Source organism: Castor canadensis, chromosome X, assembly GCF_047511655.1.
Source record: "Castor canadensis chromosome X, mCasCan1.hap1v2, whole genome shotgun sequence".
Classification (NCBI taxonomy): Eukaryota; Metazoa; Chordata; class Mammalia; order Rodentia; family Castoridae; genus Castor; species Castor canadensis.
The window spans coordinates 146,195,223-146,260,694 of record NC_133405.1 but is presented as its reverse complement, the minus strand read 5'-3'; the positions used below and the strand labels follow the sequence as shown (position 1 = coordinate 146,260,694).

Genomic DNA, 65,472 nt, shown 5'->3' with positions numbered 1-65,472 from the left:
CTAACCCTAACCCTAACCCTAACCCTAACCCTAACCCTAACCCTAACCCTAACCCTAACCTAACCCTAACCCTAACCCTAACCCTAACCCTAACCCTAACCCTAACCCTAACCCTAACCCTAACCCTACACCCTAACCCTAACCCTAACCCTAACCCTAACCCTAACCCTACCCTAACCCTAACCCTAACCCTAACCCTAACCCTAACCCTAACCCTAACCCTAACCCTAACCCCTAACCCTAACCCTAACCCTAACCCTAACCCTAACCCTAACCCTAACCCTAACCCCTAACCCTAACCCTAACCCTAACCCTAACCCTAACCCTAACCCTAACCCTAACCCTAACCCTAACCCTAACCCTAACCCTAACCCTAACCCTAACCCTAACCCTAACCCTAACCCTAACCCTAACCCTAACCCTAACCCTAACCCTAACCCTAACCCTAACCCTAACCCTAACCCTAACCCTAACCCTAACCCTAACCCTAACCCTAACCCTAACCCTAACCCTAACCCTAACCCTAACCCTAACCCTAACCCTAACCCTAACCCTAACCCTAACCCTAACCCTAACCCTAACCCTAACCCTAACCCTAACCCTAACCCTAACCCTAACCCTAACCCTAACCCTAACCCTAACCCTAACCCTAACCCCCTAACCCTAACCCTAACCCTAACCCTAACCCTAACCCTAACCCTAACCCTAACCCTAACCCTAACCCTAACCCTAACCCTAACCCTAACCCTAACCCTAACCCTAACCCTAACCCTAACCCTAACCCTAACCCTAACCTAACCCTAACCCTAACCCTACCCTAACCCTAACCCTAACCCTAACCCTAACCCTAACCCTAACCCTAACCCTAACCCTAACCCTAACCCTAACCCTAACCCTAACCCTAACCCTAACCCTAACCCTAACCCTAACCCTAACCCTAACCCTAACCTAACCCTAACCCTAACCCTAACCCTAACCCTAACCCTAACCCTAACCCTAACCCTAACCCTAACCCTAACCCCTAACCCTAACCCTAACCCTAACCCTAACCCTAACCCTAACCCTAACCCTAACCCTAACCCTAACCCTAACCCTAACCCTAACCCTAACCCTAACCCTAACCCTAACCCTAACCCTAACCCTAACCCTAACCCTAACCCTAACCCTAACCCTAACCCTAACCCTAACCCTAACCCTAACCCTAACCCTAACCCTAACCCTAACCCTAACCCTAACCCTAACCCTAACCCTAACCCTAACCCTAACCCTAACCCTAACCCTAACCCTAACCCTAACCCTAACCCTAACCCTAACCCTAACCCTAACCCTAACCCTAACCCTAACCCTAACCCTAACCCTAACCTAACCCTAACCCTAACCCTAACCCTAACCCTAACCCTAACCCTAACCCTAACCCTAACCCTAACCCTAACCCTAACCCTAACCCTAACCCTAACCCTAACCCTAACCCTAACCCTAACCCTAACCCTAACCCTAACCCTAACCCTAACCCTAACCCTAACCCTAACCCTAACCCTAACCCTAACCCTAACCCTAACCCTAACCCTAACCCTAACCCTAACCCTAACCCTAACCCTAACCTAACCCTAACCCTAACCCTAACCCTAACCCTAACCCTAACCCTAACCCTAACCCTAACCCTAACCCTAACCCTAACCCTAACCCTAACCCTAACCCTAACCCTAACCCTAACCCTAACCCTAACCCTAACCCTAACCCTAACCCTAACCCTAACCCTAACCCTAACCCTAACCCTAACCCTAACCCTAACCCTAACCCTAACCCTAACCCTAACCCTAACCCTAACCCTAACCCTAACCTAACCCTAACCCTAACCCTAACCCTAACCCTAACCCTAACCTAACCCTAACCCTAACCCTAACCCTAACCCTAACCCTAACCCTAACCCTAACCCTAACCCTAACCCTAACCCTAACCCTAACCCTAACCCTAACCCTAACCCTAACCCTAACCCTAACCCTAACCCTAACCCTAACCCTAACCCTAACCCTAACCCTAACCCTAACCCTAACCCTAACCCTAACCCTAACCCTAACCCTAACCCTAACCCTAACCCTAACCCTAACCCTAACCCTAACCCTAACCCTAACCCTAACCCTAACCCTAACCCTAACCCTAACCCTAACCCTAACCCTAACCCTAACCCTAACCCTAACCTAACCCTAACCCTAACCCTAACCCTAACCCTATAACCCTTAACCCTAACCCTAACCCTAACCCTAACCTAACCCTAACCCTAACCCTAACCCTAACCCTAACCCTAACCCTAACCCTAACCCTAACCCTAACCCTAACCCTAACCCTAACCCTAACCCTAACCCTAACCCTAACCCTAACCCTAACCCTAACCCTAACCCTAACCCTAACCCTAACCCTAACCCTAACCCTAACCCTAACCCTAACCCTAACCCTACCCTAACCCTAACCCTAACCCTAACCCTAACCCTAACCCTAACCCTAACCCTAACCCTAACCCTAACCCTAACCCTAACCCTAACCCTAACCCTAACCCTAACCCTAACCCTAACCCTAACCCTAACCCTAACCCTAACCCTAACCCTAACCCTAACCCTAACCCTAACCCTAACCCTAACCTAACCCTAACCCTAACCCTAACCCTAACCCTAACCCTAACCCTAACCCTAACCCTAACCCTAACCCTAACCTAACCCTAACCCTAACCCTAACCCTAACCCTAACCCTAACCCTAACCCTAACCTAACCCTAACCCTAACCCTAACCCTAACCCTAACCCTAACCCTAACCCTAACCCTAACCCTAACCCTAACCCTAACCCTAACCCTAACCCTAACCCTAACCCTAACCCTAACCCTAACCCTAACCCTAACCCTAACCCTAACCCTAACCCTAACCCTAACCCTAACCCTAACCCTAACCCTAACCCTAACCCTAACCCTAACCCTAACCCTAACCCTAACCCTAACCCTAACCCTAACCCTAACCCTAACCTAACCCTAACCCTAACCCTAACCCTAACCCTAACCCTAACCCTAACCCTAACCCTAACCCTAACCCTAACCCTAACCCTAACCCTAACCTAACCCTAACCCTAACCCTAACCCTAACCCTAACCCTAACCCTAACCCTAACCCTAACCCTAACCCTAACCCTAACCCTAACCCTAACCCTAACCCTAACCCTAACCCTAACCCTAACCCTAACCCTAACCCTAACCCTAACCCTAACCCTAACCCTAACCCTAACCCTAACCCTAACCCTAACCCTAACCCTAACCCTAACCCTAACCCTAACCCTAACCCTAACCCTAACCCTAACCCTAACCCTAACCCTAACCCTAACCCTAACCCTAACCCTAACCCTAACCCTAACCCTAACCCTAACCCTAACCCTAACCCTAACCCTAACCCTAACCCTAACCCTAACCCTAACCCTAACCCTAACCCTAACCCTAACCCTAACCCTAACCCTAACCCTAACCCTAACCTAACCCTAACCCTAACCCTAACCCTAACCCTAACCCTAACCCTAACCCTAACCCTAACCCTAACCCTAACCCTAACCCTAACCCTAACCCTAACCCTAACCCTAACCCTAACCTAACCCTAACCCTAACCCTAACCCTAACCCTAACCCTAACCCTAACCCTAACCCTAACCCTAACCCTAACCCTAACCCTAACCCTAACCCTAACCCTAACCCTAACCCTAACCCTAACCCTAACCCTAACCCTAACCCTAACCCTAACCCTAACCCTAACCCTACCCTAACCCTAACCCTAACCCTAACCCTAACCCTAACCCTAACCCTAACCCTAACCCTAACCCTAACCCTAACCCTAACCCTAACCCTAACCCTAACCCTAACCCTAACCCTAACCCTAACCCTAACCCTAACCCTAACCCTAACCCTAACCCTAACCCTAACCCTAACCCTAACCCTAACCCTAACCCTAACCCTAACCCTAACCCTAACCCTAACCCTAACCCTAACCCTAACCCTAACCCTAACCCTAACCCTAACCCTAACCCTAACCCTAACCCTAACCCTAACCCTAACCCTAACCCTAACCCTAACCCTAACCCTAACCCTAACCCTAACCCTAACCCTAACCCTAACCCTAACCCTAACCCTAACCCTAACCCTAACCCTAACCCTAACCCTAACCCTAACCCTAACCCTAACCCTAACCCTAACCCTAACCCTAACCCTAACCCTAACCCTAACCCTAACCCTAACCCTAACCCTAACCCTAACCCTAACCCTAACCTAACCCTAACCCTAACCCTAACCCTAACCCTAACCCTAACCCTAACCCTAACCCTAACCCTAACCCTAACCCTAACCCTAACCCTAACCCTAACCCTAACCCTAACCCTAACCCTAACCCTAACCCTAACCCTAACCCTAACCCTAACCCTAACCCTAACCCTAACCAACCCTAACCCTAACCCTAACCCTAACCCTAACCCTAACCCTAACCCTAACCCTAACCCTAACCCTAACCCTAACCCTAACCCTAACCCTAACCCTAACCCTAACCCTAACCCTAACCCTAACCCTAACCCTAACCCTAACCCTAACCCTAACCCTAACCCTAACCCTAACCCTAACCCTAACCCTAACCCTAACCCTAACCCTAACCCTAACCCTAACCCTAACCCTAACCCTAACCCTAACCCTAACCCTAACCCTAACCCTAACCCTAACCCTAACCCTAACCCTAACCCTAACCCTAACCCTAACCCTAACCCTAACCCTAACCCTAACCCTAACCTAACCCTAACCCTAACCCTAACCCTAACCCTAACCCTAACCCTAACCCTAACCCTAACCCTAACCCTAACCCTAACCCTAACCCTAACCCTAACCCTAACCCTAACCCTAACCCTAACCCTAACCCTAACCCTAACCCTAACCCTAACCCTAACCCTAACCCTAACCCTAACCCTAACCCTAACCCTAACCCTAACCCTAACCCTAACCCTAACCCTAACCCTAACCCTAACCCTAACCCTAACCCTAACCCTAACCCTAACCCTAACCCTAACCCTAACCCTAACCCTAACCCTAACCCTAACCCTAACCCTAACCCTAACCCTAACCCTAACCCTAACCCTAACCCTAACCCTAACCCTAACCCTAACCCTAACCCTAACCCTAACCCTAACCCTAACCCTAACCCTAACCCTAACCCTAACCCTAACCCTAACCCTAACCCTAACCCTAACCCTAACCCTAACCCTAACCCTAACCCTAACCTAACCCTAACCCTAACCCTAACCCTAACCCTAACCCTAACCCTAACCCTAACCCTAACCCTAACCCTAACCCTAACCCTAACCCTAACCCTAACCCTAACCCTAACCCTAACCCTAACCCTAACCCTAACCCTAACCCTAACCCTAACCCTAACCCTAACCCTAACCCTAACCCTAACCCTAACCCTAACCCTAACCCTAACCCTAACCCTAACCCTAACCCTAACCCTAACCCTAACCCTAACCCTAACCCTAACCCTAACCCTAACCCTAACCTAACCCTAACCCTAACCCTAACCCTAACCCTAACCCTAACCCTAACCCTAACCCTAACCTACCTAACCCTAACCCTAACCCTAACCCTAACCCTAACCCTAACCCTAACCCTAACCCTAACCCTAACCCTAACCCTAACCCTAACCCTAACCCTAACCCTAACCCTAACCCTAACCCTAACCCTAACCCTAACCCTAACCTACCCTAACCCTAACCCTAACCCTAACCCTAACCCTAACCCTAACCCTAACCCTAACCCTAACCCTAACCCTAACCCTAACCCTAACCCTAACCCTAACCCTAACCCTAACCCTAACCCTAACCCTAACCCTAACCCTAACCCTAACCCTAACCCTAACCCTAACCCTAACCCTAACCCTAACCCTAACCCTAACCCTAACCCTAACCCTAACCCTAACCCTAACCCTAACCTAACCCTAACCCTAACCCTAACCCTAACCCTAACCCTAACCCTAACCCTAACCCTAACCCTAACCCTAACCCTAACCCTAACCCTAACCCTAACCCTAACCCTAACCCTAACCCTAACCCTAACCCTAACCCTAACCCTAACCCTAACCCTAACCCTAACCCTAACCCTAACCCTAACCCTAACCCTAACCCTAACCCTAACCCTAACCCTAACCCTAACCCTAACCCTAACCCTAACCCTAACCCTAACCCTAACCCTAACCCTAACCCTAACCCTAACCCTAACCCTAACCCTAACCCTAACCCTAACCCTAACCCTAACCCTAACCCTAACCCTAACCCTAACCCTAACCCTAACCCTAACCCTAACCCTAACCCTAACCCTAACCCTAACCCTAACCCTAACCCTAACCCTAACCCTAACCCTAACCCTAACCCTAACCCTAACCCTAACCCTAACCCTAACCCTAACCCTAACCCTAACCCTAACCCTAACCCTAACCCTAACCCTAACCCTAACCCTAACCCTAACCCTAACCCTAACCCTAACCCTAACCCTAACCCTAACCCTAACCCTAACCCTAACCCTAACCCTAACCCTAACCCTAACCCTAACCCTAACCCTAACCCTAACCCTAACCCTAACCCTAACCCTAACCCTAACCCTAACCCTAACCCTAACCCTAACCCTAACCCTAACCCTAACCCTAACCCTAACCCTAACCCTAACCCTAACCCTAACCCTAACCCTAACCCTAACCCTAACCCTAACCCTAACCCTAACCCTAACCCTAACCCTAACCCTAACCCTAACCCTAACCCTAACCCTAACCCTAACCCTAACCCTAACCCTAACCCTAACCCTAACCCTAACCCTAACCCTAACCCTAACCCTAACCCTAACCCTAACCCTAACCCTAACCCTAACCCTAACCCTAACCCTAACCCTAACCCTAACCCTAACCCTAACCCTAACCCTAACCCTAACCCTAACCCTAACCCTAACCCTAACCCTAACCCTAACCCTAACCCTAACCCTAACCCTAACCCTAACCCTAACCCTAACCCTAACCCTAACCCTAACCCTAACCCTAACCCTAACCCTAACCCTAACCCTAACCCTAACCCTAACCCTAACCCTAACCCTAACCCTAACCCTAACCCTAACCCTAACCCTAACCCTAACCCTAACCCTAACCCTAACCCTAACCCTAACCCTAACCCTAACCCTAACCCTAACCCTAACCCTAACCCTAACCCTAACCCTAACCCTAACCCTAACCCTAACCCTAACCCTAACCCTAACCCTAACCCTAACCCTAACCCTAACCCTAACCCTAACCCTAACCCTAACCCTAACCCTAACCCTAACCCTAACCCTAACCCTAACCCTAACCCTAACCCTAACCCTAACCCTAACCCTAACCCTAACCCTAACCCTAACCCTAACCCTAACCCTAACCCTAACCCTAACCCTAACCCTAACCCTAACCCTAACCCTAACCCTAACCCTAACCCTAACCCTAACCCTAACCCTAACCCTAACCCTAACCCTAACCCTAACCCTAACCCTAACCCTAACCCTAACCCTAACCCTAACCCTAACCCTAACCCTAACCCTAACCCTAACCCTAACCCTAACCCTAACCCTAACCCTAACCCTAACCCTAACCCTAACCCTAACCCTAACCCTAACCCTAACCCTAACCCTAACCCTAACCCTAACCCTAACCCTAACCCTAACCCTAACCCTAACCCTAACCCTAACCCTAACCCTAACCCTAACCCTAACCCTAACCCTAACCCTAACCCTAACCCTAACCCTAACCCTAACCCTAACCCTAACCCTAACCCTAACCCTAACCCTAACCCTAACCCTAACCCTAACCCTAACCCTAACCCTAACCCTAACCCTAACCCTAACCCTAACCCTAACCCTAACCCTAACCCTAACCCTAACCCTAACCCTAACCCTAACCCTAACCCTAACCCTAACCCTAACCCTAACCCTAACCCTAACCCTAACCCTAACCCTAACCCTAACCCTAACCCTAACCCTAACCCTAACCCTAACCCTAACCCTAACCCTAACCCTAACCCTAACCCTAACCCTAACCCTAACCCTAACCCTAACCCTAACCCTAACCCTAACCCTAACCCTAACCCTAACCCTAACCCTAACCCTAACCCTAACCCTAACCCTAACCCTAACCCTAACCCTAACCCTAACCCTAACCCTAACCCTAACCCTAACCCTAACCCTAACCCTAACCCTAACCCTAACCCTAACCCTAACCCTAACCCTAACCCTAACCCTAACCCTAACCCTAACCCTAACCCTAACCCTAACCCTAACCCTAACCCTAACCCTAACCCTAACCCTAACCCTAACCCTAACCCTAACCCTAACCCTAACCCTAACCCTAACCCTAACCCTAACCCTAACCCTAACCCTAACCCTAACCCTAACCCTAACCCTAACCCTAACCCTAACCCTAACCCTAACCCTAACCCTAACCCTAACCCTAACCCTAACCCTAACCCTAACCCTAACCCTAACCCTAACCCTAACCCTAACCCTAACCCTAACCCTAACCCTAACCCTAACCCTAACCCTAACCCTAACCCTAACCCTAACCCTAACCCTAACCCTAACCCTAACCCTAACCCTAACCCTAACCCTAACCCTAACCCTAACCCTAACCCTAACCCTAACCCTAACCCTAACCCTAACCCTAACCCTAACCCTAACCCTAACCCTAACCCTAACCCTAACCCTAACCCTAACCCTAACCCTAACCCTAACCCTAACCCTAACCCTAACCCTAACCCTAACCCTAACCCTAACCCTAACCCTAACCCTAACCCTAACCCTAACCCTACCCTAACCCTAACCCTAACCCTAACCCCTAACCTTCCAGCAGTGTACCCCTTCATATGGGCAAAGTGCCTCACATCTTTGATGCCATATATTGTCCATTCATACATCAGGAGGATTATTGTTTGAAACCAGGCAGAGTGAAAGAGAGACCCCATCTCAACATATACACCGGGCGTGATGATTAATCCCTCTCTCTGTAATCCCAGTTTAGCTGGAGACCTAGCAATCTCTGTAAAAAGCACAAGACCTATTTGACTAAGCAATATGGCCTGGGGCTGGGGTTCGGCTGAATTGGTGGACGTCCTTTAAGGCAGTTGAAAGCTTTGAGTCCAAACCCCAGTACAGCCAAGGACTCAAGGAAATATCAGGGCCACGAAGGTGGACACCCGAAACTAAAGGTGCCAGAGGTCTGGGCACAGGACAACTCCCTCAAGCCCTGGCGCTAACACACTACCTGCCACGCAAACGGCGAGACATACAGGACACAGCCACCCCGGGGGAGGGGCAAAAGGCCGGAACCGGATGCCAGACTGAGACCTCTGGGAACTGTAGTCTCTGACAGGAAGGACTTAGTCGGGGACTGGTAGCATTTTAGTATCCTGTTTTAAGAAGTGCAATGCAAGGCCATGATAGCCACTGTTCATGTGAAGAGAGCCGGGGCTCAAAAGCGAATCCCCAGCGGCAGACCATGTGCCAGTATACCCCATGGGATCTGCGAAATGTACTCCCTTCTTCCCGAGCGTCCCTCACCGACGGGGCTTCTGGGAGCTGTGAGGCCCTAGCATTGTGGGTAATGTAGTCCGTTGTTCGGCCCTCGCCGCTGTCTCTAGGGGCTATAGAATTCTGGGTAATGCACTCAATCACTAGTCAAACCCGTGTTCTGTAATCGCTACATCCCAATATGTCAGATTATTGGAACGTAAAGTTTTTAAAGAAATTTTTGAGCACAAAACATTATTTTCTCATAAGGCATAGGGAAGAAGTTCAGAGGTACAGCGCTTGCCTTCCAAACACAAGACCTGGGTTCCATCCCCGTCATTAAATAAATACATCAATAAGATCATAATTACACGAAAACCTGGGCATCATTTAATTTCCTTTCTTCATTTTAAACATTAAGTTCCACAAAATTCTATGTTAACATAGACAACATTAACAAAGTTAACATTTTCTAACTCAGGTGTTGTAGGGACGCCTGTAAATCCCAGCACCGGGGAGTTGAGGCAGGAAAATCGCGAGTTTGAGACCAGCCTGGGCTGCAGAGTGAGACCTTGCCTCAATAAAACAGAAAGATGGGGGTGAGTGGGGTAGAGATTATGGCAGCCCTAGCTTTTCATACCTTTTATGGCGCATGCCAGAGCAAGGTATGAAAGCTCCCCTCCAAGTCCGCACTGCTCCGTCCACAGATAAGGAAACTGAGGCAAGGCCACGTTGTCGGACAGGGGATCAGAACAGACCCCTCTCTCGCCCTGCCAAATGGTGCCATCAGTTTTGCTACTCTGGGTGTGTGTGGGGGGGGCACAAGCCCCGCCCACATGCCCCTCAGGCTCCCGACTCCCATTACGTCATCACCACATGGCTCCTCCCCCATCCCCACAGGCTCCTTCCTCCCCTTACGACACCAACCCGCGGGCCCCGCCCCAATATCATGAAGGCTCCTCCCCCTGACGTCACCGTCCCGCGGGCCCCGCCCCCACCGCACAAGCCCCCAGTCTTCCTCCTCACGCGCAGCTCTGTCCCCGCAGGTCATCCAGGGCGAAGCTCTGTGCGCCCCCATGGTGGGCACCGAGGTGGAGCAACACCCTAGGGGACACTGGGAGGAGCTAACTGGACCCCTGCAGTTTTGGTCACACAGGTGGGCCCCGGCTGGGGCGGGGTCGATTGGAGCGATGACATATGCTTGATCTCCCTTTAGGCCCGCGGGCATCACGTACACCTGAGCTGCCTGCAGGGCAGCCCTGTGGCTGCGGACACTCCTGCGACATCTGAGGAGGGGGAGGGGGAGGAATGTGATAGGATATTGGGGTGACCGACATCTCCTCGGGAAAGGGAGGGATGTGATCGGATATTGGGGTGAGCGGTCATGAAGGGCTCTCTTGCTATAATTGCGTTCACGGGGACCTGCACAGTGCCGTGTAAGGCCGGCAAGCAGAGCGTCTTTCCCAGCAAGAGGACAGCCGCGTGGTCAGAGACTTCCAAAGGTGCGATTTCAGCCAAGACCGGAATAAAAGGAGGAGTGAGAGTTCGTGCATCCCAGGGTCTGAAACGCGCACCAGATGGACAAAGGATGGGGTTGGGGACCCGGCCGAGATGGCCAAAGTGTCAAGCATTAAACTGTCCTCCGGGGGAACTGACTATGGACAAGTGCCGAGGATGGACGGAAAAAGCCGATGGTGGACGAACTCTCGAGCATTGACTGCAGAAGTAATCGCGCTGAGAAACAAGACGCGACGGAACGGACCGAGGGTGGATGAAAAGTCGAGCATTGACGAAGAGGCCGAGGATCCTCGGGAAGGCCAAGTGTGTACCGAAAGTGCCGAGAACGTACAGAAAGAGCCGAGAGTGGCCGAACTCTGGAGCATTGACAGCCGAGTAGTCTCGCAGAGGAACGAGAGGTGACGGAAAGAACCGAGGGTGGATGAAAAGTCGAGCATTGACGAACAGAGCCGAGGATCCTCGGAAGGACCGAGTGAGTACGGAAAAAGCCGAGAGCAGAGGGCAAGTCAAAGAGGCGCGTAGAGACTCCGTATACGGGAACGGAGGTGTAGAGACGGTGGATGGAGAGGGAGAAGGGCCAGAGGAATGGCGGAGGGGCGATGCGACTAGTTGAGTGGGAACTGAGGGGGAGCAGCCCAGAATCGGTGAGCAGGGCAGTGGAGGTGGGGGGGGCTCGCAGGCCAGGAGGGCGGGAACGCGAAGAGAATGGGGCCGGGATTTGGTGCAGGCAGGAAGCAGGGAAGTGAGATGACCCGCTGGACCTAAAGACCGCATGGAGATCCTAGAGGACCCTGGACCAGCAGTGAAGTCTGGGGCCGGGATGGCCGGAGGGCGAGAGGCGGTGGGTGGGGCCTGGGCGGGGGGGCGTGGCACCGGCGGTGTTGACTGGGTGCCGGCAGGAGAGGCATAAGTGGGTGCGGCCTGGGAAGGGGCGTGGTTGGTTTGTTGTATTGGGTGCGGCCTGCGAAGGGGACGTGGTTAGGGTGTTGCTGTGGGTAGGGCCTGGGAGGAGGGGCGTGGTAGCGGTGGTGATGACTTTGGGGCCGGCAGGAGAGGCAGAAGCGGGTGGGGCCTGGGAAGGGGGCGTGGTTGGGTTGCTGTAGTGGCTAGGGTCTGGGAAGGGGCGTGGTTAGGGTGTTGCTGTGGGTGGGGTCTGGGCGGCGGGGCGTGGCAGCAGTGGTGTTGACTGGGTGCCGGCAGGAGAGGCACAAGTGGGTGGAGCCTGGGAAGGGGCGTGGTTGGTTTGTTGTAATGGGTGGGGCCTGGGAAGGGGGCGTGGTTTGGGTGTAGCTGTGGATGCGGCCTGGGCGGAGGGGCGTGGCAGCGCTGGTGATGACTTTGGGGCCGGCAGGAGAGGCAGAAGCGGGTGGGGCCTGGGAAGGGGGCGTGGTTGGGGGCGTGGCTGTGGGTGGGGCCTGGACAGAGAGGTGGGGCGGTGGTTATGCCCCTAGGGGGCCCTGGCAGAAGAGCCAGGTTGCAGGTGGCACCTGGAACACCTACACCCAGGAAACCAGGTAGTGGAGAGGGTGGTGTGCTGTTGGTAACCCACTGGGTTTGCAGAGGTCCAGAGGTGATGCGGTGGCAGTGGGGATGACCTGGATAGTCGAGGATTCCTGGCCAGGAGGCACCAACAGCCTAGGCCCACCATCCAGCGCTGCCTCACTCCTATGTGGAGAACAGATGGGGAACCTGGGGACGGACAGACACCCCAGAACCCAACAGGCCGTGCCAGGGCAGACGCAAGGGCAACAACAGACGTGCAACACCCACAAGCACAACCTGGGCCTGAACATTTCCTGATACCCCGGTCCATCCCAGTACTGGATAAGCTGATGGTCACCTGCAGGACAAGACTGCTCACAGGTCACGGTTTCCTCCTCCCAAGTACACTCGATGACTCGAGACAGTTTCTTGTCTACACTTGGTGACTCAAAACCTCGTTTCCTGCCTACACTCACCTGTCAGGACGCAGTGGCTCTCCTCTGTCCCCCACCAGGCTGACTGACAGGTGGCCACCTCCCGAGGTGTGATGGGACTTCCTTCCCTTCCCCCATCCAGCTGAGGGATGTCAGGGCCACTGCAGGGGACAGCAGTGGGCTGAATCGAGCAGAGGAGGAAGGGCTGGGCTGGGCTCTGGCTCTGCATTCAGAATTCAGTGTTCGCAGGAAGTCACTTTGAAAGGATCAGGAGGTGGGGTGCAGGGTAGGAACCATTTTACTTGGAGGCTGTGGGGTTCAGGGTACAATTCACACTGTGCAGCACAGTGTGTGGATTTTACATTACAAAGTACAGCAAAGACAGGAGCCACATGGGGGACATCTGTGTGAGGACACAGTGACCCCATCATAGGGTCCTGTGTACTGCCCTCTGATGACCTCTTGTTACTTCCATCCTCAAGGCCCAGAACAGCTGCGGTTTCCAGCCATCACATGCATGCTCCACACATGCACCACAAAGAAGGGATGGCATGAAGGGACTGCTGTGTCCCTGCCAGAGCCCCCCAGAGAGCCCACCCACCCTCTAAACGACACCAGCCATATTACCACACCAGCATGGCTGCCCTGCACATTGCTGAATTCTTATGCAGGGTGTGCACAAGCAGGCCACCCCTGCAGGTGTGTAGGGAACCAGACCCAGGCATCGTGGGGACGCCTTACTGTCCAGCTGTGTTCACAGTCACAGCACCAGAGCCATCTGTCAGGTGCTGCTAAGGTGCAGTGTTGAGACATGGCTGCCACCCCCGCCTCCAGGTTCTCCCTTACTTGGGAGAGGAAGGTTTTTATTGTTTACGGCAGTGCTGAGCCTCAAACTCGGGGCCTCAGCATGCCTGGCATGTCACCCCTGAGCTGACTGCACCCTCCCATTACGAGGGATCAGCACTGACCCCATTCAGCCCCAGCTCCTCCAAGGTCCAGGCCATCAGGGCGGTGTCAGAGGAGAAGCTGCACCCCAGGCTCAGGCTGACCTCTGGGGTGGGGCTGGACCTCAGGACCGTGAGCTTCCCCAGCCGGTCTTGGGGCCTGGAGCGAGGGAGAGGGCACTGGGGGAGGGCTCTGAGGCTCCTCACAGGGAACCCGGGGGCATCTTGAGCACTGCACCCCAGAGCAGATGTCCCAAATGCAAAGGAAGGCTGTGCGCTGGGGGAACAGGTGGGCTTGAGGAGGAGGACGAGTCAGGACAATGCTGGGCGTGGACTCGGGAGGACTAGCATGAGGGGTCCCCTGGGGTGCAGTCAGCGGCAGTGGTGTTTAGGGGTACACAGTGCCTGGAGCCAGGGAGCGTCCAGGGCTTGAGGCTGGCAGGTGCTGGGAGGTGGGGCCTCCTGACCCTGTTCTGCCCAGGGAGTCAACTGTGCCCCGGAAGAAAAACGAGGGCCCCACACAGGCTGAGGTGTGTGTGAAATAGCAGGAAAATTGGGGGAACAAGTGCTCCCCGGAATGAAGGAGGGGAAGGTGCTGGTCCAGGACGGGGGAGACAGGTGCTGCCCTGGGGGAGGGGGATCAGTGCTGCCCTGGGGGGGGAGACAGGTGCTGCCCCGGGCCCGGCATGTGGGTCACAGGTCAGCAGAGGCTGCACCTCCAAGGCCCCATCCGTCCCAGTACCGATGGGTGAGAGCCAGGGCCTCCCCCAGCCACCGAGCACCGTGGCTGTCCTGCAGGAGGGGTGGCGGCCAGTACCTCTGCTTCAACCCTCTGACAGACGGAGGGCAGTCGTTGCAAACCCAGCCCAGCTCACATAGAACTTCAGATGCATCGGAAGGATGGTGGAGTGGGTGAAGACTTGTCACTGCTCCAAGCCTCAGGTACGCTTGGAAAGCAGCCTTGAAGTCACAGGACAGAGCGGTCCCCAAAGGTCCGTGTCCTGCAGACTTTGGGAACTGCAAAGACCTGGAGCAGGAAAGGTCTCAGAAAACCCAGCAAAATGAGGGCGTCAGAGTGACCACAGGAGGGACATATTGGGGTGGCAGGAGGGGGGCTGCAGGGGAGGATAAGGAGGAGGACATGGGGGAGAGGACGGGGGACACAGGAGGGGCGGGGGGTGTGGGTGAGAGGAGGAGAGAATCGCACAGAAGAGCATAGCAGGAGGCAGAGGACCACACAGTAGCCAAGACAGTAATTAAAGGACACTAAATTGTCACCATTTGACCCTGTCTCCTGTCCACCTATCACCCTAACCCTAACCCCACCCTAGGAACCCTAAATCTAATGTCCAAAGTCCACTGAAAGTGCTAATAAATGTGTATGAACCCGGAGAATCCTCTGGACCCTGGCATCTGACCTGTGCCAGCCCCTGACCACAGACCCATGCTGGCTCCTCCAGGGCCACCCCCACCCCTCTTGTCGCCCTACAGTTTGGTGTCTCCCCAGCCCATGGGGTCACCTCCCCCAGCTTGAGGGCAGCTTGCCATGCAGGATGTCTGTCTGCAGGGTCTGTCCTGCCACCTTCTCTGCATCTGACCTGTGACTTCCCCACCGTCCTCGCTCCAGACCAGGTACCTCCTGGGGTCCAGGAGCAGGTGGACCCTCAGCATGGACGTGCACTGGGTTTGGGGAGCTTTGACTCGGGATGTGTGCGGAGGGACTTAGATCAGTGTGCAGGACAAGGAGGACATGTCCCGGTGTGTCTTCACCACGTCACACATCACCCAGCTTCAAGAGTCTTGTCACGGGCAGTGAGGTGTCCACGTGACCCTCAGAACTGGACGGGATAATCTGGAAATGGTCTCAGCAGACGTGGCTGTGTGGTCAGCCTTTCAGCGCTGTGACCGGGTCCCTGTCTGTGTACTTAAATCCGGCAGGGGGTATTTGGGGTGTGTTTGGGATCTTGTCTGGCACCATGTTTTGGGGCTGTGGTGAGCAGAGCACTGCTGCTCACTCATGGCGGCCAGGAAGCAGAGACAGAAACAGGAAGGGGCTAGGACAAGGTGGCACCCTAAAGGATGAGCTCCCAGTGACCAAGGGCCCATTTCCTAAAATTTCAACCATGAAAACATGAATCGATGAGTGCCTCCACTGGTGAGGTCAGAGCCCTCGGGGTCTGTCCACTTCACAAAGCCCACCCCTCTTTGGGGTCCTGTGCCAACATAATACGAAGTGAAATGGATGCAAGAGCGAGCTGGAATGGGGTAACCCCAAATTCAGTGGGGACGTGCTCCCTGAGGGGAGAAGCTGGACTGCATCCCACCGACCTGAAGGGGGCGCTGGCCTCGCACACGGACCTCGAAGGCAGCCGTCTTCTTCCCCAGCTCCGTTTTGAGGCTCAGCTGTTGGATTCTCGGAGCGGAGTCCACACCAGGTACTTGAATGACCGTCGCGGTGCCGAGCTGAGGACTGGATGGACGCTCCAGGTCACCTGCTGGTGAGAGGCCACAGTCCTCAGCTCCACCCAGCCCAGCCTGTCCGCCGCCTTTTCCCTTCTGCGGGGGCGGAAGGTGGATTTCAGCGCTGGACAGGGGCCGACGGGAGGCCGGGGTTGCTCCTGTTCCTGCCCGCAGCCTGGCCCCCGCCACCCCACCCCTGCACCAAGGCCATGCCATGGGTGTCACCCAGCTGCGCCCTCCCCAGACAACTGTGTCACTTCCCAAACGCACGTCTTTATTTCAAACACTGTCAGCTTCCCGGAGCCAGGAGTGGCCTTCGCGTGGACCCTCCAGCTGTGTCCAGCGCATCCCCGCCCGGTGTGGACAATCCGACCCATCCTCTGGGACATCTGACCAGGAGTCTCGTTTCCAGGCCAGGACAGGTGGTGGCTCGGGTGTCAGCGTCCTTTGGTGTCACCAGGGCCGTGGGAGGGGCGAAGGCCAAGGCTGGCCCTGCTGCCATGTGGGGGACCCCAGGCCCCGCCGTTGCTGTCACAGACCTCTCTCTGCAAGGACTCGTCATACCCGTGGTCACCTGAACGTGGCACACAGCCCTGACGGCACAATGTCGGTCACCGTCCGCGGGCCTGCAGCTACGTGCTCAGGGTTACATCACTCCTAGCAAGGTGTCACAAGCGCGCCACCCCCGCAGTGGGAGGGGACAGCCATGTCCCCGAGGGAATCCGCGCTGACTTCTCTCCAGCCCCGGCCACTCCTCAGCCACGTGCGTTGCAGTTAAACTATTTAATGATCACAGGCTGCAGAGAGCAGTGTAGGAGCTGTCGGGCGTGGCTGACCACATCCATGTGCACAGGACACAGGCGACGTCTGTCCTACAGGTGTCTGTGTGTCCACCCACAGCAGCACACATCACCTCAACCTGCAGTCTTCGGCACTATCGCCTCCGTTGTTGGCCTCAGTTTACCTCTCCACCGAGAGTCACCGCTCACAGGGTTTCCGTACATGACAGGTACAGGGGACAGTGGCCCGGCCCATGTCCACCTGTCTCACCAACTCAAACACTGGGCAAGGCGTTGGGGAGACCCCAGCTGCCCCCCCAGGGTCTGCTGTCCATTTCCTGAGCTGGGTCTAGGGGGCACCCCAGCCCGTCCCACCTGCAGCCCCAGGTCCCCCGTCTCCACACAAGCCGGAGGGAGTGGACACGGCCCTGAGGACCCTGGCCAGCTGGGCGTTGGGATGAAGGCACCCTCCCCAGTCACCCTGTGCCCCCATCGCCTGCCTTGCTAGATGAGACACTGAGCTCACAGATCTGAGGTCCCTGGGTCACCACGGGGACAGAGCGGCCACTCACTCACCCAGAGCCTGAAATGCAGGGGAAGTGGTCGTCCTCATCCTCTCCGGCCCTGGTTTGTGGGACTCTCGGTTACTGAGGATGTTTGCCCCAGAGACAACGGTGTCCTCCTCACAGGGTTTAAGGCCCACTTCACTTCCAAGGCGAGGCCCACACGGACACATCTGAGGCGGCCAGTACTCCCAGGGCTGCAGAGGCGGCCCTTGGACAGGGTCCCAGCTGCTCCTGGCAACGCTGTCACAACCCTCTGCTCCCTGACTCAGGTGCTCCTGGTTTATTTTTCCTGGCACAGGTGACGGGGTTGTCATTCCGTGCCAGCGATCAATCTCTCCCAACCTGTAATTATTGGTTAAAGTTGTTCCCAAGGATGCAATTCCAGAGAAACCAGCTTCCCAAGGCAGCCAGGGCACTTGGCACTGGGTCCCCTTCCCAGACAGAGGCCAGTGCCCTTGTGTCTGGGACAGGTCACATGGGCCAGCAGCCGGCCTCAGGTCTCTCATTCCCCCAAGACCCCGCCCCTGCCCAAGTCTGTCTGCACCAAGCTAGGGGACTCAGGTACCCAGCGACATGAAGGGTCTTTTGTCACAGTGTGCTGGTGGAGCGGTGCCCCACCATGCAAGTCCCCAGAACCTGTGAACTGGTATTAGCTAGAATAGGGTCTTTGCAGATGGAATTAAGGACCTGCAGATGAGGTCACCCTGGATGAGGGTGGCCCCAGATGCTATGGCAGTGTCCTTATAAGAGACAGAAGAGGAGACACAGACACAGAGGAGATGCCACGTGAAGATGGAAGCAGACACTGCAGTGATGGGGCCACAAGCAAGGCCATCCTGCGCCAGCTGTGTCACCCACTCCATTGGGCCAGATCGCCATATTGGAATATGGTCAAGTTCCACAGAACTGAGGGGAATGGTGTCTTTCCCAAAAGGTGTCACCTGGGGCCTGAGCATGGGACCTCACCTGGAACTAGGGTCCCTGCAGGTGAAATCTCCCTGCCCTGGGGCTGTGCAGGGAGCAGCCCTATCACACGTGGATCCCACGCTTCTGCCCACGGGTGGGACAGGTGAGTGCCTCCTGTTTTCAGCTCCTGGTCTGTGATCATCTCTACGTCAAACCCTCTTCTATAGGGTTCTGGAGTGTGGGTTGCATTAAAGACACACAGTCCAGATTACGGAGTCCTGGAGTCAACACAGGTCACCAGAGACCCTAAAACAGAATCTGGTCACAAGACTAAGGAGGCTCGTGTCCCCGCTGTGGTCTTCGGATCCTCATACCCTGTGTGTGCCATGCCGGGGCTGGCGTGACCTCTCAGGCAGCCTCCTGGCGCTGAAGACCCCCAGGGTCACCACTGACACCACGATGACCACCACACCCGCGAATGCTCACTCAGACACGGTGGCAGTGAGCAGAGTTGTCAGGTTGTTCCAGAGCTGGGGACACAGGCAGGCTGTGGTTCTTCACACCTGTAATCCCTGCAGGTGCCGGGAGTCAGGAGGAAGAAGAGTTCAGGGCCACATAGCAAGGCACTGAGTCAAACAGACAAAATCAGAAGCAGAACAGCACCTCTGGGGACAGCAGCCCAGGGGAGGGCTTTGTCACATGGCAGGTCCCCATGGGTCTGTCCTTGTCACAATGTTAGCTGGCCGCCACGCAGCTGTGGCTGTGGCTTGTCCCACCCCACAGGTGGCACTGGGACCGAGGCGTGGAGGAGAGCAGGGCTGTCCAGGGACCACAGCAGGTAGGGTTGCCCTGTGGACCCTCGGGTCTGCCCTGTCCTTAGCATTGGACTTTTCTCCTGCCCTGTCCTCACCTCTGTTCCTGGTCCTTCACCTGTGTTCACTAGCCGGACCCACGGGCTCCACCTGGGGGTCCAGACAGAGACCCCTTGCTTCCTACCAGGCGCTGAGGGGCCCAGGGCCTCATGTGAGCCCTGCAGCCCACGCCACAGTGCAGACAGAGCAGGGTACAGCCTGGGGACAGAGCAGGACACAGCCTCAGGACACAGCAGGACACACAGCCTGGGAACAGAGCAGGACACACAGCCTCGGGACACAGCAGGACACAGCCTCGGGACAGAGCAGGACACAGCCTGGTGACAGAGCAGGACACACAGTCTGGGGACAGAGCAGGACACACAGCCTGGGGACAGAGCACGACACAGCCTGGGGACAGAGCAGGACACACAGCCTGGGGACAGAGCAGGACACACAACCTGGGGACAGAGCAGGACACACAGCCTGGGGACAGAGCAGGACACATAGCCTAGAGACACAGCAGGACACAGCCTGGGGACAGGGTAGGACAGACAACCTGGAGACAGAGCAGGACACATAGCCTGAGGACAGAGCAGGACACATAGCCTCAGGACACAGCAGGACACAGCCTGGGGACAGAGCAGGACAGACAACCTGGGGACAGAGCAGGACAGACAACCTGGGGACAGGGTAGGACAGACAACCTGGAGACAGAGCAGGACACATAGCCTGGGGGCAGAGCAGGACACATAGCCTCAGGACACAGCAGGACACAGCCTGGGGACAGAGCAGGACAGACAACCTGGGGACAGGGCAGGACAGACAACCTGGAGACAGAGCAGGACACATAGCCTGGGGGCAGAGCAGGACACACAGCCTCAGGAGAGATGGAGCAGGACACCCAGCCTGGGATGGTGGACCTCAATGAATACACAAAGTTGTGCACCCCCCTTTCCACGAAAAGGAAACTCAGGCCCGTGAGTACTTTGCAGGTCTCCCCTCCCCAGCTGGACAGCGGACACCTAGGCCATGTCTAATTGTCCCCCAGCTCCTGGGCGGGACGTCTGTGTGCCGTGCACGCTGACGCATTGGGGGACCCCTGCCTCCTGCAGGGGATCTGTGCACAGACCAGAAGGACCCCGGCTGTGCCTGCTTCTGCTTCCCAGTGACGCTGGGGCCGATGGCAGTGGGCTGGGGGAGCAGGAGGCTCTGTGCCTTCTGCTTGGCGTGAGGGGGTTTCGGGGTGTTTTCCTCTACTTTGCGCTTGGGGTGTCTGCAGGGCGCTGCGAGCTTCCACCCTGCTCCAAAGGGCTCCAGAGATCTGGCTGTGGCCTCAAGCCCCCTGCCTAAGTGTCCCACCTGGACCGGGTCTGCGGTCTCAGGACGTCTGCTTAAGGGACACGGCCCCATGACTCCCGCCTGACCTTGTCCAGGTTGTGCCCTCCAAGACAGCCCTCACTGGGAAAGAAGTCGGGGTCAGGTGTGTCGCTCAGGTGAGGTGCAGGGGACACAATTCCACAGGACAGGGAAATAACTCTCAATTCCCGCACAGCCGGAGAGCAGAGGCGCCGGCCTCGTGGCACGGGGGTGGGAGGGAGCCATGTGTCCTGGTGTGGGGTGGGGGACCTGGGCCAAAGCCTTTATTGGGGTCCAGTCTCCAGGTCCAGCCTTCACCCAAGCAGGTTTCCATGAGGGTCTTATGGTGACCACGCAGGAGTTACACTGGTTTAGGCTGTGGGTGATGGCCACTGCGACCTGGCTGGGCCCTTTTGGGGTGTGTGGCCAGAGGGACGAGTCCAGAATGGCTACTGCATCCTGGCTGGACCCCTGTGGACCTGGCTGGGCCCTTGCAGGGTGTGTCGCAGAGGGCCGAGTCTAGCAGGTTGTCTCAGGCTTCCCATGGAGGTGAGGGACGGTCACCAGGAGCAGGTGTAGAAGGCAGATCCATGGACGCAACTCCTGGAAAACTGGGGGAGGCAGAGAACTAGCAGGTGCAGGGTGAGCCCGAGTTTGAGATACGAACCCCACTTCTGGCATGGGGAAGACCTGTTGTTCACGGAGGGCCAGCAAGTTGAGGTGACAGGTGTTCACTACGAGGAGTTGTGTGCAGCCACCCCTGACTGCTCCTGGAGTCCCCTCTTCTGTGGGAGCGGAAGGGACAGGGAGTGCCAGGGAGGACGCGGACGGGAGAGACCTGCGGAGCGGTGCAAGGGGACAGGCACAGGCGGGGCACAGGACGTGGGGTGAGGAGGGAGCTCCCACAGAAGGAAGCCATTTCATGGTGTGTGCTTCATTTGCTTCTCAGTTCTAGAAGCCAAAAGTCTGAGATCCACAGGTGGCAGGGCCACCCCGTCCTCAGGGTCCAGGGGAGGGTGATCCCATCTGCAAAGACCCTGTTTGCAAATGAGGCCCCAGGACAGGGTCCTTCCCGCCGCTTCCAGCTCCTGGGACTCCAGGTGTCCTTGGCTTGGGGCCCCATCCTCCAGTCTCTGCCTCCGTCTTCATGTGGGGTCTCCCCTCTGCCTGTGTCTCCTCTTCTGTCTCTTGTAAGGACACTGCCATTGCATCTAGGGCCACCCTCGTCCAGCATGGCCTCATGACCCTTCACTAATTCCATCTGCAGAGATGTCACTGTGCAGTGGGGCTGAACTCTGGGGCCCCAGGGGGACATGCATTTGGGTGTGTGTGTAACTGGGGGCCCGTTACCGCTGGGCTAGATCTGGGGAGCAGGGAGACCAAGGCTGACCTTCGGAGCCACTGGGGGGAAGGAGTGGGAGGGAAGGGGCTGGGGCAAGTCCGTGGGATCTGGTGAACTTCCAAGCGGGCATGCTGGGAAGGGTGAGCGGGAGCAAGGGCAGTGTAAACGAGGGAGTCATCGGCGGCAAGCCGTGCAGTCATGAGGCGGGTGAGGTCATCAGCAGCGGAGGCTCAGGCCGGACGTCACTTAAACCTGGGGAGGGTCAGAGCAGCGGGCAGACGAGGACTGGCCAGGAGGTAGGAAGGCCTGGAAGGCCAGGACTGCAGGGAACGGAGGAGAGCAGTGTCCCGGCCGGGAGGGCTCCTGGGGCCCATCTTGCCAGTGGTCACGGGGCGTGAGAGCCCGGGCCGGTGCACGGCTCGAATCTTCCTTCCCTTGGGTTCAGCGTGGACGACAGGCAGGGCAGCTGCTGGGGTTGACCACCATCCCCTGTGGTCTCGGTGCAGCGTGCTCTGCCGTGACTAAACGTGTCTTCGTGGCGTGTAAGGGTCGAGGTCACTGGTGGTTCGGGTGGCATTTGGGGTTCCACAAGTGCTCTCGTGGGAGCATTTCGGGGTTTGTCCTCTGCACGCGTGTGGTCAGGGGTGTGTGGAAACCCATGCCCAGGGTCCACACTGAGCGACCACTGCAGGCAGATGGCCCCAGGGTCCATCTGAACCAGGGCGGTCCTGCCAGAAGGACTCAGTTTCCCTGTTGGGAAGAAAGCCACTGAAGACATTTTCTCTGTCATCAGAGACTGGAAAATGACTCCACCTTGGGAAGGGCTCTTTTGCTGGGCAAAGCCAGTCCACTTGATCGGAGCTAGTGTTTGCAGGACCTGCCAGGGTTTTTCCTGGGATGGACCTCAATGCCACTGACTCGGGGTGCTCCCCAAGTATTTCCCTTACTTCCCGTGACTCACAAAGGCAGCTCTGGTGGTGACCCCCGAGGTGTGGGGGGCAGAGCAGGAACCTTGCATGGTCGCCCGGGGAGGCACTGGGCCGGGGGCCTGCAGAGCTGAGGGAACAGGGGCTGGGGGCGTGCAGAGGGCTCAGAGGCAGATTCTGGGGCTTCCCAGGGGAGACCTGGATCCAGGGGAGGACACTGTGCACCTCCAAGGCGGGAGGGCTCCAAGGCAGTTTTCCACCGGCTTTCGGGAGGTGTTGCCCCAGGTGTGACGGGGCCGGGATCACTAAGGGGCAGAATCCACCTGCAGGGAACCTCGGGAGAGGGCAGAGGGAGTCACTGGTGCCAAACTGCTCACAGCCCAGACGGTGAAAGAGAGGCGGCTCCTGGAAAACCTGTCCTCTGCAGCAGGCAGGAAGCGGTGGCCGCAGGTGAGGAGAGAGCTGGGCGTCTGGGGCAGAAGCCTCCGGAGTGCACGGGGGGGGGCTGCAGGAGAAGCCTGGAGGCTGCAGAGGGAGGAAAGGCGCTGCTGCTGGGAAACCCTGGGTCTGCACAGCTCGATCGGCGGGGCGGCGGGGGAGGCCGGCTGCTGAGCAGTGAGCGATCTCTGCAGCCTAAGAGAGTTCTTTGCGGGGCTCCCCATGAGCCCCTAGGCTGCCTGCATGCGTCTCCCTCCGTGAGCCCCGTGAGCTGGCAGGTGCCCGGGACCTAGCGCTCAGGTAGCACAGAGTCCCAGGTCTCCCAGCGCAGCACCAGGACGCTATGAGGACTGGGAAGGCTGGGGGGCCCCCGCAGCCCCGACTTTGGGGACGCGAGGAAGGCCCAGGGATGCCCCAGTGTGGGGGACACCAGGAAGGAAGGGTCAGGGACAACCGAGGGCAGGGGCGCGAGCTCCCCAGGCTCCTGCAGGACGGAGCAGCCCTGCAAACTCAGGGCTGGGACATGTGGTGCAAGCGCCCACCGCGGTGGGCTCTCCGGGTGATGTGGCGGGACACAGGAGGAGGGACGAGGGAGTGACTACCACTAACATCCTGCCTGCTGGGGCAGCAGGTGAAACTCACTGAGGCTTGGTGGGCAGTTCTGGTCCCAGAGCCCAGGCGGGCTGAGAGAAGCCAGAGGCTGTGGCACCCCAGTGACCATCCCGGTGACACAGCTCTGGACAGCTAAAGTCCCCGGGGGTCACAGATGGCAGCAGGGATGGTGAATCAGTCCCAGCCAGGGATGCCTGCAGCTGGAGGAAGATTTTGTGAACTGAGCCCTTGAAGGGAAAATGGCGAGGGGCAGCCCCAGCATGCCCACCCCAGGACCAAGGCCCATGGTACCCAGGCAGGTCTCAGCTTCGGAGCCTGTTCCCCAGTGTGCAGGGGGGGACAGCAGGTGGACACAGGTGGGTACAGTGAGAGGGGCCGAGGGTCACAGAGTAGTGTGGAAACCCTGCACCTGCCTTTTCACAGGGTGGAGCCCCGTCTTCTGTGACCTCTTGAGAGGCCATGTGTCCCCAGGGCCCCATGGGCACCGACTAGGGTAGGTCCTTCTCCCTCCTTGTTTTCTGTGTCCTTGTGGGTGAGGCCTCCTCCACAAGCAGGACGCCACCAGAGCCGGCAGAATTTGTCACACACCTGGAGGCCTCTGCTGCCCTGTCCAGCAGCCCTCACCTGGTGCCAGGGACAGGAGGGTGGCAGGGGAACAGCCAGCGCTCACACCTGTTCCCTTCTCAGCCCATGGCGTCTCCCAGGATCGAGGCTGTCATCCGGGAGCAGCACAGGATGGCGGAGTGTCCCGTGTGGGAAGAGGAGATGGGGCAGCTCGTGTACGTGGACATCCACGCCAAGACCGTGTGCAGGTGGAACCCGGTGTCCAGGGAGGTGCAGGCCGTGGGCCTCAGTGAGTGAGCCTGAGGTGTTCTGGGGTGTGGATGGGGTTTGGGGTGAGTGTGGGGTGTCCTGTGGAGGTGCAGATGCGTCTGACTGACTGTGGGGTGTCTGTACGTTGTGCAGACCCTAGATCTCAGGGACTGGGGTCTTGTGGGGGGGTCCATCCTCCCTCCTTCCCCATCTGTGGTCACGCGGAAGAGCAGCTGAGCAGTCAGGACTTACAGGTCTCTGACCTCCATCCCCTAAGGCCTGTCCTCGTGCGGGTACAGCACTCTCAGGTGGGGTTGGGGAGGTCCATGCACCTGTGCCAGTCTATCTGAGCACCCTCAGGTGCGCCCTCTTGTAAGTCCGTCATCTTGGACTTACTTGTCACCAGGGGAGTTTGTCTGTCCTTCCGTGGGGCTGTGGGCAAGTCAGCCATCAGTGAGGCCGGCTTCTGTGCTATGCAGAGGCAGAAGAAACCCTGAACCCTCTGCACCCCGCTGGGTGGAGCAGCCCTTCCCTGGCTGATGCTGGCCTGTGGACACTGTCCTGGTCAGAGACACAGTGTGGCCACGTGGCCACAGAGGGGCTGCAGGTCAGCACGCAGGAGTTAAAGAAGTGGTCCTGGAAGAGCTCAGTCACCCGTGGGCTCAGGTGTCCGTGGGGTCACACACCCGTGTGGGACTCGGGTAGGCCTCATCTTTCATGTAGCAACGGCCTTCAGGTAAATCCTGCACTCACCCTCCCTCCCCACAGGCAGAGGGCACTGTCCCCCTGCAGAACAGGTGGGGACAGAGTGGGTCCCTCACCTGCCATGTGCCCCTCCTCTGGGCAGGAGCCATGTCCTGGCTGATCACTGACCTGGATGCAGGTGTCACACACAACACAGACGGGGTGTGCATATCACAGAACCCTGTACCCGTTTCCTGCTGGCAGCTGCAGTAACACCCTGGAGACTCTGCAGGTGGCCACTGTGGGCACGGGGCACAGAGAAGGGACAGGAGGCCAACCACACTGTTCCTAGGGCAGCCAAGTTCCCGGTCCCGGGAAGAAGAGAAATGCTCAGACAACACCCGCTAACAGCAGCCTGGTGGGAGGCGATGGCCCTGGCCAGTGGAGGCACAGCAGCCACAGTCACCCCACTTCGTCCTCTGTCTCCCCAGGTCACCGGGTTGGCTGTGTGGCTCTGCGCCACAAAGGGAGCTACGTGGTGGCCTCTGGCACCTGCCTTGGCCTCCTGGACTGGGGCACGCGGCAGGTGCAGTGGCTGGCCTGGCTGGACAGAGACAAACCCCACAACAGGTTCAATGACGGGAAGGTGGACCCCGCCGGGCGGTTTGTGGCAGGTGAGCTTCCAAGGGCAGCATATGGCCTGGGCCCCCCCAGGCAGGCCTTGGCTGGTACATAGAGGTCAGTGGTCACCCGGGCTGTCCCCCCGTCACAGCAGGTGAGGAGCAGAGCAGGGGCTTTCAGAAACTTTTACCCTCATCAGGCAAGGAGGCAGATCATGGGGAATCATGCTCTGTCACCCCACAGGCCAGGACAGGGTCCTTCCCTTCTCTTCCAGCTCCTGGGGCTCCAGGTGTCCTTGGCTAGGGGCCCCATCCTCCAGTCTCTGCCTCTGTCTTCACGTGGCTTCTCCTCTGTGTCTGTGTCTCCTCTGTGTCTTGTAAGGACACTGTCATTGCATCTAGGGCCACCCTCGTCCAGGATGACCTCATCTCAAGACCCTTCGTTCCATCCACAAAGACCCTATTTCCAAATGAGGTCCCATTCTCAGCTCCCAGGTGACACACCTTTGCAAAAGACACCATTGCCTTCAGTTCTACGGAACTTGATCATATTCCAATATGGCGGCCTGGCCTAATGGTGTGGGTGACACAGCTGGTCCAGGATGACCTCATCCAAGACCTTTAACTCCACCTGCAAAGACCCTATTTCCAAGTGAGGTCCTATTCCCAGGTTCTGGGGGTGTGGACATAGGCTTATCTTTTGGGGTCTGTCTTCCATCCCATGCAGCAGCCAGTCCCAGAGAGCATGAGGGTCACCTACCCACTGCCTTCCTGAATGACCCCTCCCCAGGCTTGCCGTGATCGGCTCTCACAGGGACATCTTTTACTTTTTGAGGAGTGGGCAGTAACTTATGCAGGGTGGGCAGGACAAGGGGACAAGGGTGGCCTTCACTGACCACCTGCTCTTTCTAGGCACCATGCCAGAGCCGTCTGCCCCAGGCGTGTGGGAGCCCAGGCAGGGCTCCCTGTACTCACTCCATGCTGACTACTCAGTCGTCAGACACCTGGAGAGGCTGGGCATCCCCAATGGGCTGGACTGGTCCCCTGACCACCGCACCTTCTACCACGTGGACAGCCTGGAGTACTGCGTGCGGGCGTACGACTACGATGTGCAGACAGGCGGGATCGGTAGGAGCCCCCCCCCACCCTTCCACCCCCAGGCCATGCTGCAGGACAGAGAGGGGCGGGGCCTGAGCTGACCTGACAGAAGGGGGCGGGGCCTAGAACCTGCAGATCAGAAAGGGGCGGGGCCTGAGCTGACCAGAGAGAGGGTGGGGCCTAGAACTTGGAGGACACAGAGTGGGCAGGTCCAGGCCAGGCAGGACCAAGGCCACCCACAAGGCGAGGTGCACATGGCAGCAGGGTGGGCCGGCATGTCACTGCCCTTCAAAGGTCCAGGTCACCGGGGTGCAGAGTTGAGGTGTGGACACTCAGAAGCTCACCTCCACCTGCCTTGGGGGTCGTGTGGGGTGTGACTCTGAGGAAATCTTGTTCTGGGCATTTTCCCAGTGCCCCCCACAAACGTCAGGCACACTTTAAGTGGAGCACAGCATTTTGCTGGTAGCCTGGGTGCTGTCCACTGCAACCCTGTGTGGTGGCTTCCTGTCCCTATGCAGGGAAGGGCTACATACATTCTCATCCCTGCCTCTACAAGTCCCAGACATCCATTCAGTCTCTGAATCATGTCAGGACCTGATGTCCACCTCGTGGTCAGTGTCCCCTCTCCTGTGGTCCTGGTCAGGGACACCACAGGCCCAGTGCAGGGTCCCCCAGGGCCAAGACTGCTCCTTGGTGTAGCACTTGGGGGTTGCTACACCAAGTCCCAGCAGGAAAAGGTACAAAGTTTTTGGAGAACCCAGACAGAGCCTCACCTGGTAGCCCAGGTAGGGGATAAGGACAGCTTACCCTGGCAGGGGATCACACCTGCTAGGAAAAACCAGGAGCACCCAGAGGCTGGAGGGGTCAGGGGCTGGGGGGACACAAGAGGCCAGCCATCCTGATGAGGAGGTGACCAAGGACAGGGACTGTTCTCTGAACAGGACACAGTCGGGGCCCTGACCCCCACAGACAGCACACAACCCACAGACATGACACAGTCAGCACCCAAACCCCACAGGCAGCACCCGGTCCCGGGGCCTGTGGGAGCCCCATCCTGGCTATGTGTGACACCAGCAGGGAGCACTGCAGCCACTAGAGCCGCCAGGAGGAAAAGTCGTCCCCACCACTAAAATCCTGCCACGGGGGCGGGGGAGAGGGGACACGGTCTCACAGCCTTCACCTGGGCAGGAATGTAATGAAAGGTGTTGCCAGGAGCTGGGAACGGTAGTCCCTGACCAACAGATGGGCACACGAGTGGACATGGCCCTTGAGGTTTCAGACACAAATGGGGACACTGGACAGAGAGACGTGGGGCAGGGGACATTGGACAGAGGGCATGGAGCAAAATGCTGAATGGGTGGTGGAGGGTGGATGCAGGACCATCCACAGGTCAGCTAGGGTCTGGTGCTCTTGGTGGAGTCCCCAGAGTGAGGAAGAGGCACAGCCATGACACACAACCACAGATGGTGGCAGTTTTGATAGACACGGGCAGGTGCACCTCGCCACAGTTCTTGCATGCAAATGAAGCACTGCATTTGCAACAGTCACAGCAGTCCGCTATGCAAATGAGGTCTGTGTCTGCACCAATCACAGGCCTTCTGCTGGGCCCTCGGGAAGTGCTGCCCCTGGCCTGGGTGGAAAAGGCTGGGACTGTGATGGTGAAATGCACAATGGCAGCCGTGAGCTGAGCAGATCAGAGCCTTCAGGAGCCCGAATTGTGCTTCCACAGCAAGCAGGGTTCACGTACCTTCCTCCGGTGTGTGGAGACTTCAAAGCAGCCAGTGCTGCCATGAGGACAGTCCTGATGCCCATGGTCCCTCAGGCAGGGCAGGGGGCCCAGGGAAGGTCTCACGCTGTCAATTATGGAGTCCAGTCGTCTGGGCCCTGACATCCCAGCTTAAAGGGAAAATAAGCATTTAGGAAAGGGGTATTTGGCAACAGCCTGTTGTCATCACTAATTGCCTTAGCCACACTCAACACTGCTCAGGTTCTTCCCGGAGTCCAAGGACAGGTGCATCCCTTCGCCTGTGTCACGGTCACTGCAGCCTCTGTCTCCATCTGCACGTGGGTCTGTGTACCTGTGTCTGCGTCCACACATCCTTCTTTGTAAGGACAGACAGTGTGTTTGGATTAGGGCCCGCCCCTATGGTCACCCTGTCTCCTAAGTCCCGCTGTGAGGTCCTGTGGGTTGAGCATCCCCCGGCTCTTTAGGGTGCTCTTGGGAAGAACTGGGAGCTTTGCTGGGGCACAGGGATGGCGTCAAAGGGAGGAAAGTGTGTCATGGCATGTGTCCTCCGAGTCCTTTTAAAGACATGCATTTCTTACTCAGCTGTTTTGGGGACACCAATTTGGGGTCAGTAGGCATCGGGGTCTGGCCACGGCCAACCTCCCAACAACCTGGGACGCGTGTCCTCCAGGCCTGACCAGGGTGTGGGATGGCGTGTGGCTCACACTGCAGTGATCACAGCCCTATGAGTGACCCCAGTGCCGTCCCCGTGCTGTGTCACAGAGAACCCACGGCTGCTGTACAGGCTGCAGGAGGACCAGGGCATGCCGGACGGGCTGTGCGTGGACACCGCGGGCACACTCTGGGTGGCCTGCATCGATGCAGGCAGAGTGATCCGGCTGGACCCCGAGACAGGTGGGTGCGGAGGTCAGGCAGGGCTGAGCGAGGGTGGCCACAGTGAGCGGTCCTGTGTCGTGTGCGTTCCAGCAGGCGAGAGCCCTGGACAGCAGAGACGGGCTGTACAGCTATGCAGGGGGCTCCCCAGGGTCACAGGAGGGCAACTGGGGCTCCATCATATGGCCAGTGTAGCAATGTCCAGGGGCTGCCCGAAAGAGCGACCACAACCTGGGGGCCTTAACAACAGGGGTTCACCTGTCCCAGGCCTGCAGAGCAGAAATGTTGGGTCCAGGGGTGGCAGGGCCACTCCTTCCACAGCCCTAGGACAGGTTCCTTCCATCTGCAAAGACCCTATTTCCAAGTGAGTCCCATGCTCAGGTCCCAGGTGACACATCTTTCAGAAAAGACACCATTCCCCTCAGTTCTATGCAACTTGACCTTATTCCAATATGGCGGCCTGGCCCAATGGAGTGGGTCCAGGACGACCTCATCTCACGACCCTTCATTCCATCCACAAAGACCCTATTTCCAGCTGCAGCGCTGTTCTGAGGTCCCAGTGAACATGACCTTTGGGTCAGGACTGACCCTGCAGTTGGTGACTCAGAGCTGAGTGGGGAGATGAGGACTTTGGCACTCAGGGCCACTGAGACCCCGCACGGGGCTGTGACTCGGGGTTGCTGGGCACCAGGCGGCTTGTGCCCTGCAGGAGGACAGTGGCCACAGCCCTGAGGTCACCCCTGTCCCTGCCCACAGGAACCCGGCTGTGCACGGTGGAGATGCCCGTGTCCAGGGTCACCTCCTGCTGCTTCGGGGGCCCCGACTACTCGGAGCTGTATGTGACATCAGCGGCGGACGGCCTCAGCCCACAGCAGTTGTGCCGGGAGCCTCAGGCCGGACATGTCTTCAAGGTTGGATGAGGCTGTCCCATGCAGGGCTCCCATGTGGTTGGGGACAGCGGGGGACCTCGGGTGGGTTACACATGTCCAGGCAGACAGGGACAGTTGGGTCAGCTTCCCGGGAAAAGTCTTGTGCACCCAGAGTTATGTGAAAGTGATGTTGGGGGAAAGTAGCTGGAGTCGCTCTGACCGTGACGTCTCTGCTCCATCCGACAGGTCACCGGCCTGGGGACAAGAGGGTTGCCACCTCATCCCTTTGCTGGCTGAGCCCAGTGCAGCCCTGAGCTGTCCCCTCCATGTGGAGCGGCTGGGCCCAGTCTCTGTGTGCTTGTCTGCTCTGGACATTCATATAAATGCCGTCCATCAGATCATGTGGCTTTTTGTGTCTGGGTTTGTCACTGACCATCAGGTCCTCAAGGTGCATCGACATTGTAGCTTAAGTCAGGGCTCTGTTCCTTTTCGTGGCTGCATACTATTCCACAGTGTGGATGGAACCCATTGTCTTTATCCTCCGAGCCCCTGTGCACATGTGACATGGCCCCTGTACACAAGGTCTCCGTGCACATGGTTGTTCCTGGGTCCACACCGTGCTCCTGTGTCTATGCCGTAGCACTGGAAATCCCCGGGCCAAGCATTGGAAGCCCGAGCCCCTCCTGCCTTGGCCCCCGAGGGTCTCGGCCCCCTGAGCTGACAGCACAGCAGGACGATGCTCCCCGTGGGCATCAGGGCCACTTCTATGAGGCCATCTGGGAGCACGGCCATGGCCAGCTGCTCTGCAGGGACAGAGCGCAGGTGCGTCTGCAGGTCCGGGAGCAGCCGCTTCTTCATCAAGAGGCACCGGTGTCCTCTGCTGACGTGGGGTGGGCACTGGCCACCCTGCTGGGTCCTTGTGGATGGACAGCTGTTGGCAGGGGGCAGGATGGGACAGCAGTGACCAGGCATGTAGGGACAGAGAGTCAGGAGAGGGCGTGGAGTGACAGGGGGCCAGGGGACAGCATTTGGGGACATGGCTGTGCTGGCCCTCTTTGGTTGATAACTCCCTGGCTGTGTCTTTGATCCCAGGTCTCCTGAGACCTTCTGTCCTGTCCCTGGGCGCTGCACCTGTCATCTGTTGAGGTGACCCACAGCCACTTCTGTCCACCTCTCCACTTTCCCTTTTCTTCAGGGGGGGCCCGATGTGGTGGGGACCTGAGGCTGCCCGTCTCGGCGGGGCACTGTGAGCCGCCCGTCCCCCATGGCCCTGTGTCCACCAAGGACACGGTGTGTCCACACCCTGCTCCAGAAGACACCAGTGTTCAGCTTAGGGCCACCCTAGTGGACCCGTGTTTGCACACTGACCGAGACGCGTGCACAGAGGCACAACGTGCTCAAGTTGAGTGTGTCACATGCGTGTGTGCACAAAGAGAACACGGGTGCATGTGCCCCTGTCCTCAGATATTCAGACATGTCCCCTCACATACCTGGCCGCACTGCTACCCTGGGCTGCGCCTGACAGGACACAGGGCCGCCCTGGCCGTCTCTGCACCACGGCCTGGGGGCAGATGGGTTAATCTGGGTTGTTGACACCCACGTCAAGGGTTTTTCCCTCTTTCTTTTCCTTGCTGCAGTCAGCAGGGATTTGTCCTGCCCTGGCCTGGTGTCCTCATGGTCCCAGAATGGCTGCTGCAGCTCCAGGAATCACACGGAGAGGTCAACAGCGAACGGTTGATCTGAATGTGGCACGACTCACTGACTAAACCATAAGCCAAGCCAAACTCCAGCACTGGGCTATAATTACCGAACTCGGCTCAGACCTTTGCTTCTCAGCCCCTCACATTCTCTTTAAAACAGGTTTATGAGCTGTAATTCACACACCATATAATTCACTGTTTACAACGGTGAACAACCATTGCTTTCCAGTGTGTTCACAAAGTTGTGCAAAGAACACCACAGCGATTTTACTAAGTGTTCACTCTTCCAGCAGAAGCCGTGTTCCCATTAAGGACTCAGTGCCCAGCCCCCTCTCCAGCCCCTGGCAAGCGTAACTCCACTTTCTTGTCTGTGATGTCCCTGTTTGGGACATCGATGGACACACATCCATGGGTCCCACACCACGTGGCCCTTTGAGTCTGGCGTCACTCACATCCGTGAGGCACGTCTACACTGCAGCGTGAGTCAGGGCCCCATTCTTGTTCGTGGCTGAGTGATATTCCACCACGAGTACAGGCTGTTTGCTGGTGAGTGGACACTTGAGGGATTTGCAGTTGTGACTTGTGCTGCTGGCAGTCCGTTCAAGTTTTGTTCCAGCCCTGTTTTCCACGGTGCTGGGAGCACCTCGCAGTGGAATTGGTGGGGCACACGCGTGCCTGTGCCTACAAACACCCCCATTACTGGAGTCCGTGCAACACTTCCCAAGGGGCTGCGCCAGCTTCCACCCTCACAGCTAGGTGTGCGACTGGTTTCTGTCATCGTCTGATTGTCACCACGCCCGCGAGGGTGTGACATGGCCTCTCTTCAATGGTTCTCCTCTGGTTCTCTCCCACATTCAACCATTTCCAACTCTGCAGCAGCTTTCACTGCTTTGGAAAGTGTTTCCCAGTTGCTTTTGAAATGCAGTGACCATGGCGACGGGCAGCAAATTCGCCCTGTTTGCAGGATTGCTGAACGGAGTTGCTCAGTTGCTTAGTCAGTCGCTCAGTCGCTCAGTCAGTCGCTCAGTTATCGGTGCTGTGCCGCTTTCTGGAAGGAGGCGTCCCGGTAAGCTCAGCCTCCGTGCCTGTCACAGAAGTGCACTTAAGTTTCTGCATTGCACAGTGCTAATTACCACACAAAGGAGAAATGACAGAAATGACATGGTGCCAATGTCACCTTGCACACGACCTCAGAGCAGCGGGTGATTAAGTAACCTCTGCCTGTGCGGCTGACTCTGCAGCTCAGATCTGGATTATTGAGCTCTGTCCGCCGCCCGGTGTCACGTTTGCAAATGGGGCGGAAGCAGGTCGCCTTGCCCAGTCACAGCCATGCATTGTTGCATCGCCATGGTAACAGAGATGTTATGTCTATGTCGCCATGGTCACAGTGATACATTGTTGCGTCGCCATGGCAACAGCCAGGCTGCTGTATTTACTGCAATTCCGAACCTTTCAGTTTGCAAAGTGGTCACAGCCGAGGTGACATTGGAGACGACAGGGGGACCTGTCCTGGTCCATGGAGCCACTGTTTGGAGTCAGACAATTTGCACAGTCGTCACGCTGTGCTGTGTGCGACCCCAGGGAGGGGTCGCCGAGGGGACAGGGGCCATGGTACTGATGGCGGTGATGGCCACCCGACACGCACGTGTCACGAGAGCAAGTGCCCTGTAAGGTGCGCCCCTTCCTATGTCCTGTGCACCCCAAGGCGCTGCTCCAACACTGCGGGGTGTGTGTGGCCCCATGAGCTCCACGTCACTCTGCGACTGGACACTTGACCCCTCAGCCTCGGCGCGGTCCCTGATCAGGGCTCCGTCCTGCAGGTGGCCTCCTCCTCATTTGAGGACGCCAATCACGTGTGTGCAAAGTCACCACACATGCCATGGAAAGTGACCTGGTGGCCACAGGCTCCACCTGTGCCAGAGCCACCAGCTCCCGGGAGTGACAGGCACGATGGACACCACCACTGAGGTCCACACAGGCGTGAAGGACACGGCCTGCTGTGGACAGCACCCCAGGGGGACGTGCAGGTACACAGCCGCCTGGGGACAGCAGGACAGGATGAGAGGGGACAATGCTTGTTCCCACGTCAGGTTAAACTAGAAAGTCCAAGGCCATAACGGGGAGAGAGAACGAGGCGCTGCGGTCACTCGGCCCGAGGGAAGGCGTCACCGTGACCCTGTGAGGCCATGGCTGCTTTGACAGGAGGAGGAGGGGACACTGGTGACAGTCAGTTGATGGCTCTGGCTCATAGGGTGCTATGTGAGCGAGCGAGCGAGCGGGAGACAGGGACAGGACCAAGAATGTCACCTCACAGAATAAAACCAAGCTGTCTGCTCAGGTGGACAAGGAAACTCAAGCTCAGTGCTGACCACAGAATCAGTAATTGAATTGGTTCTGTCCTCGTGAAGCAATGGGAGAGAGACAGAGGCAGAGAGAGAGAGAGAGAGAGGTTGCATCCGTCTATTACAACACAGCCCTCAAATAAACTTTTATTTTCATTTAATAATCATTTACAAAACGCGTGAGCACACTTGCTTTTTGATGAGCTGCTGTGACTCACGGCTGAAATGAAAATCCAGGGGAAAATGATGTGTTGGGGTTTTATGGTCCTGGGAAACAAAGGGAGATTTCAAACGCTGTGTAGGAACAGGCTTCTGTTGCCCGAGGTGGGAGTGCTCAAAGAGAAACTGAGGCACAAAGGCTCAGGTCACAGAACAAGCGTCCGAGGGACCAGGACGGACACATGGTTTCTGGGAGAGAATCAGGTCTGAAATCGCAGCAAGGACGTGGTTGTCACAAACAAAATAAATCAGTAGCCCAAAACACAGCTGGCACAGGAGGAAAACCAGAAACAGCTCCCCTGAGGCAGGTCACTCACCTGGGAATGACCTCTGACCTCCCCTGAGGCAGGTCACTCACCTACGAAGGACCTGTGACCTCACCTGAGACAGGTCACTCACCTGGGACGGACACTGTAACCAGAAAGAGAGAACAGGACAAAGAAGACAGGACAGACAGAAAACAGGACAGAGGGACAAGGATATCTAGAAGGCCACTTAAGGTCCCAGGATGGCCGTCTGCAGTGACACAGGATTTGCACAGCAGCACCACATCTTCCCCCAAGCATGGCGGGTTGACAACTGAATCCAGGTGCGACAGGACTGTCCCCTCCCAGGCTGCAGAGCACCAGAGCTTCAGCTGGGCTTCACCACTTCTGGGGTCCCTGGGCCTCTGCTCATCTCGGCCCATCCTCCCACGTGTGTCAGTCTACAAACCTCACCTTTGCGTAAGAACAGCAGTCACACTGTTTGCCTTGTCACCATGGCAACCCTTTTTCCAGCCCAGCCACCTGCTCCGGGGGTCTTCCACAGCGACCCAGTTCATACACAGGGAACACAGATGTGTCACCAAGAGCTCCTGCACCGTGACAAAACACCTGAGGAAATCACCATCAAGGAGGAAAGGCCGATGCGGTTCATGGTGTCAGAGTGTCAGTCAATGGTCACTGGGCCACACGACTCTGGGCCGTGGTAGGCAGAACAAGATGGCAGCAAGAGTGGGTGGTGGAGCCAAGCTGCTCACATCATGGTGGCTGGAAAGGGGAAGAGGGGAGCAAAGGGGTAGGGGACAGTGGAGCCTTCGGGAGGACCTCACGTCCACCCACGAGCCCCCAACTCCTGAAATTTCCACCACCTGCCAACAGCCTGTTAGGAAAGAGTCCATCGCTGGGTCAATCCGTTCGGCTATGGGTCCATCGATGGCTGAATCCACTGATGAGGTCAGACCCCTCCTGCTCCCCTCACCTCCCAAAGTCCCCCGCCATGACGCTGCTGCCTTGGGGACCAGGAGCCCTTGGGGACATCCCAGATGCAAACCACGACAAGAGTGCAGACTCCCTTGAACCCTGGATGGGGTCAGTGACCCAACACGGCCAGGGTCTCTTTGTTTCCCCACAAGCTCCGATTCTGAGGCCCCACCCCATATGGAGGGGCACGAAACATGGCAGGGTGCAGAGTGGTGGGGACCCCAGGGTGGTGAGCCCCGAGGGGAGAATGGATGCCTGGGTAGTGCAGGCGATGTTTGCAGCCGTGTCCTGCATGGCCGTCTGCAATGCCTGCGTGAGTGCACGTGTGACCCAGCAAGGTGACACCCGCGACAGACTGTCACTCGCCCGGCTCTGCTCCCTGTGGCCCTGGAGACAGCAAAGCCCAGGCGGCGGCAGCCATCAGGACCCAGGTGCAGGAGCTTCCAGCCGACAGCTCTCAACCTGTGATTAACTCAGAAACAAAGACAGACGGACAGACAGACATAGCTGAAAACCGCCCTGAGCCACTGTTCCTTTGCCAGGATGGGGGACGCACAGCACCTGGACCCCAACCTGCCCCTGCCGGGTGTTCACCGGAGCCCAGCGCAGCCAGCCGGGGATGGGGGGACAGAGGGACGGACAACCCCCCAGGAACCCCAAGCACGGTCAGCCTTTCCTCCTCCCTCTTTCTTCCCTCTCTCTCCCTCCCAATCTCTGTCTCTCTCTCTCTCTCTCTCTCTCTCTCCCTCCCTTCTTCCCCTTCCACCCAGCAGGACACTCAGGCCCCAGGTCCTGGGTTCAAGCCTGCCCAAGTCTCCTTGCTCAGGAGAAGTGACCTAGGGGACAGGAAGGGCAGAGGCTCAGGAGTGGAGGCTCAGGAATGTCTGCATGGAGACCCCAAAACCACACGTGCAGACCTGGGGTGCAGGAAGACTGTCCCCGTGACCCCAGCTCCTCGCCATCCACGCCACGTCTCCTGAGGACTCGGAAGAGGCTCCACTGGGCATCTGCGCTGACTTGGGGTCTGGGCTGATTTGGGAGCTGCGCTGACTTGGGGCCTGGGCTGATTTGGGGTCTGGGCTGATTTGGGGGCTGGTGTGCATCCAGGGTCTGAGCTGGGTCCCAGGGGCTCCAAGGATGCAGGACACCCCTGGCAGGGTGGACATACTCACTTTGCTCCCCAGTGCTGAGCGTCCACTGTGCCTCCTTCCCGCCTCGGGTTCCTGGGCACAGAGGAGCCCCGGGGGGGCACAGAGGTCTCGTGTGCCGGATGAGGGGATGGCAGAGGTTGGGGACAGGCCCCAGACAGCCCAGCATGGAGGCCCATAATAGAGGCCCCAGTGAGCCCAGAACAGAGGCCCCAGGAAGTCCAGAGTGGAGGTCCCAGGATGGAGGTCCTGGGATGGAGGCCCCATGAGAAGACCAGGCCATGGGAAGGTTCAGGGAGCTCCTGCCAATCCTAGAACCCCAGGGTGGTGGCTGTGGGATCTGGGCGCACACACAGCCCTGGTCCTGCACCTTCAGGTCATTAATGACAGAAATCACAGCTCATAAACTGGATGCTGGCGGGGGTTACTTTGGAACCCTTCAAAGCCCAAATGCAGAGAGAAAAAGAAAGGTGGTCACCAGTTGAGGGGTGGGGGACAGCCAATGGGCCGGGGTCTCCTCTTTGGGTGCAAGGAGCCCCATGAGCCAGCTGGCCGTGGTGTGTGTGAAATGCCATTGATGGTAAATTTTACATTAGCTGCTGTTTCCCGCAGTAAGATAAGCTTTCCATGGGGCCTGGGGGCTCACGGCTGTAATCCCAGCTATCAGGAGGTGGAGACTGGGAGGATGGCAGGGCAAAAAGTTAGTGAGACCCCATCTCAAGTGTGAAGCCAGGTGTGGTGGTGTGTTTTATAGTCCCAGCTATGCAAGAAGCATAGGTAGGAGGGTCACAAGTTCCACTGTTTTAAAAACAAATTTTTTTTAAAGTGCAGTTTAAGACCTGGTAAATTTGGGGTCAAACTGTAAGAATTTTCTCCTGTCACAGACAAGGGGAGGTGCAGGCAACAGGACAGGGGTTTGTCTATGGCCAGTGGTGTGCAGCCATGGCCAGCCGTGTAGAAAGAGGTCACTTGGGTGCAGCAGGGACCTCACCTGGTGTGAGGACGCAGCATCAGAGCTGGGCAGGGAGCCAAAACTCACAGCCCACGCCCACCCCGTTCATTATCCTAAGCTGTCAACTTTATCTCACCCGGGATTTTTCCATTGCACAAAGTTAAAGAAAGTTCTGGGGCGAGGTGGAAATTCCCGCAGGACCAGCCTGGGCCTGTGCAGCCGCCTCGTTCCATGGACGCCGGGGGGTGGGGAAACGGGGGCCCAGGGCTGTGCATGGAGACACGGGGCTGTGGATGAGGGGACACGGAGCTGTGGATGGGGACACGGGGCTGTGGATGGGGACACGGGGCTGTGGATGGGGACACGGGGCTGTGAGTGGGGACACGGGTCTGTGGGTGGGGACACGGGGCTGTGGATGAGGGGACACGGGGCTGTGAGTGAGGACACGGGGCTGTGGATGAGGGGACACGGGGCTGTGGATGGTGGGGACACGGGGCTGTAGATGGGGACACGGGGCAGTGGGTGGGGACATGGGGTTGTGGATGGGGACATGGGGCTGTGGATGAGGGGACATGGGGCTGTGGATGGGGACACGGGGCTGTGGATGAGAGGACATGGGGCTGTGGGGTGCTCTGTTTTGGGGGCTCAGGGAGAATTCCGCACATCTGAGGGTTTCCAGCCAGATCCCAGTGCAGCAGCCATAGGAACCCAAACACGGACCCCCGAGAAACACAGACGCCCGACTCGCATCCTCCAGGGGTAGAATGTCACCGAGAGGAGACAGGACATACGCTGTCCCACGTCCACCATGCCGGTTCCACCCCTCGGTGACCTCAGGTGCCATGTGGACCCCTTTTCTGTCGTGTGGGGTGCCATGCTGCCCCCACACCCCACGGTGTCTCAAAGTGACACTTTTGGTGGCCACAGCCTGGGGTCCCCTGTCTGTAGGAAGAGACATCATGTCTAGCCGTCTCAAATGGACACGTGCAATCACAATGGCACTGACACCAAGTCCAAGTGACTGTCACCTCCTGAGTCCAGTGACCCTGCAGCCTCATTGTCACCTCCCCCCCAAAAAAAAATCCCAGTCCCATTTGTGGATCTGAGTGAGGTTGGCTCACAATGACTCAAATCCCAAACCCAAATCTTCTGCGTCCAGGTGAGGCCACAGGCAGGAAATCCCACACCTGACCCCAGGGACAGCTGCAGTGGAAATGGAGGTGCACTGAGAAAAAAAAATCCTATAAAATCTCAGGTTTAGACTTAGGTCCCAGAACCCCTAATTCCTCAACCTGAAAAGCTTGGAAATCGGTGACTGTCCTCATCGCTGGCGTTTGGGGTCAGGGACCCTGACATCACAGATCCTGTGTCTGGACCCCATAGTGTCCCTGTGTCGAGAGTACAGGTGTCGGGGGACCCTGCTCCTGCTGAGAGGGGACCGAGGACAGCATGGTGTCCAGGGTACTGGGGACCCTGTGACAAAGCTGTGACCGATGCAGGTGGCAGCTGAGGTCCACCATAACTGCCTGGCCTCGCCCATCCCCACGCATGGCTTCAGGTTCCTGGACAGCAGGCTTGGGACCCGGTCCCCGTGAGTCACACTGTGTGTGATACCTGGCCTGGTGTGACCTCTGGGTGACTGTCACCCGCCCTGGGCCATAGTAGGAAGGGGAGCCAAGGCTTTGCCCAGGAAAGCAGGGTCCACATGGCCACAAAGGGAAACAAAATTACAGCCACAGACAAAGCCATGGAGGTGGTGGCGCTAAACCCCAGAGCTGGCAGAAAGAACGCAGGCGTCACTCCCGTCTGCTTTCTGCAACAGTCGACTTCAAACTTTTCAAACGCAAAGCAATCGAGCCCAGCTCACCAACTTTTAAAATGGTCACCTGGAACGACATGGAAAACGACACCGACATTCCTTTCAGAAAAATCCATGCGGCCAGCTCGTCCAGACCGGGTGCAAATCCAGGTAGAGCGAGAGCTGCAGAGGCAACGGAAAAGGTCCTGGTGACAACTCGTTCTCAAGCCCAACAGGACAGAAAGTTCAGTCTCTCCTGGGTCAAGCACAAGGACAAAATTCCCCCAGTTCTAAGCTAATTTGGTGCTAAAATGTGGGGCAATGTGCAGAAGTGAGAGAAGTCCAGACTGACCCCGGGGACAGCAGTGGGACAACAGTGCTGCCCTGTGGCCACTTGCAGCAACTGCAGGGCAGCGGGGATGGACCACACGGTGACATTTATTGCTGGTGTATCAATTATGTCAACGGAACAGCAACCAGTGTCATTTTAACACTCGGTGAGGGACGAGAGACAGCCGCTGACACCAGTCATTGATTTTTAAGGGGATGGTGAACACAGGACAGCCGCGATCACCATTGTGACGGGGACAGCAGGCACGTGTGCATTCTGCCCAGGTCACCTCCTGCTGTGTGCAGTTCTGGCTTTGTCACCAAGAGGAGAGGACAGGGCCAGATAGAGACACCGCCGCAAACAGAGCCATTGTCGGACAGGAATATGGCCGGAATGGGCAAGGCAGGACAAACATGGCCGTGCCATTCTTTCCTGGTGACAGGGGCTGTGTGTGACATGGGCAGAGTGCACCTGGTCCAGGATGGTCAGGGTGGACCAGGAAAGGTGCATGGTGACTGTGACCTTAACTATGACGTAGACAGTGACCGTGACCTTGACCCGACAGCAGGGCCCCAGGTGGACAGGCACCCTGAGGTCAGCATATGGCATCTTGTCACACACTGAGGTCACACCCAGGAAGGGCAGGGTTGTCACCTGGGTGGAAGTGACAGGTAGCCGGAGCCCTGGGGACAAAGGGATCCCAACATAGTGCATTCTTCAGTGCTAGGTGGCAGGTCTCTGAGAGGACCGGGGGACAGCCTCTGCTAAGACCAACGTGGTCACCAAGGTCCTGGATGTCACAGGCATTTTAAGTTGGCCACCCACATACAGATTTCGGAAAGGGTTTCTTCAAGGGCCCTAAAACAACAGATCTTTTAACTTAGCAAAGCAAACACGCAGCTTGGGGTCGGGGACGCTATACTTACCATATACTGTCCAACACGAAGTGACCTCAGGTGGCCTCAGTCCTGTAGGGTGGACATCAGGGCAGGAATTGGGCCTGTGTCCACACACCCTTAAAGCACACGGCTCTGTCTGTCAACAGGAGTCACCAAGGCCTTGGTGTCCACTCACCTGCAGCCATTGACTGAGGTTCCTTTCACAACTCCCAGCTTGCAGCTTGAGAGGGACACCAGTGTGCACCAAGCAGACCCAGGTCACATCCAAGAGTGGCCAGTGATGGATCAGGCCCTGGACAGCTGCCCAGGTCACTGCACAGATGGACAGTGACAAACTAGACCTGGGCCTTGGAGGGCAGGAGACTGCTGGGTGAAACGGGAAGGGGAGATGGCTGGACAGTCCAGTCCGGTCCTGTCCTCTGGCTGCAGGGCCATCATGGCCACCTCTCCTCCCTCCCCCACCCACAGGAGCCTGGTGACGCTGCTGCCCCCAGGTGGTGCCGCCCAGCCCCACGGCCAGCTGCAAACCCGGAATCTCCTGCAGGTGGCCTGACCAGTGCACAGGGCTTGGACACGCTTGGGGCTTCAGGCAAAGGACAGAGCCAAGTCATCATGGCGTCAAGGAAGGCCAGGGAGGGACACAGCAGGACGCCTGCTTCTGGTCTGTGAGGAGCCCTGGGTGGCTGGGGCTGAAGGTCAGGTCCCATTAAAGGTCCTGGGGCCTGTGGGGAAAAAGGGGGCCCCACTGGCCAAGGGGGACAGTGAGAGGATGGAGGGGGAGGGGAAAGGGGGGAGGGGGAGAGGAGGCAACTGAAGGGGGAGGGGGAGGGGAGGGGATGGGGAGGGAAAGGGGGAGGGAAAAGAGGGCGGGGGGACGGGAGAGGAGGGAGATTGGGGAGGGAGGGGGAGGGGAAGAGAGGCAGCCAGGAGGGGGAGGGGAGCCTGCCCTCCCCTGAGGGACAGGAAGGGAAGCCAGGGGACAGGACTTCTGCAGGGGACAGATGTCCCCAGCCACATCCTGCAGCCTGTGGCTGAGCAGCCTGGACACACAGCAGGACTCCACCCAGGGTCAGGGTCAGGGCACAAGGGGGGAGCATAGAGAGAGAATGGAGTGGGGGTCTCCCTATCAGCTGGACCCTGGTCACCTGCAGGTCAGGAGGACACAGTCAGGGTGTTGGACGAGAGCTGGGAGGATCCCGTGTTTCCGGCAGCCGAGGGGCCCCACGCTGATGAGAGGCAGGACAAGGACCACTTGGGGTGAGGACATAGGACACTTCAGGGGAAGGACGGGGCGGGCAGCTGACCAAAGCCCTCCAACATGAAAGACATCGGCGGCCACCACGGCCCAGTGTGTTGCAACCCAGCCAGGCGGAGGGGACGAACTTGTTTGTCCAGCCCTGGACTATGAGGTGGCCCCAGCAGTGGACAGCCAGTCCACGTCCCTGTGAGGACACGAGGAGCCTGCGGACAAACTGGGAATGTCCTTGGTGACCCCTGGGGGGCTCTCTGTCCTTGACTGAGCTGGGGACAGCACTTGCTTACAGGTTGGGACAGGTCTGCCCTGCAGGCACAGGGCCCCCACCCTCCAATGACTGTCAGTCCCACAGTGTTTTAGGGGGACCAGGCAGAAAGTCCATTTGCAGAGAAAACCCAGCAGGCAGAGGTGAGTGGCAGCCTTGTCCCCAGCAGGGCACATGGGGGTTGGGCAGGGTGCCTCTGGCTGTGTGGGGTGGGAGTCAGGACCCCTCTGTCTCTGAGATTCTCAGGGTCATCCTTTGGGACCCTTGGCTGCAGGACACGGGCAGGGTCTGCTGGAGGTCTGGGGCCTCAAACTGGGCCCCCGAGACCATGTCACCTCTTGGGGTCAGAATTGCAGGGCACAGGTGGCTCAGGACTGTTGTGAAGTGGCCATCCCTGTCACAGCCTGGGGTCCTGACCTTGCTCATCCCAGCTTCCCAACCCCCAAATTCTGGGGTCCACGTCTGATCTTCACCTGCAGAGAGGGTAGGAGGTGGACAGGCAGGGGAGGAGGGTGGGATGCAGGTGGATTGGCCAGCCAGGAGGCATCAAGTCCTTCACTGCAAAGTTATGCCCTGACTGTCTACACCGCAAATCTATGCACTGACTGTCTACACCTGACAAATAAGCACCACCTGTCTACTGTGACCTGGCCACACTGGGCAGACGCCCTGTGGACAGACAGCAGGAGTCTGCCTTGCTGTCAGGAGGTGGGGAAGGCTGACCTTGTGACCTGTCTCACCTGGCCTGGTCTCACCTGTGTCACCTGGCTGGTCAGATTAACCACCGCATCTGCTCACTGGCACCTGTTGGGCTTTGGACTGGAAAACAACTCACACCAGGGAGAGGTCAGTGTGGATGGGGACAGGGCGGGGGCACAGCCATAACAGGACCCGCTCAGGTGCTCAGGAGAGGACGGGAGGTGACCAAGGAGCAGGGGGGACCAGGGCTGCTTTCCCAACTGGTCCTGGCCTTTCTGTGTGGTGGACAAGTCAGGGGACATGGGGACAGTCCTTGGTGTCAGGACCTGGTGACCTGAGGGTCTGCTGATGTGGAGACAGTCCTGTTTCTGGCTCTGTTTTCACAAGGGTGGGGACAGCTGGCGTCCTCATGACCACCTCCTTTTACAATGGGGAAGGGCTTCCATGTAGGACAGGGGCCTCAGGTGCACGGGTGTCCACTCTGTGGGGTTTTCCCTGGCCTTTGTCTTCCTCTTGGTTCCTGCCATGAGTGCCATCTTTGCACAGGGTCCCTTTAACTTGGGCTCACCTGCAGGTCACCTGCACAGGACACTGAGCACATGATCTGTAGGGGTGGGAAGGGGCTGGTCACCTCGCAGGTGGCCTCTGAGTCCTGGGTTAGTCCACTAGGACATTCCTGTCCTTACAGGGTCAGTGTCCCCATTGGAGAAGGCAGTCCTCATGCTTCAGGGGGTCGTTTGTGTTCCCAAATGTCCTTTGGGGTCTTGAGTTTGTCCTTCAAGTGATTTAGTGCAGAATTGTCATTTTTCAAACTCTTCTGGGGAGTCGTCAGCACAGGAGAAAGGCTGTCATCACGGGGAAGAGGTTGTCATGATAAGAGAAGGGCTGTCATGATAGAAGGGCTTTCATGATGGGGAGGGGCTGTTGTCACAGGGGAGAGACTGTCATCATAGGGGAGCAGCTGTCACCATGAGAAGGGGACCCAGATAGGCACTTTGTTGGGCCAGCTGTCCAGTTCCCGGTCCAGCTCTCTGTCCTTGCTGATAGTGACACCTGTGGCTGTGGCTCTGACCATGTGGACAGGGGACAGTGAGTGTCCCCTGGACCCTATGCAGAGGGGTCTTTGGCAGAAGCTGCGTCCTATTAAGGAGAATGGGGAAGTCTCTTAATGGTCAGGGAAAGTGGGCAACAGGCCAGGAGGGACCTGGTCACTCCTCACAGGTGAGCAGGACCCGTGGAGTGCAAGGCCAGTTCCTCTCGCAATGGGGCTGTCTGTCTCTGCAAATGCTGGACCTTCTTGTGGCGTGCTGATGGTAAATGCAAAAAGACCAGCACTTCAATGTACCTCCCTACCTTCCCCCTGCCAGGGAGACCCTCTGCCTGTCCCCGAGGGGGGAAGGAAGGGGACAGGCCCCTCTGGTTCACTGGACCCATTTGGTATCTCTGTGTAAAATCCCAAGACAGAAAAAACAAGGTACCAGTTCCTCCTGGCTCCATCCACCCATCCTCCATCAGGACAGAGAAGGTGGTTAGCAATTAGGGTTTGCCCAACCTTTAGGGTTCGCAGGTGGGTTCACCCCTGGAATCAGGATATTTCTGGAGCTTTTAATTTATGCCTGACCTGAGGACATGGCCCACGGTGGACATTTCCAGGTGCCCAGGGCTTGGAGAGTCTCAGGCCACCTTGTCAAAGTCGTCCACGGTACTGATGGATGGTCTTCTGCTGGTCTCAACATACAGAAGGCATCAAGAAGTATTTTAAGGGGTTAGGGATTAAACCATAAAACAAAATGCAAAGCGGCATAATTTGCCACTGGGAATTATCTACTCTTGAAACCATTTCCTCTGTTATTATTAGGACAAATTAATCAGGTGCTCAGGGAAGGGTGGGAGGGACGAGGGGGTTGGGGTTAGGACACATGAGGCCCGGGCATTTCTCAGACATCAGTTTTGTATTTCAGCTGGATTATCCTGTGGGAACAGGAACAGGGTAGACAGAAAAGTTTGTGTCCCTGCAAGTGAACAGACATGCTAGAGGGAGCAGAGCACATGAATGGGTCTGGTGGAAGGTTTGTTCCTCATTCAACAAACACATGCTGAGGGTGTGGGAGAGGATTTTCCTCACATAAATCAGGTGAGCAAGCACAAACCAAGGGTATTGTTACTTATCCATGGGGTTCTCGGGAATGAGTGACTCCAACGACTGAATAAAATTTGGGGTCTCTGTGCCAACATTGTGGGGGAAAGGAGGGGAAAGGGGGCACTTATGGAAAATCAAAGGACCTTTTGAGAGACAATGGGGTTGTTAGAACAGGAGACCGGGAGTCTGTGAGCACAGAATTTAGTCTCTAAGTACAGAATTCATGCTGCTACTGAGAGCGGATTCATAACTTAGTGTTTGGACAGAAATCAGATTCCAGGACACAGATACCCTCAGCTCAAAGTAACATTTCAGCCACACTGGCCTGTATGGGGGACAAATCCCTTTCATGGCTCAGTGAAATATACACTGAGGGGGTAAAACCAGGTGTGGGAATGTGCCAGGCACACAGCTCCCTGTTTATGGTGAGGCTTTGTTCCAATGGGAAAGATTTGTGGGTCCCAGAGTGTGATGACCTACTGGGTTGCCACCATCCATCTACCCATCCATCCATCCACCCATCCACCCATCCACCCATCCATCCACCCACCCACCCACCCACCCACCCACCCATCCACCCATCCATCCACCCACCCATCCACCCACCCATCCATCCACCCATCCACCCACCCATCCACCCACCCATCCATCCATCCACCCACCCATCCACCCATCCATCCACCCACCCACCCACCCACCCATCCATCCACCCATCCATCCACCCACCCATCCATCCATCCATCCACCCACCCATCCACCCACCCATCCATCCATCCACCCACCCATCCACCCATCCACCCACCCATCCACCCATCCACCCACCCATCCATCCACCCACCCACCCATCCACCCACCCACCCACCCATCCATCCATCCACCCACCCATCCACCCATCCACCCACCCATCCATCCATCCACCCATCCACCCACCCATCCATCCACCCACCCACCCATCCACCCACCCACCCATCCACCCACCCACCCATCCATCCACCCACCCACCCATCCATCCATCCACCCATCCATCCATCCACCCACCCATCCATCCATCCATCCATCCACCCATCCATCCACCCATCCATCCACCCATCCATCCACCCATCCACCCACCCATCCATCCATCCATCCATCCACCCACCCACCCATCCATCCATCCACCCATCCATCCATCCATCCACCCATCCATCCACCCATCCATCCACCCATCCACCCATCCATCCACCCATCCATCCATCCACCCATCCATCCACCCATCCACCCACCCATCCATCCATCCATCCATCCACCCATCCATCCACCCATCCATCCACCCATCCACCCATCCATCCACCCATCCACCCACCCATCCATCCATCCATCCATCCACCCATCCATCCATCCATCCATCCACCCATCCACCCATCCATCCATCCATCCATGCACCTTGGCTTGTAGCTGCCATCTCCTCCCTGTGTCCTCACAGGGTCATCCCTCTGTCTGCATCTGTGTCCTTATATCCTCTTTTTATCAGGACCCAGTCCTGCTGGATTAGGGCCACCCTGTGATCTTATTTTATCTCTTTAAAGACCCCATGTTCAAACATAGCCACATACTGGGGTCCTGGGAGTCAGGGCTGCAGCATAGGAATTGGGGGACCCTGTGACATTGTCTCTCTCTGTCCCCTCTTGTGCTTAGAAAAGCCCTCCCAGACCCACAACCACCACATTCTCTCTAGGGAAAATTGGGGTTTTTTCCCCACACACATAACCTCTGAGTACCCATCATTTTGATCCCAAACTGCCTTTTCCTCAGGTTGCACAGACTTCACCTGCCATGAGCGCTTCCGGCTGCTTCTGCAGCCTGTCCTGCGGGAATGCAGATTGGATGTCGGGCCTGTGCCCACGTTTGTGGGATGTGCCCCTGCACCACCTGTCCATCCCAGGTGAGGCGGCACCTCGAGACCCCATCTCCACAAACAACGAAGTCCCATGCTCAGGTCTCAGGTGACACAGCTTTGGAATAGACGCTTTCCCCCTCAGTTCTATGGAACGTGACCATATTCCAATATGGCGGCCTGACCCAATGGAGTGGGTGACACAGCTGGTCCAGGATGACCTCATCTCACGATCCCAATTCCACCTGCAAAGACCCTATTTCCACATGGGGCCCATGCTCAGTCACAGGGGACAAGAGTTTGGGGCCCACATCCCCATCTGCAATGAGTTCCACGTGTGCAGCTCACGTCCTGGGCATGAGGTGGGACGACAGGTGACAAGTCCCTGTGTGGTGTTTCCCAGGCAGTCACGACACCATGACTTACTGTCTGAACAAGAGGTCCCCCATTTCCCACGAGTCCCGGCTGCTGCAGCTCCTGGGCAAGGTGGCACCCTGCATCACCCGCCCCGTGGTGCTCAAGTGGTCCGTCACCCAGGTACGGCTCTGGGTGGCTTTGGTGACGTGGGATGTGGGACAGTATGGCTCTGAATCCCAGCACAAGGAGCCTGGTCAGTGCTGGACAGGGTCCTTTAGCCCCTAGTGGGACTCAGCTGACAACAGCACCTCATCCAGCCGAGGACCCTCCAGGAAATTTGTAGGTCAAGGAATGATTTTGGTGCTGAATTCACATCAAAGAACAATGAGGCACAGACAGAATCCCACTGTGGGGTCTGGGGTGTCCCCGACTGGCCCTGTGTTGTGTCCCCAGATACGCTGGAGTCCAATGTCTGTCTGAGCACCTGGTCCAGGGCTGCTGAGGGACAGGGTGCTTCTGTCCCATTCTGGTCACAGCTCAGGAAGGAGGTGGCCAGGACTCTGCAGGGACCAGAGTCAGGACCGAGGGGCTCAGCAAAGGGACAAAGTCCGTGGACAGCCTTCCAGCATTGGAGGTCAGCTCACCTGCACAGTGCCACACATCAGTGGTGACAGACACCGCGTCACCCAGGCAGTGTGGCCCAGGTGCACACCTGAGCCTTCTGAGCCCAGGGAAGAGAGATGTGTCCAGGAGAACCCAGGGTGGAGGTGATGATGGCCTCTGTCCTCAGACGCTGGATGTCACTGAGCAGCTGGACGCTGGGGTGAGGTACCTGGACCTGCGGATCGCACACATGGCGGACGGCTCAGAGAAGAACCTGCACTTCGTGCACATGGTGTACACGTCCGCCCTGGTGGAGGTGGGGAAGCGGTACCTGGACAAAGTCCAGGAAGGCCTGTCACTCAGGGCGTGTGGCCATGGGACTTCTGCACCAGTGTCCCTGACAAGCATTGCACAAGGAGGCTTACGGGGTCCTCAGGCCCCACACTGGGACTTCCTGGTTGTCACAGGGCTTTCGAGAGGGTGACCACAGGTGACCTGTGTCCCTCTTCCAGGCCCCTGGGGAACTCGGTCTTCACCCTGTGGCTCCCTCTGGCCCGTGTCCATCAAGGCAGCCACACGTGTCCCCAGCTTGTGTCCCCGAATGAGTTTTACCCTTGGTTGTCTGTGGGGGAGTCACCTCATTCCCGTTGGTCTTTGGGGAACATCCGACCTCACACGGACGTCCCCCGATTCCCATGCAGGACACGCTGACGGAGATCTCAGAGTGGCTGGAGAGCCACCCCCGCGAGGTGCTCATCCTGGCCTGCAGGAACTTTGAGGGCATGGACGATGACCTGCATGAGTATCTCACCACCTGCATCAAGAATATCTTTGGTGACTTGCTGTGTCCCCGAGGGGTGAGGAGCTGGGGACGGGCCTACAATCCTATAGATGGCACTCACCATGTTGGCTCTCCCCCTGGGGTGGTGGGGGGATGGGAGGTGGCAGCCTCGAGTCTTGGGGACCTGAGATGTGAAAGCCACCAGTGCCATGGTCCCCGTCACCCAGTTCTCCTGTCCCTCTCTCCCAGGATGTGCCAACACTGCGGCAGCTGTGGGCACGAGGACACCAGGTCATCGTGTCCTACGAGGACGAGGGCTCCGTCAGCCGGCACCCTGAGCTGTGGCCCGGGATCCCCTACTGGTGGGGCAACCAGGTGAAAACCCAGGCGCTCATCCACTACCTGGAGGCCATGAAGAGCTGCGGCCGTCCAGGTACGAGGCGGGGCAGGGGACATGCGTCTGCCATGTGGACACCCAGGGTTGCTTTTAGCATTAAGTGCAAGAGACTTAAAAGTGCTGTTTGACTGGGTGTTGGTGTGCACGCCTGTAACCCCGGCACTTATGCACACGACATGTACTTTACATACACCAAAGTGTGTGTATGTGCATTACAGCTTGTGCTTGTATGGCTCAATTTTGGTCACCATCGCTCCAGGATGGAGTCTTGCTCCCAAACCTGGCTGCACTGTGGTCCAACTTTCTGGTTGTAGGAAAAGCACCCAAGCAGGCAAAGCCACCAAATGTCACTAGACAAAGATGGATCACACCATGTCATATAGCCACGGTGTGAAATAAGATGCAGTCATGAAAAGGAACCCCTGAAAAACAGTACAATGGGGATGAACTTTGAGGACACGAACCCAGTGAGTGGAGCCGGACACAAAAGGCCACACGGTGTGTGACTCCATGGATAGGAAATGTCCAGAGCAGGCAAATCTACAGAGAAAGAAAGTGGAGACCAGGGGATGGGGACTGACTGGTAATGGGTATGGGGGTCTCCTTTTGGGGAATGGGTGATCGCACCCAGTGGCACAAGGCTTCAGCCCGTCCCCGCTCATGGTTCCTCATGGTTTATGGCCCCAGAGCCAACTCCAAAGCAGCATCACTTAACCCAGCCCCTTGCTGCCCAGGCAATGACCACCCTGGTGCTGTAATTAGGGTTAGCGTTTCAACAAGCTGCCACAGAATGCCAGTGATGATCACCCTACAGGAGAAAAAGCTTGATCTGGGCTCATGGTGTCAGAGCGTCAGTCCATGGTCACTGGGCTCCATGGCTTTGGGCCATGGTGAGGCAGAACAAGACGGCGGGAGCAGGCGGAGGAGCCAAGCTGCTCCCATCACGGCAGCCAGGAAGCGCAGAGACTGGGGTCCCTGTGTCCCCTTCCACGGGCCGTGACCCCAATGACCTCACTCCCTCCTACTAGGCCCCGCCTCTTAAAGGTACCAACACCTCCCAACAGTGCCAGTGCCAGAGGCCAACCCGTCCACGGGGACCCAAACTGTTGCAGAGCATGGATGGCATGGCGACTCCCAATCTCGAGTCAGCTGCCGACTATCACAGGGGTCCAGCTTCATGGCCGGGGGGCTCCTTAAAACATGGTGGCCAGGCCACCCCTGCTCCAGGAATCCCCAGTCGCCAATCTGGGGTCAGAATGTGTATGGATGTCTTTGGGGACACTCTTCTGCCCACCACATGGGACTGGGACACGGTGGACGTCTCTGGGGACATTTTTCAGCTTATGACTGCTGTCCTCGTTGCAGGGGGATTCTTCGTGGCGGGCACCAACCTCACAGAGAACCTGGGATATGTCCTGGTGCACCCGTCCGGGTCCCTGAGGACGATGACACTGCCCAGCCTGCCGGACCTGAGCGCCTGGGTGCGCGAGCAGTGCCCGGGCCCCGGGCCCCGCTGCACCAACATCATCGCCAGTGACTTCATCGGCGCCGACACCTTTGTCAGTGACGTCATCAGGCTCAACGACAAGCTCCTGTGGTGCTGACCTGGTCCCTGTGGCCTTGCGGGGCGGGGCTGAGCCTCCCTGGATCCTAAATGGCAGCGGGAAGACGGGGTGTTCGCGGTGACCTCGAGGACATGGAGCAGTGCCCACTGCTGTCGCTTTTCTTCTCGTTCAGTGTCTTCCTCAGGGCGGGCTCCACAGACGTGGGCACGGGTAAAGATGGCCATCCTTCTCATCCCGAGCGCTAAGGATGCTGACGGGAAACGTCAAAGACTTAGGGTCACCATGACACCACCGTCGTCAAAGATCTGCTGAGTGTCCAAAATCACGATGCTAACTGGACAGACTGAAGCGTTGGACTGCTACCAAGGAAGACTAAGAAATATAAAAACGTGACTTTTCTTATTTTTGTGGGATTGGTTTGAACTCAGGACTCTCTGCAGCTAGAGACACAGCGTTTTATCGTTATTGTGCGCATGGGGTCTCCTGAAGTATTTGCTGGGGGCTGGCCTTGCACCGTGACCGCAAGTAGCTGGGATTACAGGCATGAGCCTCTGCACCCAGCTAGAAATGACTGCTTAATTCCAGAGAAACGGAGGGCTGGGGCTTCTCCCGCCTGCACACCTCCTTGGAGCTCAGTGAATGCATTTTCCTTTTGTGACTGACAACAGAAGTGGATTTGTGGGTGGACCAAAGGACGGCATTGCAGGCCGACAGCGATGAGCATGTGTCCTGTGTCCCAGGCCTCCGTATGGGCTTCATCACACAGGCGTCACAGGTGCAGCTCAGGTGGCCCGACAACTTCACACGCCCACACTGTGACAAGCTGATTCTTGTCCTTGTTCTGCACAGCTGAGCCCCACCCCAGCGTGGAGGATTCCAGAAGCCAGCTGCCCCATGATTGTGACTGTGACTTCACACCCAGCTGCTACTTTCCAGGTCCGGGTCACCGCAGGGTGGGTGGTGACTATGACTGAACCGCCTGTGACCAACCCTCCCTGCAGACCTCTGAGCTGTGACCTCACGTGTCGCAAGTGTCACCTGTCATGTGGGGTCATGCGAGAGTCACCTGTGATACCAAGGGGTCAAAGATCACAGGAGTGCCTCCTTCCGTGCACAGCCACCCCACAATGGAACCTATTCTGCCCTTGACTCAACGTCCCTGCTGACTCTGTTCTGGAACATTCCTGGAATCGGGAAAAGACCCGATGTCAGACTTGCTCAGGATGGTGTTGGATGTGGTCGTCCACATGGGACGCACTTAGTCGTTTTCCAACGGAAAACCTGTGTGTGCTTTTGAGATCTGGCTGCCATGTTTAAACGAAGTGACCAGAGGACAAAGCACAGGACACCTGTCAGTGCTGTGCCATCAGAGCCGAGAGTAATAAGAACAGGAAACCCAAAAGTGCCAGAGGGCTGCCAGAGCAAGGAAAATGGAGGCAGGGGCCTAAGGACACATCTGACACCACAGCCGCCATTTATTTCCCACAACGCACCCGGTCCTTGTGTCTGTGTGAGGAACGACAGCCTGAGTCAGTTAATTCTTGACAAAAACTGAAGGAAATCAAAGCTGAGTGTCTGTGAATTTTGGTGCCATAATAACAACCCCAAGACAAGCATGGTGGCTTTATGGGAAGGTTTGTTCCATGTCACCGCCATCACACTGCTCTCAGTCAGAGTTTAAAAATTCACAAAATAGGTGACAGTTTGGGAGTGTCATGTTCTGAACCCTCTGTGGGACTTTCAAGCGACATGAACCAAAGACATTTACGATCTGAAGATGGATGCCCAAGCTGCCCATCTTAGAGGGACACCTTCCATGACAAAGACCCTGGTGACAACAGGAAGTGACGTTGTGTCCCTGTCTGTCCTGTGTCCCTGGCACGTGTGACCCTCGGGACACAGGGTCCCATTCAGCACAGGGTGTGTCCTGTTGCCTCCCAGTGACCTGCTCGGTCCCATGACAGAGGGGACAAGGCCATGCGGGGTCTGTGCCCTGCATCCCTTGTCTGAGAAGTGCTGGGTCCCATGGCGCAGGCCGGGTGCACAGGACGCTGGGCTCCTGTGGACAGGAATGGAAAAAGAGGTGGGGACACAGCTTACTGTCCCATGGGAAGTCCAGCCTGGACTGAGGGAACCCTGAGACCCTCCCATCTTGTCCTCTGGGTCAGTGACACCCCTCCCTGTCATCCTGGTTCTTGGAACCAGGAATATCTTGGGGTCCCTGTAAGATATTCTAGGTCAGCCAGGTTCAGTGGAGGCTGGAGCACGAGGCGGTGATCAGATGTCACCTGGAAAAGACAGGAATGTGGTCAGATATTGAGGTGACAGGATGACACAGGGCCCTGGGTAATCCGAGGTGACCGCCCCTTGCCAGGCCCTGCAGGCCATGTGAGCCTGAGCACATGTTCACCCCGTCCTGGTCCATGGCACATGGAGGAAGGCGCAGGGCCATGCACACCCCCGGAAACAGCGTTTAATCCATGTGGGACAGTGGCCATGTTGCTGACCCATGGCCTGGAGACCAGGCTGCCCGCCAGCCCTGCCCGGCACTGGGAGGACCAGAAGATGACGGGCAACACTGCTCCAAGGCAACACCTGTCCCACGGTCACAGATGCTCTTAAGGTCACTCTGTACCACCGCCATAGCTGCCCCAAGGTCACACCTCTGAATCTGAACACCTCCCAGCATGGACGTCTTCACTCTGGGAAGAGCTTCTGGAACTTCCCATAGGCGGCGTTGCTGATGGTGACCTTCACGAGGGCAGCCCCAGCCTCAGGCAATACGTCCACCTGCTGCACGGTGGCCTCCTTGTACAGCCAGCTGGGGACCGAGGGCACCGTGAGGCTGCAGTGTTTTGGTGAGGTCCCCACTGTTACCCCCCTGCAGGGCGCAGCCCCAACACCCACGGTCACAGATTTCCTGGTTATCGGGGAGAAGGTACGACCTATACCCTGCAATGAAATCAGCACAGATTCGGCACCTGCGGTATACGTGTGGGAACCAAGCAGAGATGTCCACGGCTCATTTGGAAGTAACACAGCCCATCTGCGCACCCCAAATCCTTACCAGGGGCCATTCCTACACAAAGGCTGGTGTCAGCCACGGGAGCCCGGGTCATGGCCTCTCACCTGAGCTGTGGCCCGGCCAGCATCACTCGGAGGGTGAGGACCCGTCTCCCCGTCGCCCTCAAGATGGCCTCTTCCACTTCAGCTTTAAGCTCCTCCAGCCCGCGCCCCAGGAGGGCAGACACGGCCATGGCGTTCGGTTCCGGGGGACAGTACCTGTGCGGGGTCGGAAGGCCAGGCTCAGTCTGGGGACCATCCCCTGAGATGAGGGACCCTGGAGTCCCCAAACCCCCACAGGGCCAGGTCTGCGACAGCTCTGGGTGCTTGACCTGTGACCTCAGTGAGTCATGCAAGGGAGGACACTGTCCACAAAGGGAGCAAAGAGCTGGCAGCCAGACCACCCTGACCCCCCCCAAATGGCAGTCCAGGGGGCCGGCTCACCCCGGCACCAGGTCCACCTTGTTGTGGACTTCCAGCATGGAGTCGAGGAGTGGGCTGGGCAAGCGCAGGCCCAGCAGGGTGGACAGCACGGTGGCCTTCTGGAGCTCGCTGTCGGGGTGGCTGACGTCTCTCACGTGCATGATGAGGTCCTGCTGGACAGGGTGGGACATGTGGTCAGGAGGCTGCAAGGCCACCGTCCCAACCTACCAGGGACGGACTCAGGAGGGACACAGGCCTTGTACAGCAATGGGGCGCCACCTGTAACAACCACCCAAGCTCCTCTTCACTCAAAGTGTGGCAGCCATGCCCGTGACCCCAGCACTTGGGAGGCTGAGGCAGAACCCCAAGTTCAAGGCCAGCCGGGAGGGTGGGGGGGGGAGAGAGAAAGAGAGGGGGAGAGAGAGAGAGAGAGAGAGAGAGTCACCCTGTGTCAAAAAAAAAAAACAAAAAACCAAGAACTTCATTGAAAAAATGTCAACCATGTCACTTCTAAAAGAATTTGTTTTCCTGGTCATCGTAGGACAGGTTTCTCTGCAGAGACTTTGGACAAGAAGCTGAGCCATGTAGATAAACTGCATATAGGTTTTGTTTTTCTTGTCTTGTTTGGGTGCTTTTAAAAAGTCTTTTTAATCTCAGAAAAGTCTGACTTGCAGAAAACATGGCTACAGACACCTGCCCCTGGTGTCCACCTGGAACTCGACAGTGAGACTTCTGTCACAACCGGGAGGACACGGGGACCGTCTGGTCTCTAAATGCTATGCTTTTTTGGGATTTTACGGTTGTACCGAGCATCTCTCTGCTCCCTGGGATAACTTTGCATTTTACCATCCATTGCTCAGGCTCTGGGTCCTGTCTGGGCACCTGCAGGACGTCCCTGCGTGTGGGTGTCTGTGGCTTGTTCCGCGTGGAGCCCGGGTGATGGGTTTCTCTGTGGTCCCTGACGCGGAAAGCATAAGGGAGCCTGTGCTTTGTAAGGCATCTCACATCCTGGGCTGGACATGGTGAACACCTTTATAGTGAGCACAACGCCCTGGGTTCCATCCCCAGCAACTCGAGAAACACAGGAGATAAATCTTGTGTCCTGTTTTCCTTCCTGAATATTCAAAGACATTTTTCCACAATGTTCACAAAATCGGTTTTGATGGCTACACAAAGCCACCAGGGGACATGGGGTACACTACTCGCTATGACCTTGAGATGGGTGGGCAGTTGACTGGGAATGAAGGTTGTACCCCAAATTCCATGTCCACCTCAGACCTGAGCATGGGGCCTCATTTGGAAATAGGGTCTTTGCAGATGGAATGAAGGATCTTGAGATCATGTTATCCTGCACCAGCTGTGTCACCCACTGCATTGGGCCAGGCCGCCATATTGGAATATGCTCAAGTCCCATAGAGTGAGGGGAATGGTGACTTTTCCAAAAGGTGTCACCTGGGATGTGAGAATGGGACCTCACTTGGAAATAGGGTCTTTGCACATGAAGGATCCTCCCCTGGGGCTGTGGAGGGAGCAGCCCTGGACTCTACACTTCTGCTCTCCAGGAATGGGAGAAGTGAATATGTGTGGCCTCCAAGACACCTGGCCCTGGTTCCTGTGGACATCTGAATGCTGTGTGCTGTGTGGGACCAATCCCCAGGTCATATCCCGTCCCCAGGGCCACCCACACTCACTGAGTGGGCCATGTCTTCCAAAGTGGCAGAGAAGGACTCGATCAGGCCGTGGGGCAGCTGAGACAGGAAGCCGATGGTGTCCACGTAGAGGACAGTCATCCGTGAAGGCAGGGACCCCGCATGGGTGGTGACGTCCAGTGTCGCAAACAGCTGATCCCGAGGCTGGATAGTGGTGTCGCCTGTCAGGGCCTTGATCAGGGTGGTTTTTCCTGGAAGACACAGGACACGTGGCATGAGGCCCGTGGAGTCCTGCCCCATGCTCGGCCTGCAGGACCATTCACGCTTGGGACCTACGTCCCTGCAGCAGCAGTGGGACCCAGGGGATCTCCTGGTCCCTCAGCAACTCCTCCTCAGTCTCTCAGTGGCCGGACACAGATGTAACGAGGATGGAGGTGTGCTGATGTCAGCAAGGCCCTGGTGTGGATGGACATTTACCTAGGACACCCAGAGTCTGAGGGCACAATGCCCACGTCACAGTGCAGAAAGAAGGGTCATGGTATAGATGTGGGGTCACAATGATGGTGTAGACTGGTGTGATGATGTCAGTAAGGCCACAGCATGGATGGACATCCACAGTGGACGCCCAGCATCTGAAGGGACAGTACCCACATCTGTGACATTGTGTCCTCGGGTCCAGCTCAGCCCTGGACACCTAAATGGCCATCTCAGAAACAAAGAACCACGCCGTCTGTGATAAAAAGTCCAGCAGTCCTTCTGTGATGGGCCCTGAGTTTCCCTGAAGGGGTGCGTTCACATCAGGGTCTAAAATTCTCTTAAAAGCCTCGGAGGGCCTCGCTTTTGCTTCTGGATTTCAGTGGGCAGTCCTTGCCCCCCATATTGGACACAAAGCACGGGGTCATTGAGGACAGGGATGGGTCTCTCTGCACCCGTATGTACTGGGCATGCAGAGGGCTGGACATGCTGGGAGCAGTGGAGGCTGGAGGAACACACGGGCGTCCACCTTGACACGCCTGAGTACGGAAAAACGAAACTATGCCTCCTGCGTGGATGGCTGGAGTTGCTTGTTTGCTTTTGTGCGCTGGGCAGGAAGCCGGGGCCTCGCACATGCCAGGCCAGCCCAGTGCTTGCCAGGGGGACCCATTTCCAGAACGTATCTCACCACAGTTGGTGTACCCCACCACGGAGACCACCGGGAACTCCCGCTTTGTCCGCTGCCTCCGCAGCAGGTGCCTCTTCCCTCGGAGCCTCTCCAGGGCTCTCCTGATCTTCACTTCCTTGTCTCTCAAGAGACGCTGCTGAATCTGGGAAAATGATTCCCCTAAAAATGCCCAAGATGACGAGTCAGGGAGGAGAAACTGAGGCAGAAAGCAAAAGCGAGCTGCGTGGGGTTCCAAGGGTCCAAGAAGGGTAGGGGCGGGGGTGGGTGAAGATCGTCTTCTTGGGACCATTAGGGACCCGTCTGCCCGCCTTCCCCCAAACTGTCCTGGTCTTCCACACAGCTCTCGAGTGAGAGGTGGCCCGGACTCGGTGAGGTCAGCAGAGGTCACCTCCATCTAGGGAGAAACCTAGAGCCTCAGAGGTCATGCACAGCTGCATAAATGCTGGTCTCACAAGGAATGCCCATGTCTGACTCCAGAATCCAGGGTCACTAGTTATGGCATCCCCAGAGAGGTGCATGACACCTGCCATGGTTTACAAACATCCCTGGGTTACCGTGTTGGACAGTTAATCCCCAAAGCCACATGTCCACTGTACTCAGACATGGGGCCGTTGGGATGTGACTGAGTCATTAGGGTAGAACTCTCAGGGATAACTCCGTTCGTGGCTTAGTTTGCTAGCCCACTCACACGTTTGTGGATTAATCCACTCATGGGTCATGGGACTAGTCCATGAATGTATTAGCCCATCAATGGACTGGTGGATTAATCCACTCACAGATGAGTGGACACCTATCTATGGATTCTCTCGCTCACGCATTAATGGATTGAATTAATCTGGTCATAGACTTTGGGTAGTCCATTCACAGATCACAAACAGGATAGCCCATTCGTGACGGCCAGTTCAGTTCCTTCATGGATTGGCAGGTCAATCTGTTCTGGATTAATGGGTTCGCCCATCCATGGATTAGCTCACTCACAAACTGAAGGATTTCTGGATAATCCACTTATATGATTAGTCAGCTAGTCTGTTCACAGATTAGTGGACTGGTCCCTTTGTTGATTAGCGGATTAACCGGTTATTGAGAAGTGGCTTTGATACCAAAGCAAGCTCTCTCCAGCTGCTTGCTGTGTCTGGCTGTGTGAACCGCCCGCCATGCTAAATGCACTTACAAGGCCCACACCAGAACTTCCGTCCTCCAAACCTATGAGTTAAAATCAACTGCACTCTTCCCAAGTCGCCCAGTCTGTGACACTCGGTTATAGCAGCGGAAGCTGGACTAAGACAATACCCTGATTTGCTTGGATGCGGACACAAGACTAGGCCTGTGCTGGGGCCTCACCCTGTGGTGACCTTGCAGGGTGACACCGCCTTTCAAGGGTGGTTGTGATTGACATCCCCCACCCCCCCCACCAAGCAACCGGTGGTGACCATAACCCCAGACGTGTGTGGCTGGACCTTACCCGACCCCATGATGTATCGCGAGCCCCTTCCTTGTTGGCCTAGATGGGTGGGGTCGTTTTTCAGGTTCGACCTGGTAATGAAACAGGACCCACTTACTGGCTGCAGATATTGGGGTCCCTTTAAGCAAGAGCCGAGCGCAGGCAACAGATGGAAATGCAAAGCTGAGGAGATGCTTAGCTGGAAAGAAGGAGCGGGCTTTGGGACACTGCCCTCTGTGTGGTGGGCAGGGTGATCACAAGGGTCTCTAAGAGGCCCAGCCGTCTGGGAGAAACGGGACAGACCCACACCGCTTCTTGGAAATACATCCCAGCAACAGCCAAGCACACGAAGGCAGAAAGTGGGGCACTGGTGATGGCTGTCAGGGACGGGGATGTCCCACCAAGTACCTGAGGAGGGGGATCTCAGCCAGCGCCACCTGCAGCCTGGCTTCCTTTGTGCGCGCATTACAGCGGAAAATGTGCAGGACGATGGTGAAGCGGTCGAACACCTCCACACCCCAGGCGGCCTCCAGCTCTCTCTGGAAAAAAGTGAGCAAGGAGAGACGGATCTTCAAGGGAGGGACTCACAGTTGCCATCCCGCTATTCTGTGCCCCTCACAGCAGGACACCGTCCCCCACTGTGCTTGGCCTGGGGGAGCCTTAGTGCGTGGCTCTGAGATACCTTGGTTGGGACGGCCATCCTCTCCACGTTAAGGAAGACAGACGTGATTTCTGGACACCCTCTGATTTTTTCTAGGGAGAACAGAAGGCCCCATGAGCAGGCAAGGCCCCAATGACAGGTGATGCAGAGAAGTCCTCCGTGCTGGGCTTACTTAACCTGACCAAGTCTTTCCCGCTCTAGCTCGTTCAGCCACCCCTCTGGGGCCCGTGAGATTCGATGCGGGCTCAGCCTCACATTCCCAGGGCCCTGGACCTTGTTGGATTCGAAGTCACCTCACTGCCCATCTGTGTGGCCTCTACTTGACCCGTGGGGGCCCTGCCCTTGTTCCTCCTCTGGGCTCAATTTTCTCAGCAGCAGACAGCAAAGCAGGGGTCAGAAGAGGTCCCAAGAGTCACCTGTCAGGTCCTCCAGGCTCCCTTTGCTGAAGAACTTCCTGTCGGGCGTTCTGGTGGGCACCAGCACCGTCTGCACCACGGACCAGCCGTCCAAGGTGTGCACCAACGCTGTGGCCTCTGCCACCTGCCACTCGGCTGCAGGGACAGACGGGGCCGGTGTTAGGGAGCTGCCGTCAGGGCGGAGCTGGGGATGGGTCCATGCCTGCCCAGTGTGTACCACCGTCACGCTACCCTCACGACTGCTCCAAGGTGCCCAGATCAGGTATTGATCTGCCTCAGCACGGAGCGGGGGGAAGTAGGCTGGACAAGAGGCCAGCCCTGCCTCCTGTGGGATCCTAGATCAGGGCCAAGGCAGCTGGGAATGAGGACGGGTTTACGAGGACCCCAGTTCTCTCCTGATAGGCTCCATGGCATTGCCCTGACTGGAACCATGGGCAAGGAACAGACTTTTTTTCTGTTGTCCCAGGGCCAGCACTAGCGTGGATGAGTGTGAGACACACGGAGACTAAATTGGCTGCCCCTGTCAGGCCCAGCTCCATGGACAGGCACAGGACAGGGGAATGACAGCATCCACCTGGGGCCCGGGCCACGTACACACAGGAAACAGGACAGATGGTGCTGAAGTCCCCCAGGTGGTTCCTGGGCAGAGCTTAATGGATTAACCCCTCTACCCACCATGACAGCAGTCCAAGATGGTGGTGGCCTGTCCCAGTCCCCAGCCTTTCCCTCTCTGTAGGACCTGCTGGGAACGCTGGCCTGGCAGCTTCCTGTCTCCCTTCACAAAGTGATTCCACCCATCTTAAAACAGCAATGCAGCCATCCCACCAGGACCCCAAGAGTGCCTGGAGGTCCCCAAGAGTGTGTAGCAATGGAGCTTGAAGACACAGTCAGCTGGGTCCTGTGCAGCAACCTGGCTCTATTACACAGGGGAAAAGGGTTAGTGTGGTGCAGATGGGGAAACCGAGGCACAGAGGCTGACAGAGCCACAAGGCTTGGTAAGGAGAGTCCCAGCGGAATTCAAGGGGAAGCCCCCATCCTCCAGTGCCAGGAGAATGGTAAGTCTCAGATCTGATTCTGTGATCTCCCACTCCAAGACTTCCCCAGGTCTGACTTCTGCTGGCTCAGGTCATGCACTTGGGGGATCACCCCTGACTCCCCCGTTGTTCAGCTCATCAGCAAATCCTGCCTGCAATGTGTCCCCCGACCCCACAGGATCCAAACCGCAGTTCCCTAAGGAAGGAACCACATGTGACCCTGTACCCCTCCGCACAGTCACACATCTGGTCAAAAGAACACAATTCCACCTTGACCTGCCGTCAACCCACGGAACAGAAAAGCCTCTGGTGGGTGCTCACGGCATGAGTCACAGAGGTGGACGCAGGCAAGAGTCAACAGATGGATGACACACCGGATGCCGTGCACCCACACAACGGGGTGCAGCTCAGTCACGGAAAGAAATCTGTAACTTAGGAATGCCAGTCAGTGACAGAAGCCAGACACCACCGTCCAAATACTGCAAGATCCCATGCACGAGAAACGTCCAGAGCAGACGGACCCACAGCAATGGAAAGGGGGCTGGGGGAGTGAAACGCTTCGTGCTTACTTACACAGCTGCAAGGTCCCCTGTGGCTTGGCTCAGTCCCCAGATGTGAGCCAGACCTACAGTGGGGAGTCCCCAGGACGTACTCCCTGGAGGTCCTCCCTTGGGTGCAGGCCCTGAGGTCTGCTGGCTCCCTCCTGCCTGACGCCAGAGGACGGCTTCCCCTCCACCTTCTTGCTCTGTGCAATGCACGGCCTGGTGCTCCAGGGAGGTGGGCTTCTCCTGCCGTGCATGCAACCCTCCCCTAGCCCCCACAGTGCACAGGGCAGGCCTTCCCCTCCATCTTCTTGCTTTGTGCAATGCACGGCGGCCAGCACAGAGCAAGGGGAGCGCAGGCGGCAGCAGAATGAAAACGGCCCTTTGTTCAGAAACTAGGAGGAATTTCAGGGGGGCTGCGGGGTGGAGGACGGCAGCCTCTAAGCTGGCCCGTTGGGGATGGGGGGACAGGCGGGGTCTGGCCGTCTCAGCAGTCTGGGGTGCAGCGCTTGCAGGAATTCACCATCATGCAGACACCACCAAGATGGAAGGCCTTTCACAGTTGGGGGAACCTGGCACCAGAGCGGCTTAATCCCTTCCATTCCTGCCTCGGGGCTGGCGGGGAGCCTTCAGGCCTCATTGTCGCTGATCCCCTCATTCTGTGACCCAAACCTGCCAGACCGGTGCAAGAAGAACCTGCGCCATGGAGGGGGCCAAGTTCTCTGCGCAGAGCCCCGCCCACCGCGCTCCGAGGCCCCGCCCCGCCACCCCGCCCAGTGCGCTGAGTGCCGACTGCACCCAAAGGCCCCGCCCCCGACGCCCCCACCAACGGCGCTCCGAGCCCTCACCCCTCGCAAATCCCCGCCCACCGCACTCCACCCCCAGAGTCCCGCCCCCGCAAGCCACGCCCACCGCGGATCCTGCCAGTCCCGCCCCTCTCCGGGCCCCGTCCCCAGCACAGCCCTGCCCGCTGAACTCCCACGAGTACATCTCAAAATGCCCACCTCCAGCGACTCGCCCAATGAGCTTCTCCCCGAGCCCCCTCGCAACCTCGCTTCCGGAGACTCCGTCAGCCCCACTCCCCCCAGGGGCCCCACTCCCCCCAGGGTCCCCGCCCGAACAGCCCTGCACATTTAAAGCCCAGCCCCAGCGTCTTTGCCCTATTTTTATTCCGGAAATCCCCCTCCTTCAGCGTGGTCCCCGTAAAGCCCTGACCCGTGTCTGTCATAAGAATTACTCCGGAAGTCCCGCCCTCAGAATTCCTACCCCCGGAAGTCCCGCCTCTTTATCTGTGCCCCAGCCTATCTGCCCTATGAATTCCAACCCCGCAAATCCTGCCCAATAGATTTGTACTGCAGAAGTCCCTCCCCTCAGGCCCCGCCCCAAAGCCTGCACCCTATGGACTCTCTCCGAATTCCCGTCCCTCCTGGAGGCCCCTTCACGTCAGCCCCGCCTCTTAAAGGAAGTCCCACCCCACCGGTTCCTACCCCGGAAGTCCCGCCCCTCCAAGAGGCTCCGGCCCCGGGGACCCCGTTTCCCGGTTCCGGTCACCTCTAGTCAGCCGCTGTTTCCCCGCTTCCCCTTTGACTTCCGGGTGCACCAAGCACACACGCTGGGTCCCGGCCGGCAGCAGAGGGTCTCTACACAGCAGCTCCTCCTCCTCTTCCTCTTCATTGTGTGGGTCCTCCTCATCTCCCACTCCGCTTCCCCGCCCTCCGCCCCGTGGCCCATCCCGGCTCCCCGAGCCCCACCGTCCGGTGGCGGACAGCGCGTTTGCGGGGTAATGCGGCCATGGCACGGTCCTTGGAACCGGGCGGCCTCGGCCTACGCGGAAGAGCCGGAGCCCGGGGCGTACGGCGGCCCGCAGGGCCCACATGCCGCGTCCGCGAACGCGAAGGGGCGGGGCTTCAGAGCGGCGTGCGGATCCAGGGAGGACTGCCCATTGGCTGTGTTATGTCACGTGCTGATGACGGACAGGGTGGTTAGGATCTCCAGGACGGCGCGCTGCCCATTGACTGCGCGGCATCACGTGCTCTTGATGGGCAGGTGGGCGGGGCTCAGGCTGCTGGTTTGCTGCACAACAGCCGCGCTTTGCAAGCTGAGCTGCATTGTCCGCCCCGTGCACTCCGCCTGGGGGTCCTGAGGGTCCTGTTGGGGATCGAGTCCAGTCTGGGGAACGTCTGTTCTAGCCCTACGGGTCCAGTAGTTTGTTCAGGGAGTCAGAGTCCTATCCTACTGGTCACGTAGATTTTGGTGGGGGGGGTCTGCTCTAGCCCTAGGGCTCCTAGTCTGGGGCCTCAAAGTTCTGTCCTAGGAGTCTCCTAGATTGGGGTGGTGTCTGTTGCAGTCCTGGAAGTCGTGCAGCCTGCGTTGGTGGGGTCAGAATCCTGTCCAAGGGGTCCCCTAGATTGGGGGGTTCTGCCTGAGCTCTAGGAGTCCCATAGTTTGCATTGGGGCGTCAGCCCTAGGAATCCTGTAGATTGTGGGGTGTCTGTTCCAGCCCCAAGGGTTCTGTGGTTTTGGGGGGATCAAAGTCCTACAGGTCCCCTAGATTTGGGGCTCGGTTCCACCCCAGGTCTCCTATAGTTTGAACTGGGGGGTCAGAGTTCAGCTGTAGGGGGGTCTCCTAAATTGGGGTGCCTGTTCCAGCCCTAAGGGTTCCGTCGTTTGCTTTGGGCTGAGGTCAAAGTCCTGCCCTAAAGGACCTCTAGACTGGGGTGTCTTTCAGCTCTAGGACTCCCACGGTTTGCATTGGGGGCTCCAGGGCCTGAGGGGTCCTGTAGTCTTTTGGGGGTCTGAGTCCACCAGTAAGGGTCCTGTAGTTAGGTCGGGGGTCCAAATTCTGCCCTATAGGTCCTGCAGATTGTGGGGGGGCGTCTGTTCTACCCCTGGGGTCCCATAGTTTACACTGGGGAGCCAGAGTTCTGCTTAGGTTGGAGAGCTCCAAGTCCAGCCCTGAGAGTCCTGTACTTTGTGTTGGGGTCCCATAGATCGCGGGGGATCCGTTTCACTTCTAGGACTCCCATAGTTTGCCTTGGGGACCCGGGATCCGTCCGAGGGTCTGAGTCCAGCCCTAAGGTCCTCTAGCTTGGTGGGGGGGGGTCTGAGTTATGTCCTACAGGTCCCCAAGGTTTGGGTTGTCTTTCCTGCTCTAGGGGTCCCATAGCTTACATTGGGGGTCAGAGTTCTGCCCTAGGGGTCCTATGGTTCATTTTGGGGGGTCCTAGCAGCTTGGGGAAGATGGACCCACCTGGTCCCTGTGGCCACCCTCCTGGCCAGACTGCTTAGTGCTGTCCTGTGGGCAGGTGTTGGGGGGCCAGGGAGCCCCGAGTTCAGTAGTTCTTGTATTCATTCAAAACAAGAAAGACTGTCAATCCACAGGTTCTTTGCAGAACGCCTGGCATTCCAGGGGCTGGTTCCACCCCGTCATGGTGGGGTGGGTGCTAGGTCCCCACATAGGAGAGGTGGCTAAGGGGACAGGTGGCCCCGAGACCATGACAGGCTGGGGACGCCAGGCGCCTTTGTCCGCCCGTCTGCAAATTCCCCTTCCACCTGGTTCACGAAATTAGTTGTTTTGTTCCAAATTGCTCCATCACCTGTCACCCGGCTGCCTTCAAACCCA

The 65,472-nt window shown here is 57.2% G+C and overlaps 3 protein-coding genes and 1 long non-coding RNA gene across 17 annotated transcripts; 2 read left to right on the top strand and 2 right to left on the bottom strand.

Moving 5' to 3' along the window:
* Positions 1-10,565: 10,565 nt before the first annotated feature.
* On the top strand, positions 10,566-38,512 carry LOC109675701 (regucalcin-like). Of its 6 annotated transcripts, XM_074062470.1 has the most exons (9): positions 10,587-11,560; positions 23,467-23,587; positions 24,611-24,680; positions 24,875-25,040; positions 26,176-26,358; positions 27,217-27,432; positions 29,912-30,043; positions 30,779-30,933; positions 32,529-38,512. In XM_074062470.1, exons 4-9 carry the CDS (start codon positions 24,878-24,880, stop codon positions 32,655-32,657), a joined length of 978 nt encoding a protein of 325 aa, XP_073918571.1. In that variant the 5' UTR covers positions 10,587-11,560; positions 23,467-23,587; positions 24,611-24,680; positions 24,875-24,877; the 3' UTR covers positions 32,658-38,512. The 6 variants fall into 6 exon arrangements, with proteins under 6 accessions (XP_073918566.1, XP_073918571.1, XP_073918570.1 ...); XM_074062465.1 differs by lacking the exons at positions 24,611-24,680; positions 32,529-38,512 and adding an exon at positions 31,138-31,348 and having other exon boundaries at positions 10,566-10,726; XM_074062469.1 differs by lacking the exon at positions 24,611-24,680.
* On the bottom strand, positions 13,285-18,142 carry LOC141419548 (uncharacterized). The gene is made up of 2 exons (XR_012444190.1): positions 17,764-18,142; positions 13,285-16,443 (listed from the first exon to the last, which is right to left on the bottom strand). It is a non-coding gene; the product is annotated as an uncharacterized lncRNA (long non-coding RNA).
* Positions 38,513-42,005: 3,493 nt separating the features above from the next.
* On the top strand, positions 42,006-52,845 carry Plcxd1 (phosphatidylinositol specific phospholipase C X domain containing 1). 8 transcript variants are annotated; one of them, XM_074064201.1, is made up of 9 exons: positions 42,006-42,185; positions 42,676-42,781; positions 47,675-47,804; positions 48,160-48,293; positions 48,650-48,747; positions 48,904-49,032; positions 49,418-49,573; positions 49,747-49,930; positions 51,260-52,845. In XM_074064201.1, exons 2-9 carry the CDS (start codon positions 42,754-42,756, stop codon positions 51,496-51,498), a joined length of 1,098 nt encoding a protein of 365 aa, XP_073920302.1. In that variant the 5' UTR covers positions 42,006-42,185; positions 42,676-42,753; the 3' UTR covers positions 51,499-52,845. The 8 variants fall into 8 exon arrangements, with proteins under 8 accessions (XP_073920302.1, XP_073920300.1, XP_073920305.1 ...); XM_074064199.1 differs by having other exon boundaries at positions 48,650-49,032; XM_074064204.1 differs by lacking the exon at positions 48,650-48,747 and having other exon boundaries at positions 42,676-43,890.
* A 71-nt stretch (positions 52,846-52,916) lies between these two features.
* Positions 52,917-63,758, bottom strand: Gtpbp6 (GTP binding protein 6 (putative)). 2 transcript variants are annotated; one of them, XM_074064197.1, is made up of 11 exons: positions 63,402-63,758; positions 60,275-60,409; positions 59,880-59,950; positions 59,606-59,736; positions 59,219-59,289; positions 57,757-57,915; positions 56,637-56,845; positions 54,967-55,118; positions 54,589-54,741; positions 54,123-54,280; positions 52,917-53,747 (listed from the first exon to the last, which is right to left on the bottom strand). In XM_074064197.1, exons 1-10 carry the CDS (start codon positions 63,724-63,726, stop codon positions 54,157-54,159), a joined length of 1,530 nt encoding a protein of 509 aa, XP_073920298.1. In that variant the 5' UTR covers positions 63,727-63,758; the 3' UTR covers positions 52,917-53,747; positions 54,123-54,156. The 2 variants fall into 2 exon arrangements, with proteins under 2 accessions (XP_073920298.1, XP_073920299.1); XM_074064198.1 differs by having other exon boundaries at positions 54,967-55,115; positions 63,402-63,757.
* Positions 63,759-65,472: the final 1,714 nt, after the last annotated feature.

Bases quoted from the DNA above. Each gene is read 5' to 3' on its own strand.
- Plcxd1 (XM_074064199.1), top strand. From the start codon at position 42,754: ATGAGAGGCAGGACAAGGACCACTTGGG. The intron at 42,782-47,674 runs GTGAGGACATAG...CCTTTTCCTCAG, and splicing joins CAGGACAAGGACCACTTGGG to GTTGCACAGACTTCACCTGC. The intron at 49,931-51,259 runs GTACGAGGCGGG...TCCTCGTTGCAG, and splicing joins GAAGAGCTGCGGCCGTCCAG to GGGGATTCTTCGTGGCGGGC.
- LOC109675701 (XM_074062465.1), top strand. From the start codon at position 10,647: ATGGTGGGCACCGAGGTGGAGCAACACCCTAGGGGACACTGGGAGGAG. The intron at 25,041-26,175 runs GTGAGTGAGCCT...CTGTCTCCCCAG, and splicing joins GGTGCAGGCCGTGGGCCTCA to GTCACCGGGTTGGCTGTGTG. The intron at 26,359-27,216 runs GTGAGCTTCCAA...TGCTCTTTCTAG, and splicing joins CGCCGGGCGGTTTGTGGCAG to GCACCATGCCAGAGCCGTCT.
- Gtpbp6 (XM_074064197.1), bottom strand. From the start codon at position 63,726: ATGTGGGCCCTGCGGGCCGCCGTACGCCCCGGGCTCCGGCTCTTCCGC. The intron at 60,410-63,401 runs GTGACCGGAACC...CTGTCCCTGCAG, and splicing joins GAAACAGCGGCTGACTAGAG to CCGAGTGGCAGGTGGCAGAG. The intron at 59,290-59,605 runs GTACTTGGTGGG...TTTCATTACCAG, and splicing joins GCTGAGATCCCCCTCCTCAG to GTCGAACCTGAAAAACGACC.